The following is a 72,089-nucleotide window of genomic DNA, read 5'->3' as shown; positions in this document are numbered from 1 at the left end:
TAAGGAGGAAGGAACCAACCTGGTACTGGAAGTAGCCAATGCCCTCTTCATGGGCTTGAAGGCTGACCCATCAGAAGAGAAAGGGTGCTGCAGAGTGAAAAAGGAAGCCCCCCCCCATCCCAGTGAAGTCCATAGAAACTGGAGTTGGACCCAAGCTTGTCACTGCCAGCTCACTGAAGTGCTGAGACCACTCTAAAAACCCAGGAGCAGACTCAAATGACTTGGAGCTGAATACCAGGCTGTGGCTCCAAGAGGACTCCAGTTCCTACACAACCGGACTGCTCAGGGAAATTGTCTGTTCCAAAGAAAAAGAAACACTCTGAACCAACATGGTCAGTTCTAGGAAGCTTGGAACCAAGACTCTGAAGTACCTGTGGAAGTTAGAGGAGGAGTGTTAGCAGGGGAAGTGGTGGGTGTCTGTGCCAGACCTAAAGAGGTAGGAGCTGATGGGGTGCATGACTCACCCTGGGCCCAAAGAATTTTCATCACCAACCTCTCCATGTCGACTTCAGTGAGACTCCTGGAAGAATGGACTGAGAGCAAAAAGTGGGGCAGTGGTCTGTCTGCAAAAGGATCCAGTGTAGGGGAATATTGTGTCCTTGGCAGGGAACTAATTGGTGTAGCAGGTTGTTCTGGAACCAACGAAGGAGTCAGAACTGAGAGAGTAACAGACGGTTCCAAAGATTCCTTCTGGGTCAAAGCTTTGGACACTGGCTCTGATGTCCTCTTCTTTTTATGGCTCAGTACCAAGTAAACACTTGGAACTGAGGAAAGTCACTTCTTCACCTTTGAGGGTCTAGAAGAGGAGGAAGAAGAAGAAGAAGAAGATTTTTTTAAAATCTAGTTCACTACCTTTCTAACCTCCCTCCTCCCTACAGCGTTCAGGTTACTGTGCTCAACAGTAAACCAGAATTCTATCCAGTAAATTTGAATTTTTTCACCTTAACTGAAATACAGAGTATCCTGTCCTACAGCTAAATACTGAGATCTCCTCCCTCAGTAAAGGGCAACAGAATATTGCTGCAAACAGTCTGAAACAAAAATTATATCTGGTAAATCTGTCTTTTTCCACTTTAACTGAAATACAGAGTATCCTGTCCTACAGCTATATACCGAGATCTCCTCCCCCAGAAAACGGCAACAGAATATTGTTGCAAACAATCTGAAACAAAAATTCTATCCAGTGAATCTGTATTTTTTGTGTCTATATTACATGAACGAGCGATCAAAATGTCAAGTACAACATGCTCGATATACTTTGATCACTCAATCATGTCACTGAAACCCAAAAAGACTGAAAAATAAATAAAATCGAAAGATTTTGTTTGTCCCACTACAAACATGCAACACACACACACACACATACAACCAATTCATACAAACCCCTACACAATCACATCACTCAAACACTCAAACACCTACACAAAAACACATACTTTTAAAACAAAGTGGGGGCTTTGCCCCCCACATGGCCCAATGTGGGGGGCTGTGCCCCCCACAGCCCCCCTAACTAAATATACCAACTCCGAGATCGCTGTACATTGGGGAAAGGGCAATTTCATGGTAACCGTGCAAGGGATTACTGGGAAATTGCCCTTTCCCCAATGTACAGTGATCTCGGAGTTGGTATACTAAATAAAGCAGCCTCTTATAAAGCCATTCCTGACAGTGTAGCGTGTTTACGTCACATGCTACACTCACCAAGAAGGCCGACCAAAACATTTTGGAACTCCAAATTTCAACATTTGGAGGTTCCGATTACATGAACAGTCGATCAAAGTATGTTGAGTATCTTGTACTCAACATTTTGATTGCTCGTTCATGTAATATAGACCTGTATTTTCCCACCTTAACTGAAATACAGAGTATCTTGTCCTACAGCTATATACTGAAATCTCCTCCCCCAGAAAACTGCAACAGAATACTGCTGTAAACAGTCTCAAACAAAAATTATATCCTGTAAATCTGTATTTTTCCACCTTAACTGAGATACAGAGTATCCTGTCCTACAGCTATATACTGAGATCTCCTCCCCCAGAAAATGGCAACAGAATATTGCAGCAAACAGTCTGAAACAAAAATTCTATCCAGTAAATCTGTTCATAGGTTCATACTAGGCTATCTGCCCTCGGGCATTTATAAGCCTAGCCAGAGTGTGTTTGGCTTTCGCCACACATTTTAAATTAATTTTGCTATGCCCTTTTTCGAGGTTAGTATACTGTGCCTCTGTCTAACAGTGACACAGAAGTGATACCCGGGGTAAACCTATGATCCCCCATCCACTCATCAAGATTCCTCTTGAAGTGAGTCAATGAGGGACTCTGCCTAACCTGGACTGGGATTTTATTCCAAAGTGAAGGGAGCCTCTGTGTTATGAATCTGTCCCTCCAGCATGTCCTATTTATTTCAGTGCTGAGGTTCAAGTCTCTCGAGCACGTAGCTCGATGGGAATTGCATTTTCTGAGGTGCAGCATGTCCATTAATTCCGGGTTGGACATGGCTTTATATGTCAGGCACAGATTGCCTCTGAGCAGGCGGTATGCCACTGAGTAGAGCTGGAGTTTCTTTAACCAGGCAGCATATGGCATCTGTTTGAGCCCTTTGATCCTCTTGGTGAGGTACTTTTGGGGTCTTTCCAGTTGCTGCAGGTGTCTGGTAAGGTACATCCCAAAAGGGGCATTGTACCCAATTATGGGCTTAATGAGGGATGAGTAAAGAGGCAAGATGACCTCCCCTGATCTAGATGTGAATCCCTTCATGATTAGGTGGGCTATATAAAATGTTTTTCTAACCACTTTGGCCACCTGGTTGTCAAATGAGAGATTGCTATCAACTTGGGTCCCCAGGTCCTTAATTACTTCTTCCATACTTAATGGATTACCACCTATGTGGTCATTTGTGGGCACTTTGTTTTTGCCAAAGGGGATGACTATACACTTTTTGGCATTTAGCTTAAGGCCATGGCTCTGGCACCAGTTGTCTGTTTCTATGAGGCCCTTTTGGAGGATGCTTGTGTTGGCTGGAGAGTCGATTATGGCGCCTAGTTTGCAGTTATCTGCGAACTTGGTCAGCCACAGTCCTTCCGTGTTGGCCTGTACCTCCGAGAAATATATACCGAACAAGAGAGGTCCCAGGACTGAGCCTTGTGGGATGCCACTTGTAACTGGTTTGGAGTCTGATATGGCTCCAGCAATTCTAACCATGTGGGTTCTGTCCTTCAGCCAGTTTGCAACCCATCTAGTGACATAGGGGTTTTTATTTAAGCTGGTGAACTTATCTATAATGCCCGAGTGGGGTATTGTATCGAAGGCTTTTGCGAGGTCCAGGTAGGCTGTGTGGACCACCTTCCCCTCGTCAATGGCCTTGGTGACTGTTTCAAAGAAATCGACCAGGTTTAAGAGGCAGGATCTGCCCTTAACAAAGCCAAACTGGGTAGGATCCAGTGTCTGTAGGTCCCCAATATCTTTATTTATGAGGTCCATGATGATCCTTTCCATAGCTTTGCAGACCAAGCTACTCAGGCTTATGGGGCGATAGTTTCCAGGATCCGTTGAGGCTGTATTTTTCCACCTTAACTGAAATACAGAGTATCCTGTCGTACAGCTATATACTGAGATCGCCTCCCCCAGAAAATGGCAACAGAATATTGCTGCAAACAGTCTGAAACAAAACTTATATCCAGTAAATCTATTTTTCCACCTTAACTGAAATACAGAGTATCCTGTCGTACAGCTATATACTGAGATCTCCTCCCTCAGAAAACAGCAACAGAATATTTCTGCAAACAGTCTGAAACAAAGTATGTTAGATGTTTCTGTAAATTTCAAACCTGTTACAATCTATTAAACTGTTCTGTTATTTAGGCAGTGTACCTAGGAAACCCTGTTGAGCACTGTACCTTAAACGACCAGCTGAACAATTCCCCTCCCTCCCAGCATTTTCCCCTTCTCTCCCAACTATTGAAACCTTATGCAGAACACTTAATTATTTTTTTTAAACCCTGTAGGGCTCCTACCCATCTCTCAGTACTCCATAAGGGCTCAAAACAAAAATGCCACAGAAGAGTCTATCCTACCTTGTATTATGGTTGTATTTTACTAGCTTTTTCCCTTTAAATTGGCTCCTAAACCTCCTGATAGTCTTCCTTCATCTATTGCCCACTTCGCTCCTCTCCCTGCCCCCAATTTCCACCCGCCCCCAGTGGTCCTACCTTTATTACAAACAGTAACCACTCCCACCTTTCAAACAACCTATAACATCACTACACCTATACGACCTCCTACAGCTTCTCACTACTATCCCTCCTACTCAGCTAATATGTACAAGCACACCATACCTATACTCACTGCATGCACACTCCTTGCATACATCACATCTTACTGAACCTCCACCATTCCTGCACTCAGTCACTACCACTGTACCACCACACACACCACCACTCATATCCCACCTCTACTCTACTACTCTCCCATCAGGTCAACAACCTTCCCGATACACCCTCTATATAGTCTACAGACCACAATACCTAAACTAAAAACAACCCTACAAGTTAATGTAACAACCCTACCACCATACCTATTACCCACAGAACACAATCAAAAAACTTCCCTTATAAGCAAGCATATCCAGAAATTGATAAAACTAATAATCTCATCCATATCCAACCTAGCACTCAGTGGAGACAGCCATACCAGTCCTAGCCCTTCAATCTCCAACCCCTTCCCTCAAAATCAGACTACAAACCACATCTTCTCCCACATCACAGCCAATAGAAAGCCAACTGACCTCCTTCTGATAAGCCTAAATATTAGAAGTATATGCAACAAGGTGCATGAATTCCATGCCACCATAGACTTCTACTTCCCTGATGTAGTGATCCTTACAAAAACATGGTTAAAACCACACATTACTAATAAGCAAATCCTCCCTACTGGTTACAATATACTAAGAGTAGACCGACTAAACAAAAAAGGAGGTGGTATAGCTATAATATTTAAACAGCATCTAGACATCCAGATCTTAAAGTTAGCAGCTCCCCAAATAGGTAAGGAAGAAATAATATATACCAACCTTAAAATAAACCAAAATAAAACCCTAAACATAATAGGTTGCTACTTCCCACCTGGCCAAAACATCCCCCCACTTGAAAACCTCCTCAGCTGGACTACCCACCACCTACCCCAAATAACTTTAATTCTAGGAGACTTCAACGCTGACTGACAATCCTGTCCTATCAACCACCCAACCCATCATGTAAACCTTCATGGCTTCACCCAACTAGTCCAGTCACCTACTAGGATAAATAAAAACTCCAATAAACACACTACCTTTGATTAGATACTAGTCAATAAGAACCTCCGGTCATATATAGCAGGCTGCCTATCTGACAGCCTCAGTGATCACTCTCCAACTTTCCTACTAAGAAAACACCTTTATAAAGCAAAACCCATCATCGACCATCAAATACGCAAAAAAACTAACTTCAACCCTCTCTCATTCAGCTCATCCCTAAAAGACTGTAACTGGCAACCTCTAAAATACCTCAAACTAGATGACGCAGTTAACTACTTTAATAAAACATTCCTAAGCATCCTTAATTACCTCGGCCCCATAAGATGTTCCTTTACTAGAGCCCAATCATCCCCATGGCTTCAAAAAAACACTACGTCTGAAATGAAAAACAGGGATAAAGCGTGGAATAACTGGCACAAAACCAAAAACCCCTCTACTAGGCAGAAATTTCTAGAACTATGCAATAGAACCAAAAAGCTTATAAAACAGGACAAAATCCAATACTACCAGTCTGCCCTTACCTCCTCCCAACATAACCCCAAACAATTCTGGTCCTCAATAAACTCCATCCTCCATCCAGGTAAAGTAAGTACACCCACTCCTAATTTAACTCACTCCTCCGAAAATATTGCTACCACTTTCAACAATCACTTCACACAAACCATGCTAGCTAGACAACACAACCCCCCCCCCATAAACCCACACCATCAGCTACAACTAACAATTTCCACACTAGCTTCTCTTTCTCTCCTGTTCCTACCTCCAAAATAAAACAACTATTAACTAAACTTAAACCCACCAGATTAGCAGCAGACAACCTCCCAAGTGAATACCTTCAACTTGAAGCTGACGCTCTAGCCTACCCAGTATCACTCTTGATTAACCGATCTCTGTCAGAAAGTTATGTTCCCACACTATGGAAAGTCTCACACATAATTCCCCTGCACAAAGGAGGCCCCTCCACAGATCTAACCAATTACTGCCCCATAGCTATTCTCTCACCACTCTCCAAAATACTAGAGAGATGCATTCATTCTCAAGTCTCAGATCACCTCCTTGCTAACAACCTCTTCTCCAACACACAGCATGGTTTCTGACCTAACCATAGCACCACCACCACCTTACTCACTTTCTCTAACACTATCCTACAAAATACAAATGCAGGTTATCTCTCCTCAGCTACCTTCCTAGACCTCTCTAAAGCTTTCGACATGGTCCCACACAAACAACTCATCTCTCTTCTCAATAACCTATCCACCAGTCATCAGCTGGTTTCAGTGTTACCTATCTGACCGCCAACAAGCAGTTGTTTGGCAGGATGACCTATCCCCCCAACTACCAGTTTCCATAGGGGTTCCCCAAGGGTCCATCCTGGGACCCCTACTCTTCTCTATTTTCACCAGTAATCTAGCCTCAGCCACAACACATGGCACACTCATACAATACGCAGATGACTCAACCATCATCTGCACAGCCCATGTCCTACCCAAACTGCAAAAAGTCACACAGGAAGCATTTTCGTCTATTGAAACTTGGTTATCCGATGCCCAACTAATACTCAACCCAAACAAAACAAAATTACTAATCTTCCAACCCACCAAACTTACCCTAGACAGCTCTCACTTTAACATCACAGCAAAAGACAACACCACCATCCATCCTACAGAACACACCAAATTACTAGGAGCAGACATAGACAATAAACTGAACTTTGACATTCACATTTCCATGGCCGTTAAAAAGTGCACAAAAAACTAGGAGCATTATATAGAAATCAGCAACTACTTACCAAAGCAGCTAAAATTTCGGTAGCAAATTCTCATCTTATCTCCACCCTACTCTACGCCTCTCCAGTTTTTATTAACCTTAGACAATGCAACCTAAATAAGCTTGAAATCTGCTACAACAAAATCACCAAATTCACCACAGGGGCGTCCTACCATACTCACCACAGTCTCTCACTAGCAGAACTGGGCTGGCTAGAGCTCCCCCACCACCTTCAATGGTACCAACTCGCTCTCGCCCACAAACTAATAAACAAACCACTAAAAGTCCCATCTCTCCAGAATCTACTCCAACCCTACATAACCACGAGACCACTAAGATCCAGCCACAAAAACCTCCTACAGGTCACAAGAGCCAATAATTCTGCTGGAGAAGCATTATTCTCCTGCACTATAGCCAAACTCTGGAACTCTCTCCCATTCTCAATTACCTCTGTAACTTCTTGCATCCACTTCAAATCCTTACTAAAATCACACTTAAAAGCTTGCTAGATGCCCTTGAAACCCCCCCCCCTCTAATACCATCCACTCCACCCACCCACTACCTCTCTCGACCCCCTATCAACAACCTACTCTTAGCAAGCTTGGCTACTCATGTTCCCAGCTACCTACCACATAGTGCTAACTTCTTGTAGCAACAACTGCTAATGGCTGTTATGTACCTCAAAAACAGATTGTATCAATTGTTCACTGATGAATCTCAACTACATTTGTAACCATGTTTAGTATATGTCACCATATTTTAAAATTGTACTATGTTCTACAGCCGTTTTACATCTATGCTTTATTCTTGTCTTATGTCTTCAGATGGACTAATGTCTATATTTTAAATGCTATGTTTTTAACTGCAAAATGTAAGTAATAAATGTGGAGCTTTTCTCCCCAGCCCTCCGCTGAAAATGGACCTGATTCCAGTCGTACTCTCATGGTCAACACATGTAAATAAATAAATAAATAAAATAAAAAAATAAATAGATGTACATCAAGATTTATATTTTGGCATGTTCTGGGAACCAGATATGACTTCCCCAAAGGAGGAGGGAAGGAGACCTTTAAGTATAAGTTTATTCCATCTATCTACCAATGCTCGATGACTAATAGTGTGACAGATAGAACAGCCCTCTTCCAAATAAAGAAGACCAAGACAATAAACACAGAGAGAATGCTGGTCAGAGAATGGAATTTTATGACTGCATTTATGTGCATTTTTTTGAAGCCAGTCTGATTTTTGTCTTTATCAGCCATGTTCACACAAACACACATACACACACACGCGCACACACACACACACACACACACACACACACACACACACACACACACACACGCACACACGCACACACACACACAAACACACATAGACACAAACACACATATACACACACACACACACACACACACACACACACACACACACACACACACACACACATGAAAGAGTCTATTAAGAAGAAAAAAATTGTAAAGGGAGAGAGATTTAGACTTTTTTTTTTGGAAATATCAACTATGGTAATTGAAAACTTACCGAGTGGTAAGAGGGAATGGTAAGGGATGCCAGTGATGGTATCAGAGAGTTACTTTATGGTATTTAGGGAGAAGAAAGAGACAGGGACAGTAAATATATCAAGTAAAAAACTGCCTCAGGAAACAATGGCTATAAGTTCAGAAGATGCAACAGAGATAGGGAAATGCTTTCTGGAAGGATAGAGAGATTTAAGTAAAACATCACACAACTTTAGGCTCTAGAGTGATATGGAGAAACCACATCTGAAGCTGAAAACAGCAAATGAGATCTCGGGTAATCTACCCTGTGCATTATGGATAATGGATGTGCTATAGAGTTTTTGGAGTCCACAAGCTATAGAAATGGCTGAGGTGGTTCCAAAGGATCGGAACTGAACCCACAGGTGATGACAGGATGAAGATTGACAACATCAGATCTATCCATAAATGCAAACGGAATGTTACCTGAATTAGACTGGGTCAGAACTTCAGGATATGTTTTTACCTGCTGCATTTTGAAAGATTCTGAATCACTGTCTTAAAAGTACTTCTGTGGTTGTGTGATTTTGCTTTTAATTTTTACTGTACTTGTTTCTGGTCGTGTGCCAGAATGAGCCATTAAAGACCAGCCTACCTACATGGTTACCAAAACTAAGTAGGTAAGTAAGTAAGTAAATAAATAAGTAAATAAATAAAACTACATGATCCCAAGAGCAGAGTGTCAGAATGATAAAGTCAAGTACCAGTGCAACAAGATATATATCACCATGCAATAATGTGCAGCATACAGAGCAAAACTATACTGGAAGTGAAGTTGCATCTGCACACAGCAAGCCCATGTAGCAAAGCACAGAGCTATATCTGAAAACTCCAAGCTCATATATGAAGACACTGTCATATGAAAACACTGGCATGCTATATGTGTGTACAACAAGCCTACATATGAAGACACCAACTATACTTTGCTCTGGTCAAGTATAAAAAAATGAACCATTGTAGACTAGTCTACCTACTTGGTTACTAAAACAAAATAAATAAGTACATAAAACTGTATGACCACAGAAGCAGAGTAGCAGAATAGTAAAGTCAAGTACCAGGGCAACAAAATATATATCACTGTGCAATAATGTGGAGTGCACAAAGCAAGTCCACATAGGAAGTCATGGATATGTTGCATCTGCACACTGCAAGCCCATATAGAAAAACACTGACATGCTGCATCTGAAAACAGCTGGTTCACACATGAAGCACTGACATATGAAGACAATGACATGCTGCATCTGCACACTGTAAACTCACATTGAAAAACATGGACACGCTGGATTTGCACACAACCGGCCCACATATGAAGACACTGACATATAAAAACACTGGCATGCTGGATCTGGACATAATAGGTGTACATAGGAAGACATAAACATACAGCATCTGCATATATCCAACCCACAAAGTGAGACATGGACATGCTTCAATACCCTGTACCTACAGCAGCAGCAGCAGGTACATTTGGGTAAATAGTTATGTAATCTAACATGCAAGGCATACAATACAGGTAAAAAGATACTAGCATGAGGCAGTGAACAGGAATGTTAACAACAAAAAGAAAGACACCAACAGGATTCATCATCTTGCAGGAAAGTAAACTAACAATTATGGGAGGTAATATTTTGGTATGCTTCAATACAGAATGCCTGCTATAGCAAACAGGGCTGTATTTAAAAATTTTGAGCTATACAAAAGGGTTGTAGTCTGCTATTCCCCAGAAAATGCCCATTTTATATATATATATATCTCATTCCCTCCAGTACAGCTCTTTTGATTGTGCACCTATAACACCTAGTGGGCGTGGCTTGAGCCTTTAAAAAATAAAGTTATCACCTTACAATTCTAACAAATACTCATTGACATAGGTCAAATATCAATACAATTGTGTTTGCCATCATGTATGCTTCAAGATAAAATATTCTGATACCTTGTACAGGGCATGGTTTTGGAATTATTAATGCAAATATGAACAAGCAATATTTGACGCCTAGAGGAGCAGTAGGAGGTGACTGCAGATGCACCTGGATGCGTCACTTGGATGTAATGAGATATATATATATATATATATATATATATATATATATATATATATATATATATATATATATATATATATATATATATATATATATATATATATATATATATATATATATATACAGTGTGTGTGTGTGTATGTGTGTGTGTGTGTGTGTGTGTGTGTGAATATTATTTTTAATAAAAGCAATGTCTTTCGGCTTTTTCCGATTAGGGGTCACCATGGCAGATCACCAGTCCACAGATTGATTGGCAGTGGTGTTTTTGGGGTGTTGAGTTGCCAGCCCAGCACCCAACCTTCACAGAAGGCACACACATATGCACACACCTACCTGCATGTCTGTAAAACTCACTCAACTGCAGGGAGGACATGCAGACTCCACACAGAAGGTGCTCCAGCCAAGAATCAAACTAGTATTGTTGTCACCTCACAGCAAGAGGTTCTCCTATTTGATTCTTGACTCAGATGCCTTCTGTGCAGAGTCTACATGTCCTCCCTGTGTTTGTGTGGGTTTTCTCAAGGTGCTCAGGTTTCTTCTCACTTTCCAAAAGCATGAGATGGACTGGACACTCTAAATTAGCCATAGTTGTGAGTTTGCATGTGCATAGATGGTATGGGAGAACAATCGAGGCAGGGCAAACCATCATGTTGTGTGAACATTGATTCTAGATGATTGCCACTGCTGATGTGACACCCTAAACCCATGTAAAAACTGGAAAAAGGGCTGCAAATGGATGGATGGATGAATGGATGGCTGGGCTTTGGCAACAGATCTTTGTTGAATTCCTTGTATCCTTTTTATTTAATTTACATGTTTGAAGTTGGAAGGTATAGTATTTTTTCTGATGTAGAAATTGCTGCATCCATTAGTTTTATTGAACTGTTCAAAATGCTACTCCATCAGAAAATGAATTGCTGTACCAGTCCATTCATGGGATATGCTTGGCTACAGTGATAGTAGCAAATATAACTAGGAAGAGACAAGCAAATCCCATTGTGTTAAACATGTATCTACACATGGAAATAAACTAATTCCAATGTGGTAGGCACACTGCAGTAAATATAAACACAAAGGCCTTGAGGTTGCAATACTGAATTAATACATCAGCATGCAGAAATGGAAGCTCACTAGCATGTTCCAATGTTCAATGCACATGGTAGTAAGCAGAAAGTATTTGATATTCCATTATGGACATGGTTACTGAAGTAAATACAGATGAAACAGCACTGACATTCCAGCAGGTAATACACGCATACCAGGTATAAACAAAAAGGTGCTATTGTGTTTCAGTTTGCAGAAAATACAGCAGCAAATACAGATGGAACTACACTGACATGTTCCACCATGCCACGCATACTGCAGAAGCAGAAAATACAGCAGCAAATACAGATGGGAATACACTGACATGTTCCACCATGCCACGCATACTGCAGAAGCAGAAAATACAGCAGCAAATACAGATGGGAATACACTGACATGTTCCACCATGCCACGCATACTGCACAAGTAGGAGCACAAAGGTATGGAAAATCCCTTCATGAAATGTGTATTGCTTGGACCTGCTCCAATATGAATGCATTTAGCAGCAAGTTCATATGACAAGACACACTTGCTCCAACATATCATGCATAAAGCACAAGTATAATCAGGAAGATAATGACTTACTCCAGACCGCAATGTATGCAACACCGTACCAGTCGAAAAACAGAAATATGTTCTATGGCACAGTACAACAATGAGGTATAAATAGGAAAACCCAAACATACTCCAACATGCAATGCAACACTGGCAGTAACTACTGGCAGGAAGACAAAGTTGGACTGCAACTTGCAAATGTTCAGCGTGCATTGCTACATCACTAGTTCTGGTGTGGCATACTCCAATAAGTGATGCATAACTGGAAATACAGGTAAGTATATATTGGAATTTTGCAACATGTATTGCATAAGTACAAAGATCAGATGGGAAGTTATAGTCATATTTCAATATGAAATTCATGCATATAGCAGCAAGTGTAGGTTGAGAATACGAACATGCTTCAGTATACAATGCATACAGCAACAAGCAGAAGTAAAAAACACTGGCATGCACTAGTATGAAATACATGCTGTAGTAAGCAAAGGTGTGGAGACATCAGCATGCTCCAACATGCAAAGCATACCAGACTAGGTACAAGTGGAAAGGTTTTCAGCATGCACCAACATGCAATGAAACAGTGGTTGTTACTAATAGAAAAACACTAACACACACCCATTTGTACTGCAAAAAGAAATAGCAAAAGTGGGAGTACATGGCTGCTCTCTACTATTTACTGTGCTCAGTAGCTAGGGTAAGTGAAGGGACATCACCTTGAAGTATAAAGCATACTGCTGCAAACAGGTGATAAGGCACTGCCATACTCTTAGAGTGCACAAGTGCAGACTTCAGAAGTATTCTATCATGGTGGAAAAAGAAGAATAGAATACTGTGATTGCTCTGTCACAAAAAAACGAACATAAATGTATGATGTAAATCAGGCCACAAACAGCTCTGCAAGCAGAATGGATAAGGTAAGCTCATAATAGCAAGACAGTGGGAGAGTCAAAAAACAGAAAAATAAAGCAATTTAAGCTGCCAACTCTTGAAGTCAGTCAATGATAATTCCTAAGCTGCCTCAGCAGTCTTAAAAAATGGATGGAAAAGTAAAGAGAGAGAAAGAGAAAACATCTATAAATTAGAGTGATGCTTAATGGAATTACATTGCTGTTGCCAGACTAATGCATTCCCAAGAGCCAGAGCTTTACTAATACAATAAAACATGAAAAGGATGAGCAAAGCAGATGGAACAGCTGACTTCCAGCTGCACACTGAGGCCTCATAAAGAAAGAGAGCCAGGAACAAGTTTGGAAGCACTCCTAAAGTCAAACCAAGCCTGGGTCACTGGACCACTCCCATGCCAAAGAATACTAACAACAGCTACAATACTGAATCTGCCTCATTCATTCCTCCCTAGCTGTTCACAGCTGCTAACCAGTTGCACTACTCTTTGCATCCCATTGCAGGCTTTGAGGGACAGTAATGTATCAGAAATGTAACAGACTTTATTCAAATAAAAAATATGTGACAGTTCAGGGTTCTCTTTTATCCGTCCAATATATCACTGCTCAGTCCTTCTGCCCTCCCATCCATCATTCCTCCTTATGACTTTCTAACTCGCCCAAACATTCCTGAAGTTTCACCCAACCCCATCTGTGAAAGTTCCAAATAAGATCATCCTTTTTATAAATACATCCACCCTAACACATTCCTGACCATATCACTGTATATATCTTTATTCCTAAGCACATTTCTTTTATATTACTTTTTATCCAGGTAAATCATCTAGGCCCAAGCTTCAGTTCAGGGGTAACCCAGCTGCACTTCTTGGTTAAGTGACTTGTTTAGATTCACAAGTAAACAAATGGAGACTGAGGAACTCAAACCCTAGACTACAGAGTAAAGTTTCTTAGCAGGTCATAGTTTTAACTACTGCCATAAATAGCCAGTGTAGTTTAAATAACAAGTTTTCTTTGTACTTCATTTCCATCCTTGCCTGATCACCTCCTTCCTGGTGTGGCACAACTGCATTTCTAAATCAAAGGAAATTATATTCCTTAGTGTCGGCATGAGCTACATTAGATGCAAATAAGGTAAGTAAACTGGTTCAAAGACCCTTTTTCATCCATAGTCCAGGTTGGGTGGTTCTTTTAGCATACTGCTAGATTAGAGGTTGTGAGACTCAAAGTGTGGCAGTTCAATGTGAAGGACTAAAACTGAAAACTGCTAGCAATCTTCATCCTTTAGTCCAGGATTTGATTTGTTCTTTTTCTGATTGCCTGTTGTATGTACCTATGAATGATATTTAACCCAAGAGTGGTCCTGGCTTGTCTTTGAATAAAGGCATGTGTGTCTAGTTAGTTTATCTGGTTAATACACACAATAATAAGGCAGCAATGAATATTTTTTTGTTATTCTGATTACACTTCTGAGAGTGTTTTGTTGGCTGCATTTCAGAGGCACATTTCCTGCTGTTTTCACATGGCTGTAAATGCTACATAATTCACTTGGCTTTGCTTCATGTTTCACATTCTGGGGTGTACCAGACTGCCACAGTAATATTATATGTGGCCACAAGTTAACACTTCATGGTCTGTTCAGTACCATAACTAACACCATTCTCCTATTTCTAAACATAGTAAATTATACTTTTATGAATGAGTTACCACTACTAGATGTAAATTGTGAGCAGACTAGCTAGACATACTGTCTCCTCCTACTGACACCAATATGTACTTATGTACGGGCCATTACTGTGAAAAATGTAGTATGCAAGAATTGTTGCATTCCACACATAGAAGTAAACCAATATATTCAGATAAACACTGAAGAGAAACAACATTGCCACTAAAAATAGGCAGATAGATAGCTAGATAGCTAGATAGCTAGATAGATAGATAGATAGATAGATAGATAGATAGATAGATAGACAGACAGATAGATAGATAGATAGATAGATAGATAGATAGATAGATAGATAGATAGATAGATAGATAGACAGACAGACAGATAGATAGATAGATAGATAGATAGATAGATAGATAGATAGATAGACAGACAGACAGATAGATAGATAGATAGATAGATAGATAGATAGATAGATAGATAGATAGACAGATATTGCTGCTATTAGGAAGACAGCGTTGGCTTTTCTGATGTATATATTATAGCACCAATGATTGAACTAGGATAAACAGTAGTATCACTGCTTGGTGAAAAAATCTACATGATGCAGATTTATTGTGCCTGCATATAGAAAAGCATCATTTATTAAGTCAAAGAGAGATTTTTCATTTTTTAAAGAAGGTTGCCAGGTGAACTTACAGTTGATTATTATATTGTTTGGCATTCAGTGGACTTTGCTCCATGCACAGATGGTGGGAACAGGTTTTCAACCACAAAAAATTAATATGTGTATGCATTTTAGTGTTTTTAAATACAATTTATGATTGTGCGGGCTAGGGTAAGTTAGGGTTTGATGGACTACATATCACTCGAAAATCATATGTCCTGAATGCACAGACATATAAGACTTCACAGCAAGTTTGAACATACATGCTGATTCTCTCCCTTCCCAATTTTACAGCCAGGCCCACAGCCATAAATGGTGCACTTACAGCCAGGCCCACACCCATAAATGGTGCACTTACAGCCAGGCCCACACCCAAAAATGGTGCACTTACATCCAGGCCCACACCTATAAATGGTGTACTTACAGCTAGGCCCACATATATAAATGGTGCACTTACATCCAGGCCCACACCTATAAATTGTGTACTTACAGCTAGGCCCACATCCATAAATGGTGCACTTACAGCCAGGCCCACACCCATAAATGGTGCACTTACAGCCAGGCCCACACCCATAAATGGTGCACTTACAGCCAGGCCCACACCCAAAAATGGTGCACTTACATCCAGGCCCACACCTATAAATGGTGTACTTACAGCTAGGCCCACATCCATAAATGGTGCACTTACATCCAGGCCCACACCTATAAATGGTGTACTTACAGCTAGGCCCACATCCATAAATGGTGCACTTACAGCCAGGCCCACACCCATAAATGGTGCACTTACAGCCAGGCCCACACCCATAAATGGTGCACTTACAGCCAGGCCCACACCCAAAAATGGTGCACTTACATCCAGGCCCACACCTATAAATGGTGTACTTACAGCTAGGCCCACATCCATAAATGGTGTACTTACATCCAGGCCCACACCTATAAATGGTAACTTACAGCTAGGCCCACATCCATAAATGGTGCACTTACAGCTAGGCCCACACCCAAAAATGGTGCACTTACAGCCAGGCCCACACCCATAAATGGTGCACTTACAGCCATGCCCACACCCAAAAATGGTGCGCTTACAGCCAGGCCCACACCTATAAATGGTGTACTTACAGCTAGGCCCACATCCATACATGGTGCACTTACAGCCAGGCCCACACCCATAAATGGTGCACTTACAGCCAGGCCCACACCCATAAATGGTGCACTTACAGCCAGGCCCACACCCAAAAATGGTGCACTTACATCCAGGCCCACACCTATAAATGGTGTACTTACAGCTAGGCCCACATCCATAAATGGTGCACTTACATCCAGGCCCACACCTATAAATGGTGTACTTATAGCTAGGCCCACATCCATAAATGGTGCACTTACAGCCAGGCCCACACCCATAAATGGTGCACTTACAGCCAGGCCCACACCCATAAATGGTGCACTTACAGCCAGGCCCACACCCAAAAATGGTGCACTTACATCCAGGCCCACACCTATAAATGGTGTACTTACAGCTAGGCCCACATCCATAAATGGTGCACTTACATCCAGGCCCACACCTATAAATGGTAACTTACAGCTAGGCCCACATCCATAAATGGTGCACTTACAGCTAGGCCCACACCCAAAAATGGTGCACTTACAGCCAGGCCCACACCCATAAATGGTGCACTTACAGCTATGCCCACACCCAAAAATGGTGCGCTTACAGCCAGGCCCACACCTATAAATGGTGTACTTACAGCTAGGCCCACATCCATAAATGGTGCACTTACAGCCAGGCCCACACCTATAAATGGTGCACTTACAGCCAGGCCCACACCCATAAATGGTGCACTTACAGCCAGGCCCACACCCATAAATGGTGCACTTACAGCCAGGCCCACACCTATAAATGGTGTACTTACAGCTAGGCCCACACCCATAAATGGTGCACTTACAGCCAGGCCCACACCCATAAATGGTGCACTTACAGCCAGGCCCACACCCATAAATGGTGCACTTACAGCCAGACCCACACCCATAAATGGTGCACTTACAGCCAGGCCCACACCCGTAAATGGTGCACTTACAGCCAGGCCCACACCTATAAATGGTGTACTTACAGCAAGGCTCTCATCCATAAATGGTGCACTTACAGCCAGGCCCACACCTATAAATGGTGTACTTACAGCCAGGCCCACATGTATAAATGGTGTACTTACAGCTAGGACCACATCCATAAATGCTGCACTTACAGCCAGGCCAACATCCATAAATGGCGTACTTACAACCAGGCCCACACCTATAAATGATGCACTTACAGCCAGGCCCACACCCATAAATGGTGTACTTACAGGCAGGTCCACACCCATAAATGGTGTACTTCTACAGCTGATGCTGGTCTGTACTATAGTTGTACTGCCTGCATTACAGAACACATTTGTTTGTCCAGCAGTAGATGTTGCATCCAGGGTAACCATTACCTGGCTCTGAATGGAGTGTGCAGCTCAACATATTGCTTAAAGATTTGAATTTCCATTAGACAGCTTTAGCGGCATAGAGAGATAAAGCCCTAACTACAGCCCAGGTAATCTAGATCGATTGTCATTTCCTGTGCTTTCCTGAGCTGACATGGAAAGATGGGTCTGCCTGGTGCAGAACAGAAACAAACAGCCACAATCTCACTGAGGAGGGGTGTTATCACTGTGCATGCCCTGGTACAGACTTTAAGCTCACAAAGCCAATGGCTTGTGGCAGGATTTGTTAACAAGTGTACATAGGTATGCACTTGAAATGGAGGAGAAGAATTGGGGGTTCCCACAGTTAGGCAGGTTGTTCATTCTTCCCATGGGGTGAGGTTAGACTATATAAAAATGTTATAACTGACAGATGACAGTGAAGCCTGTATGATGACCCCTCCAGATGACTCTCCCTCCATACTGTATGGGGTAATTCCTCTAGTACAGGGGAACAAATTAGCAGAGTCTAACTGGCGGAGTCTTAATGGTTGGCAGTCATGCAAGCAAAATGCACCTAAAAGAGTTTGAGTTGCCCCTCACTAGTCTTGTCAACTACAACAGGCCCAGCTATGTCTCATGCTTCATTAAACTGATCAGGCTACTAGGAAAGCACCAAGTTAAGTCTGAAAAAAAAAAAAAAAACAATATGCATGGCTTCTACACCGTCCTCACACCACACCTTAAAAAAAATTCTCAGGCTTCCAAAAATCCCATTTCTACAGAATTGGCATTCAAATCCCTGCTTCTATGGAGAAGTCTAGCAGATGCCATCCTCGATTATATTCTACTGAATTCATTCAAGAATCCTTTCAAGCAATTCACAGCTCTAGGAATTAAATGTGTTTATGGTCTGCCAGAGTATGTCTTGTTAATTTCACATTTACCTATAGTCATAGTAATAATACTGGTGCTGCTGTTATTAACACTGCTGTTGCTACTGTTACTCTTGTTGCTGTTACTAATACTGCTATTACTGCTACTGTGACTATTTGTACTAATTCTACTACCATTACTACAGACAGTGATAGCACAGTTATTATTAATGGTGCTGCTACTAACAGTATTGCTACTACAAGAGTTACTAGTACATCCTGACACAGGGAGTTAATACTATTACACTCGAGCTTTATTCATTTTAATTATACTAACAGTTCATAGTACAATTTTCCACATTTCTTCTATATATATAAGTATCACAGATGGACTTTCTATAGCATTCTCCATCATGCCCTTGCCAGGTCCTTTCCTTACTCCACCCTAATCATCTCTGTGCTATAATGATGACTGTGCCCTTTTACAATAGATGAGATTACAAATGGACATGACCTATTCTGCATTCTAAATGTCAAGTGATCATGTCACTAATTGGCTTTACTCATAGTTACATAGTTTGGTTACTGTTTTCACCAGACACTGTAGACACTGTAAATGAGAAAGCCAAGACTTGTTTCACTTAGAGCCAAATCAAAAGTCAGCCAAACATCTGGTTTAACTCAATAAGCAAATCAGAACTCAGATTACTGCACATTACTGTACTGTACTGCAAATGTGCATTTCTGACACTGCAGTCACTGCTTTGGCTGAGTAAAATACTTAATATGGCCATAACTTGTTTTATTTGGTCTGTATTTCTTCTGCTCTTAGATGTAAAATTAAGCCAATCTTACCAAAAGCTTAACATAGCCCTTTCTTAACCACTTTAGCCAAGTACTCTTCTGTCCAGTTTGGTATTAAGTAAAATAAAATAAAAAAGACAGTAGATTCACCATATAACCTTAAATGCTGAGATTAGCATCTCAGTGTTTTAGGGTTCCCTGTACTTTATCTGTGTCACAGGGTTCAAGCACTTGCTAGTAAAGGAGACAGAGCAATGTCTGATTGGGCAATGACCATGCTATGTATGACAGCAGCCTTTGCCTTGTGCTAGACATTCACTTTAAATGAAAATGATCACAAAATGTACAGCTACACTTCTAAAATATAGGGGATTATAGGTTCATAGATTAGTACTAGGCTAACTGCTCTTGCGAGCCATTTTAAGCCTAGCCAATTATCCCCCTGTGAGATTCAAACCCTGTACCTTGTGTTTGCAAGACAAACACCTTAACCATTAGGCCACCCTCCCAACCCATCACACAGATTTAAATCTTAAAAGACTTTTTCAAGTGGCTCCTGTGAGTCCCTCCCACTGACCTACATGACTCTGAGAATCATAAAAATTGAAAAGGAACCAAAAGCAGTGATAGCCACCCCAGTGGCACTAATAACCAGAAATAAAACAATAAATCCAGCATAGCAGGAGATGAATTAAAAAACATGCAGCCAAAGACAAAAAATAATATTTAATAACACTCTAATTTAGCACTTTTGTCCTTCTTACAACAAAACATAAGACTTCATCAGAACTAAAGTAATTAACCACAACACATTACTTAAACACAGAAAGTGTTGCTTCATTCTTGTTTATTAACCAATTTCCATTTTACAAATCACATGACAAAAACAGTGTAATTCATTAATTAACTGTCTACAAACATAAAAACCTCAATTATCTCTTGTGAACACACACAGAAGAATAAATATGTATGAATGAAATTCATGAAACATAAACTTAATAAATAGGTTCTAAAATACTCTCTTCATTGTATTAAAATTGACTAGTAAACAAAATAATTATGCCTAAAAAACTGCTTAGTTTAATCCACATTCAGCTGAATCGCAATCTATTAAGACAATACAAGTATTTTCCAATGTTTCTAAATGTTAATATATCTATATATATATATATATATATATATATATATATATATATATATGTGTGTGTGTGTGTGTGTAACTCACTTCATTATAATACTTTTCCTTATGGTTTGGCCACCTGCAGCTTTAAAACACTTTTAATTAATACAAGGTCATTTAAGCCTGTCCACTCTACTGCATTTAGCCTTATCTGTCACATCAACTCCTTATATCCTATTTTTGATTCCCAGGCTCCACCTCCTGGATTTTTTTAACTATTTCCAGTACTGCAAACATTTTTTTTTCTGTATTACAGACTCCCCTTCACAAACCAACATGTGTACATAAAGTATTGTTTTTGTTAGACTTAATAACATCATACAGATGTTTGTAAAATATTTTTCTTAATGGGTGGTCAGTTTTACCTAAGTTGAACCCACCACAATCCTGGCACACCCCAATATATGCTATACCACAAATCCCACAAGAGGCTGACCCAATTAATTTCAACTGCTGGCCTCTTTATAAAACTGGAAGCATCTCCGTACCAGATATGACAGTATTGACCACACATTCCACATTTTTTGTACCCATCCTTTGAAGTGCAAGATCTTTTCAACTATGGTTATAAAAAGTACAATTTTCTAGTTGTTTTTTTTTTGTTTGTTTGTTTTTTGAGGCTTCGACTCCTTTAATAAATTAATAAAAATAAAGGTTTATTTCCCACTGCTTTTAAAACTCTAGGATCAACTTTAAAAACATTTCAGTTTTTATTTCATTGATGTTTCTTAGACTCATTGAGTTGCTACTAAATTGCATTATCATAGCTCTTTCAAAAACTGACTTTAACAAACTGTTACTCTTGCAGATTGCTGTATCTTCTATCTCTTACACCTAATGGGTTTAAATGTGCCAGTTCATCCTTTTTAGACTTTATCATTCATTTTTTATCAAACTCTTAGGATATCACCTTTTAATCAAACATTCCACATAAAGCTTCCTTTTAAAAGATGCACTTGCTTTCCCTCTGTACCATCCTTGATAATTGTACCCAACTGTCCTTTAACTAAGTTATTTTTCAATCTCATTGGATGGGAACTACTATAATGCAGATGTGAATTGGAACAGATAGCTCTTCTGTAGATATTAGAAGAAAAATGTGTCCTTTGCTTAGTTAGGGTAACATCTAAAAATTAATATCACTTAGAGTGTAAGAATGGGTAAACCTTAGAAACTCAGTGGCGTTGTTGGTATAGGTAAGAAAATTCTTAAATCTTTCCTCAGTATCCTTCCACACAATGTAAATATCATCCAAAAATCTAAAGTATCTAGTCCAACAATTAATAAATTCTGAATTAAACACATATTATTCCCATTTCAGCATGAACTATTTGCAAAAATGGGACACAGACTGTTCCTATAGTTACCATCTTGGTCTGTCTGAAAAACTCTCCCTCAAAAAATAAAAACAATACTGTTCATAACTAACTCCATCAAGTTTACAAGGTCTAAAAAACTGAAAGAAGTCAAGGCTGCATGAAACATTAACAATCCTGCATCACGGGGTATGCTACAAAATCAATCCACCACATCAATGGTTAAATTACAGTTCTTGCACCCATAAGTCTTTAGTAACCTTCATCATGGATTTCTTTGAAAATGTGACCAGGGCTATTGACGAGAGCAAATCTGTGCACACAGCATATCTCGACTTGGCAAAGGCCTTTGACTCAATCCCATACTCAAGCATTACCGATAAACGTAGCAAACTGAATGTAAACTCCTTTGTTGTAAGATGGGTTGCCAACTGGCTCACAAACCAGTCACATACAAAGTGGGTGACTCCACATCAACCAGCAGACTTGTCACCAATGGGGCACCACAAGGGTCAGTACTAGACCCCCTACTGTTTCATATATACATCTCAGAAGTTCAGGCCAAAACTAAGGGTTTGTGGCTACCCAAGTGTGTAGATGACTGCAAACTGGGTGCAATTATTGAATCCCCAAATTATGTCAGTATACTTCAGGATAGTCTTACTTAGACCAACAACTGGTGTCTTAGTCCTGGTCTCAAACTGAATGCAAAGAAATACAAGATCATTCCCTTCGGTAAAAACAATGTCCCTTCACACTATCAAATTAACAATAATACCGTATATACCAATGAAGTGGTAAGAGATCTGGGATCACAAGCAGACTGTGACCTTAATATTCACCACCATTTGTCTACTGTAGTAAGGCTGGCTTTCTATGTAGCATACTTGATTAACAAAGGCATCACCTCTAGAGCAAATGAGGTTATAACCCCTCTCTACTCATCACTAATCAGGCCCATAATTGAGTATAATGCCCCTTTTGGCATGTACTGTACAAAGTACCTGCAGCAATTGGAGAGAACACAGAGGTTTCTAACTAAGAAGATCAAGGAACTCCAGCACATACCTTATACAGACCAACTAAAGTCCCTGTCACTATACTCAGTATCATATAGACTTTTTACGGGAGACTTATGCCTGGGTTACAGAGCAATCTCCAACCCAAACCTAATGAATTTGCTGCACATCTGTAAATCAAATGGGACTACAACTACCCATTCCAGGGATATAAATATAACCTGTGACTTCAATAGGATGTGCTGGAGGAACAAATATGTCTCCCAGCAACTTCTGCATCTTTGGAATATCCTGCCAGTTCATTTGAAGCAGAGCTCCTCTATGACATTCTTCAAAAGGAACCCGGACGAATGGATGGGGCATCGAAAATTCTTACTGGGGATAGTGCCCACAACCCTCCTGGACATGGGCAGTGATTACTAAATACAATTCTGGGTATTGATGATAGTATCCGTAACAAAAGGAGATACTATCAACCCAGTTAGCTGGAATTATTTAAATAATTATATGTCATTTGTGAATATTAATATAATTTATATAGAAATATAACAAAAGGAGATACTGCCAGCGCAGCTATCTGAAATTTTGTAAATAATTATATGTCATCTGTGAATATTAATATGATTTATATAAAAGTGTGACAGAAGGAGATACTGCCAGCCCAGCTATCTGGAATTTTGTAAGTGGCTGTGTGTCATTTGTGAATAGCAACATGATTCATATGCCTGTATTACAAATGTATTACAACTGTATGTTATATGTATATTAAACTGCTAGTACAGAAGTGTGTGTTGAACAGGGTTTGTATGGTATTGAACTTAAACAATGTATCCACAGTGTACCCTACTGGAAGAGAACAGAAATGTATATACACTACTGTAGCTGTGTAAATGCATATATTTTTAACAGTGGAAACTGGAACATAGAAGGTTAACTTGCAAAACTTCAGGAAAATAGCTGAAATTAAATTGTTTTATAACTGCATAATAAAAGAGTTGATTTCAATGCAGCAAGGAAACAGGATGTCAAAAACTAGGGAGCCTTCTGCATTGTCTTGTAAGTGTTTTATTGTTTTATGTCTTCTAGCAGCTGCAAACATCTGAGGGGCATATATTTTTCACAGGGAGATGTTAAACACTGGCAGTTTCTAGCAACGGGGGTTTTCATCTGGAATAGTCAGACAAAATTGATGTCATACTGCAAGTATCCCAGCAGCAATATTTGAGGTATTAATTTAAGAACTCTCTGAGAGAGAGAGACTGGGCATTTTGTATTTTCTCTTTTACCTAGCAGCATCAGCTGGGAAAACCCACTCACCACATATGTCTTGCCTGGCTCTGTAAGTAAGTTAACTACAGTACAATAATTTATTTTAGATTCAGTAAGTAATATAGTAAAGATTAGTTTAGATGTTTTTTGCATTTATTTGAGACTGTCCTGCAATGCTGTTTTAAATATTTTCTGTGATTTTGAACTCTGAAGTCACTGTGAATACATATTTAGTATTGTCTTGTTCCTTTATTATTTATTATTAAATATATTTAAATCTATCATTGTGGCTGATATTGGTGAGCCATATTTTAAGCTCTTAGCGTACTTGCATATCTATTTGGTGACACTGTGCAGGCCACTACTAATAGCCTTGCTCTTGGTCAAACTACCATTTGGATTAATAGTAGCATTACACAGTAAAATCGGACACCCGTTGCAAAGTGCCTTAAAGTAGCTGATAAGTAGTGGCTGGTGGCAGTGAAAACTGCCTTATAGTCTGGGCAGAAGGGGGCATAGCTAGTAAAAATGTGCCAGGTGGGTATGTGTGCATATAAATCAAACCTCAAAGTGTGTATATCAGCTACATGGGCAGGGACATAAAGCACTGGCTGGACAGAGAGGGTGCTGGAGATCTTGGCTTGGCCACTCAGCCTCGATCTCAACCCTATAGCTGTACCAGTGGGGAGTCTTATTGGGGATCTGAAGAAAGAGAAATAAACCAGCCCCAGACTTACTGTGCTCTCTGTGTTTTCTTAAGAGAAATTGCACTTTACTGTGTGTGTACTTGTCATCCTCCCAGTGTGTACATCCCCCACTGTTGCCAGTGGTGAGGATTTAGGCTCCTTGATTACTGGGCCAGTGTTGGGGCATCATAGTATCTATGGTATTACATTGGGATGAAATGGCTAGGCTTGAAATGACCTCTGGGTCGATAGCCTAATAGCCTCCTATGACCATATGATTGAAAAATTCCAAGAGTCTTTTAAAATATGTGATCCTCAGCTGGGGTGCCTTCTGTGCAGAGTCTGCATGTCCTTACTGTGGCCACGTGGGTTTCCTCCGGGTGCTCCAGTTTCCTCCCACATTCCAAAGACATGCTGCAGGTGCATTGGACACTCTAAATTGGCCCTAGGTGTGAGTGCGTGTGTGTGTGCCTTCTGTAGCAAATCGACACTGTAAAACTCCACTGCCAATCATGAGTAGACAGGTGATCCGCTGTGGCGACCCCTAACCGGGAAAAGCCAAATGAAGAAGAAGAAGATTTTATACTTGGAGTCCCCTACAGGAAATCCATTTTCCATTTTAATGAGTTTACAATAGGGACAAAAAACGCATTTCTTCATTCCAGGATTTGTTACCTGTTCAGTTTTACAAAAATGTTCAAGAATATTCTTAAGGTTATTTCCCTGCTGGAACACTATGTTAGGTTTATCACCTATTATACCCCTGAGGTTCCCATCATCTTCTATAAGCTTCCAATTATTGTAAAAGATTCCCTTCAGTATCTAGATTTACCATCATAGGTCATGATAAATTTAATCGAATAATCAATGTTACCCTCTCTGTTAGCACCATTAATGCCCAAAATTTTGTTACAATCATTGTTCACTAAATTGTTCTCAAGGTTAATAGGAACTTTGCCTCTAAGGATAGGACAAAAATGACCTGATATTCTTTTCCTTATACACCTCATTGACCAGTTCCTTCAACAGCTGGGGTGGGTAACCTCTTCTGATAAACATTCCTACCAAGTTGGGACATTCTTCTAAAAAATGGTGCTCCAATGACACCATCATAGCGGCCTGGACTAGTTGGCCTTTGGCTACTGATTTCTTCTAATGGTATGGGTGTGGACTTGAAAAATGTAGGAAGGTGTTAGAATAGGTTTTCCTTCTAAATATTCTCAAAATGTATCTATTATTTTTTCTGTCCTTTTCCAGCAATAAATCCAAGTGGGCTATTTTTTCTGTTTGCTTTGTAAGTAAAGGATAAAAAATCAGTTGTGTTATTAATGGGTCCACTTCAGATGACTGAAAGCTCAAAATACTGAAATTTATTTGACTGAGTCCACAATCCCAAATGTTCAAAATGCTAAAAACTCATTTGACTGACTTTCAGAATACCGAAAGCTCACAATGATAAATTGCAAAATACCAAATGTTAGGCCATAGACATGATGTGTGTTTCCCTTCACCTGTGAAATGCTTAACATAACAAAAAATGCACATATCCATGAATACCAAACATTTCATCACTAATAACATTAACATTCACAAAACCTAGGTTTACAATACCAAATAAACCGTGCAAATATCACCAACAATTCGTCTCACCAAATGAAAACTATAAAAGAAAAAATGCACACTTACAACACCAACGACTAACTCTTTCCAAAATTAAAAACTACTTACTTACCTTATTAACAGACACCAGATGATATAAAACCAAACTAGGTGGGGGCTACGTCCTTCACACCCTCCAAACTATATATACTAACTCTGGGATCGCACTACAGTGAGGAAAAGGGCATATACCCTTTACTTATCTTAAAGTACAGTACACACTGCCATTTGGTATTTTGCAATTCAGCACTGTAAGCTCTCAGTATTTTAAACATTCGGGATTGTGGACTCAGTCAAATGAATTTCAGTATTTTGAGCTTTCAGTCATGTGAAGTGGACCCGTTGTTAATACATTGCATAAAGGCATTAATATGCCTTTGTGGCTTGTTACCTTGTCAACTACCATTTCTTGTTTTATTAGTCAAAAGCTGCTTTAAGGTTTCCTTCTCTTCTACATTTAGATTGTTTATATAATATCCATCGGGGTTATTAAATAATCTTCTTATAGCTACCTTACGCTGTTTCTAAAGGTGTTTAGATGTGGTTTTAAAGGGGATTGTAAGTACTCTGAATTGAGAATTCACTTTGGTTATTGCCTAATACAGGTTTTTCAACCCCATTGTAGATAAAGGCCAGGTTAAAATGTGGATGAAGGCCATGCTTTCAACATTCAATATATGCAACATCAATAACACCATATAATAAAGAACTTAACAGCAATTACACCAACAACAAATTAAAAGTATTAAACACGCTGGTAAACAAAACACTTTAATTTCACAGCCCACTAACACGTAAAGCATTTTCTGTAGCATCCTTCACCCCATCACTACCCTAACATGTATACCTTCTCTGAGGTCACATCAGCATCTCTAAAAGGTCTCCACCCACCAAAACTCCATGCAGTTCATCTCATTAGAATTAACCATTTACATTACTCAACTGTACTTATGTTTAAGCAGCTACAGTCCATATCTCTATTCAGAACAAACATGGCTGGATAAAATAGCAGGCTTCCATAGCTCAATCTATCTATCTATCTATCTATCTATCTATCTATCTATCTATCTATCTATCTATCTCTCTCTCTCTCTTTCTCTTGTTCTCCTACCCAGTGAAATTTCCTTCAACAAGATGGACAGATAATTGCATCAAAAAGTAATACAATAAAACGGTTGTCAAAGTATTCATTTTTATATAGAGAAATATATAATCAATTTCTTAAATACATATTGTCATCCTCAGCTAATTGCATTAATTGAGTTTATGCCAATTCCTTGAAAGAAAGTTTCATCAGACCTAGCTTTATCAACCTCTACTCATTTACTGCATGTTACCTTGTTGACTGATTAATAGTAAGAAAAAAAATGTTTTTCTGAAGGAGACAAGTCCCACTGCACCTTGCACATGGAGGCTGCCACCCAGAGCCCCACAACTTAATTTATACTAACATTTAAATTGCACAACAGTGGAGAAAAGGAACTTCCTTAATCACTGTCCACTGATCTCACACTAATACACACACTCATGCTGAACCACTGATGTCACGTGCATGGGCACACACACACACACACACACACACACACACACACACACACACACACACACACACACACACACACACTCTTTCATTCACCATCCTCACACTATTGCAGACACATGCACACACACACACACACACACACACACACATACACACACACACTTTCATCCACCATCCTCACACTATTGCAGACACACACAAACCACACACACACAAATACACACACACACACACAAATACACACACACACACACACACACACACACACACAACTTTTTTTTCCAGTCCGTTAGATAAGCACACACAGACACATCTGCTCTCACTTTCACATATCTATAAGCTTCATGCACTGATGCATGCATATATACACACACACACACACACACACACACACACACACACACACACACACACACACACACACACTCATTTGACAAAATGTTCCTCCATTCAAACATACATATATCCATTAGCCAATCTCACACATTTTCACACAAAAATTCGTTAGTCTAAAACTCATACAAACACAGCTCCACTACACTTGTACTTTCAGATGCAGACTTTCATCAAAACAGGAAATGATACATAGAATGCAACCCCTTTAAGTAGATTTTACTGTACTCCCACAGGGTTGCCATTCTCTGGATGCATAGTAAGATCTGCACAGTGCATACTCCATGTATTTTATATACTTCTGACATGTCAGTTAAGACTGCACAGAAGCTTCAGAGAGGAGACAGTTTCATCAAACCCAATCAGATGATTATGGGGAAATGTCTGTTTTGCTGTAAGCAGAAATTGCTGCAAACTGGATGTTTTCTTTGCTCTGAGATGTAACGGTCATAAAGCTGCTTGCATTTGGCAAAGATGTCAGGGCTCAGCCTTTCAGATGGGAAGTGTAGAATGAAAATCTCCTTAAATAAAAACAATGCTTAGTAGTTTATCAACCAAAAACATTTTCCTTTAGGAAACTTTATTTTTTATTTTTATTTTTTGTGGTTGCCAAGTTCAGCATTACAAGTTTTAGTTACTGTACTGCCCTATATTATTCACTAGCACAATTCATGAGAATGTGTACAATTATGTGCTTTATGATGCTGTTTTCATTTAAGTTCATGGGAGAAGGAGACATTTAACATATCTAGTCAACAGTCAGTATACAAAGAGATGTAAAAAGCTCACTTCTTTCATTTCACCTGCTCTTTGTATTTCACATCTACTCCATTGCTTTTTAATCATCTTAGAAGATTCTTTCTCCAACACTCATTCAGAAGTGCATTGCATGGATCAGCATCCCTCTCTATGTATTAATATTTTCTTATATTTTTGGAGAAATGTATACCCACAGTCTAATGTTAGTGCCCTCCACCATTCTGCACACTGTTCTTGTTGCGTACAACTGCTTCATATTTCACTGAAATAATCTTCTTCTCCCATGTTATTTGTCTTGTCTCATCTTTCATCAAGCAAGAACAGCCTCAACTTTTTAAGTATATTTTCATATATTTTCCTTCCATTCCAAGTACTATTCTTGTAACAGTCCTCCTAACTACTTCTAGTAATCTATTACTTTCCTTAAATGGACTCTAAAATTGCATACAATACAATACTCCAGATGTAGTCTCATCAATATTGCAGAGATGCCATTAATTCATTACTCTTAATTAGTACTTTTTAAAATACAGCCCAAACATGTATTTGCATTTGCTACAGCTTCGTCTGATAATTTAATTTATGTGTGGCCATCACACCCAAACCTATCCTTGCACATCTCTGAATAACTAATTTCCTGACAACTGATATCACAGATACAAAAGCTATTCTTTTCCAAATGTAGAACCTTACATATGTTTCCAATGAGCCTCAAATACCATTCTTTCTCTCTTGTTATTCAAACTTTCCTGGTCCTTTTTCAGACTACATTGCCATCATTTACAGCTGCAGCAGTCTTTGCGCTGTTGCAGAGAAACTAATTTGATTTACTATATTATTAGGTATGTCTGAAATGTGTAAATTGAAACGTACTGGACCTAAGACAACGCTATGTTACACTAGTCACTTATTTTATTTCTTGTATTGTTCCTTTTACCAAAACTTATGTATCCAACCTTTAAGCCATGTCTGAATCCATTTATCTTAATCTGATCCCAAATCCCTTCAGGTTTTCTCATAGTGGGATATGTGGTACAAAAACAATACTGTACTGAAATTCAGGTAAACAGTGTCAATTGGTTGTTTACAAACATATGTGCCTATGTCATATTTATAACCACATATAATGTAGTTAGCAAGCAAGTAAAGCAAATGGTAAGAAGTAACTGGATGGTTTTGTTAGCAAATTTCCATGAAGTAATACAGTGAAAAGAACATCCAGGGTTCACTTATTGGACAGCCAGGAAGTAAATAAAAAGTTTTTGAAAAAAATTATGATGACGCTGCATACATGGATGAGATCATCAGGAGTAAACGTGCAATTCTAGTACTTGCAGTTACATTTGTGTACTTAATAAATCTGAACATGCAAAGATATGGAAACTTTATTTAAACAAGTATTACAGTATTTTGGGGGTCCACCAGTTGCTCTACTTGTTTATCTTTTTATTTCCTCTTTACTGACTTAGTCCCACTAAGCATGGTCTTTTCTCACAGCAGAGCCAAGATGACAATCATACTAACTAGGGGTGATTTGACCAGCACACCAGGAACATTTCCTGCTCTTTTTGACCTTTCGTCAGTCTTGGCTCAAAGTACACAGAATGTAACAGAGGAGGAAGAGTGAGAGGAAATGTATGCAACTGCAATCGGAGATGCTACGAACGGTATTAACACTATTGTGCTTAGTCTGGGCAGGTTACCAGATGATGCTTTACTGGTAATGTAAATAAAACTGAAAGTGCACACTTTCCAGAATGAACATCTGTGGAGAAAACTTACAGATATGTTCATAAAGGTCAAGTTGTGCTCGAATATCCAGCTTATACCATTGACACTGACATTAACTATCTTGCTGCTGGCAAATGCCAAATGCTTAGATATAACACAAACTGTCAGAAAAAGTTGTGATGAGTAGAGAGAAGAGTCTGACATAAGTCTGCATATTCAGAAGACTAGCAAACATCTGCAAGCTACACACAGATGGTCAGTGAACAACAGGCAGCATTAAGAAGGAATTTACTGGCAATTAGAAACTACCGAAACAGGTGACATTTTACAAACCTGCAAAAGCACTGCTTAGCCATGGTGCACTTAAAAGTAACTGGCATTTATGGTTGCATAAAGTAACATGACCAATCATTTCAAAAACATTGTGTTCCCCCACTGCAGTACAGCTAAGTGCCAGGGAGTTTAGCAGACAGGTACTCGTGTGGAGTATACATGTGAGTATGTGTGTGACTGCATGTCTGACTATATGTGGGAGTATGTGTCTGGCTGGGAGGTCACAGTAGGAGAGTTAGGGGATAGGTAGGGTAGATGGGGGGCAATAGACACCAGGGATTCTCTACAGTGTGGGTTGGGAGAACACATGGCATGCAGAATACTCTGTATAGCACACCTTAAAGGCACTGAAAAGATTCCAACTCTGTAACCTCCCACCTCAAACCTCTACATTGACACTAGACACCAGGGATACTTGAAAAATGTAAAGTAAAACGTTTCAAACCCTGTAATCTTGATACAGCAAACAGTAGAATGAACCCACTACAATAACTAGTCAGTTAATATTACCAGAGTTATTTTACTTAATAGGAAGTATGAAACTCAAATGACTGGTATGACCCAGTCGCTGCAACAGCTTCTGAGTTATGACGAGGGGAAAGGGTGCCTATAAGAGGCAACAGCAGGAGTGTGTCTGTGTGGGGGAGACTTCATTACTACGCCATGAAGAACACTAGACAAAACCAGGGACAATATTTAAAGTGCTACTGGGACTCATTTAAAAAGTTAGTAGTGCAACAGGCCTAACATCAAGATGCATTGTGGTTACACTAAGAAGAATGAAACTCTAATGGTTGGAATTAGTGACTGACTGTAAGGATCTATGATTTATAAAGGAAGGAACAAAACAATGAGATACATCAGGGATGTTCTGTCCCGCACAACTACAGACCAATTTCGTTAATAAATGTTGACATTAAGATTCTTGCTGCTATCTTAGCTAATAGATTACAAAAGATACTCCCGTCTTTATTATCCCCTGACCAAGCTGGCTTTATGAGCAATAGACACACATGGGATAATACCCTAACCTTGGATTCCCTTATACAATTGACCAAAAAAGACAAAAATCCAATTTACGCCCTAACCTTGGATGCCTCTAAAGCTTTCGACAGAGTCAACTGGGACTTTTTGTTTGCTACCTTGTCCCATTTCAATATACCTAAATTCTTCTCGGATATAATCAGAACACTTTATACAAAGTCCCACACATACCTTTATATAAACAAACAGAGATCCAAGCCAATATTGATTACTAATGGAACTAGACAGGGTTGCCCACTCTCACCCTTTCTCTTTAACATTTTTATCGAGCCTTTCTTCTTATATATTGCGCAGAATACACACCACAACATCCCTAAAATTCTAAACACACATGTTGCACTATCAGCTTTTGCAGATGACTTAAATATATACTTCCAACTTCCCAACTCAGACCTACCCAAAATCTTTGATGCCATTAAGTACTTTTCCTCCGCATCTGATTACGTAATTAACAATAAAAAATCACATATTTTCCCAATCAATCCTAACTCCCACAAATCTTTTTATTTCCCCGAGTCCTCTTTACAAATAACATATAATCTTAAGTATCTAGGTATCCATTTTGAACATAATCAAGCTTCCATGCTCCAAAATAATCTACTAAAAACATGGTCCACCATCCAGCAAGATTTACAAAGATGGAAACTTATGAATTTAGCTTTCTTGTCCAAAGTAGCAATAGTGAAAATGAATGTCTTACCCAGACTCTTATATCAATTCAACGCTTCGGATATAGAAGTCTTTAATAACTTCTTTTCCAAAATTGAAAAAGATCTAGCTAGGTTCATCTGGTTCCCGAAGTCAGTCAGGATCTCTTACTCTAAATTAACTTATCCTAAGGAGAAAGGGGGGTTGGGCCTTCCAAACTTTCAACTGTACTACAAGATCATCTGCTCAAACAGAGTCTGGTCTATTTCAAACTTTAGCAGCAAAAACCAAACCCACTCTCCATCATGGTTGAAAATATGGCATCATCATATTATCTCTAACAAAATTAATCCTCAGGCTATCCCCTTCCTTTCCACTCTCTCTATAAACAATTGTAATTTAGCACATTCTCTGAAACATAAAATTAGGCTTTTCCAAAAACTCATTAAAGACATCAACATGGAAAATATCCTACCCCTGCTCCAACCACTCCATCAAAATCCAAACATCAAAATCAACAATATGATGTTGGACCTTACTAAATTTCCTCGCATTAAAGACCTCAATGTTTGGGACATCCTCAAACATAGTTCAAAATCTATCCCTGAGCTACGATTAATTCTTGGAACCAATAACAAATACACAGTGATTCTTCGACAACTAAGAGAAGTTATACTTGCACAACATTTTAATCCTCCCCCTAACCCCCAGGAAATCAACAAATTAATTGAAACTATATCTGTAATATCAAGCACTAAAAAAACAATCTCATCCTCTTACAAACTATTGAATAAGGTGCTATACAACTCAAACTGTCTCTTTTCCAACTATTGGAACACTGTTGGGTCTCCTATCCCAGAGGACCAAAAACTCTCAGCTATAAAATCTACTTTAGAACTCTCCCTTTTTAAAAAACTCTTATACACCCAACTGATGCTAAACAACAATTCCTACTTCACTCCTGTAATACTCAATAAATTTAATCCCAACTCATCCCCCTCGTGTACATGCTGCTCCCACCCGAGAGCGGATCTACTACACATTATGTGGTATTGCAACCACTCTTACAAACTCTGGTGCTCTCTAAAAGTTCGTTTACAAAAAATGGGTTACTACACCTCAACCCTGTTGTGGGAAACAGCCATTCTCCACATTCATACCTCCGTAATACCTAAAGCACAACTTCACATTTTAATTATTCTCTGTTCACTTATTAAGCTATACATCACTAAAAATTGGTTAGATCGCACCAAACTTAGTTGGAATGGTTTCAAAGAGATGGCTTTCAAACACATCTCAGCTCATAAATTCATTATAAAGGGCCCCAAAAAGAGAGCTTATTTTGGCAAATTATGGAAGAAACTTATAGATGTGATCCATACTGAATAACTTCCCATTCACATCTTGTGCACAACAGCTATCCATATTCCTGTTAATCTACCGGAGAACCACAGCCAACCCAATTTTTTATTATATTTTTGCATTACCACTGCGGAGGAACGTAGCACTCTTGGTTGTAAATATTGTATATATCTGTTTTTGTTTTTGGGTAAATGGATTACAATGCTCTCATTGTGCTGTACCTATCCCTCTCATATGTATCATTGCTAAACTATGTGGCTACTCACTATTTTCTGTAATAATCCAACGTTGCATTCTAATGTGTACAACTGTAATGTATTTCCTCATCCAGTTTGCATTGTACCATACTTTGAAAAAATAAAAGAATTATTTGAAAAAAAAAAAAGGGATGTTCTGTGAACTCAGGACAGGTAAGAGGAATGCATGTGTGTGTGTGTGTGTGTGTGTGTGTGTGTGTGTGTGTGTGTGTGTGTGTGTGTGTGTGTGTGTGTGTGTGTGTGTGTGTGTGTGTGTGTGTGTGTGTGTGTGTGTGTGTGTGTGTGTGTGTGTGTGTGTGTGTGTGTGTGTGTGTGTGTGTGTGTGTGAATAAAGGGGGAGTGCCTGTGTCAATGCGATGCATGGGCTGCCAGTGCTATCTACCACAGAAAATTGCTGATTTACACTCATGGTAGTTAAGGGCGATTCAGAGACGTCAAAATGAGCTGATAATGAGGTCTTCCCTCATTTGCAACTAACATGTCTCAGAATCGGAAATTGTCACACCTTGTAAACAGCTCCTTTTCATTGCAGCTCTTACCACCAGCACTAAGATGCCTTCTTAATCTCTGGACATATTGGACAGGAAAAAGAAAGAGAAGATGAGAGACAATAAAAAAGAAAACAATGACTGGAAGTGATAATAAGCTGAATTTTTCTAAATACTAAATATTGCAACGTGGGAAGTTGTATGTACAATGAGAGTTAAAGTATAAATCTTTACAAGCCAAATACTATGTAGAAAAGGATATGTGGGTTTAGGGCTGACAAAAACATGTTTTTTATATTTAAGAATAACAGGTTTGGAGATTTAGATTTGGTGTAGAAAAATATCTTCTGGCAGGATATTTATTTTTCAAATGTGGATATAATGAAGTATGCGGTACATAAAGATATTACAAAAACAAGCATTTAACTAATTTGGAAGGGACATTGTGTGGTAATAATTAGATATGCATAACGGGAATGGGTGCAGGACAAAGAAAAAAGTATTGAATGGAAATGTTTTTTATTTTTGTGGTAAGAAAATTTTATGATTTTTGTTTAATTTGTGTGTTTTTTGTTATATAAATATTATATTTTGATAATGTTTTAAAATGTGTATGTTTTAATTTAATAAAGCTCTGTTGTGCTTTTTTATAAGAATATTTTACTCCAACCTGAGCTACCACCAACAAATGAAGATGGAAGCTTAGTTTATCATCTCATCCAATGGATGACTGCCACCCCCACCTTGTCCCTATGTTGCACTACAGTACCAGTACAGGAATATGAATCCAAGGAGCTGGTGTGAGCAAAAACCCTAAGCCTTCTGATCTCCAAAGATCCAAAAGTAAGTGTACTACTTACCAAGATACTTCTTCTTCTTCTCATTTGGCTGTTCCCATTAGGGGTCACCACAACGCATCATCTGTTTCCATTTCTTCCTGTCCTCTGCATCGTGTGCTGTCGCACCAAACACCTACAGGTCCTCTCTCACCACATCCATAAACCTAATCTTAGGCCTTCCTCTTTTCCTCTTACCTGGCAGCTTCATCCTTAGCATTTTTTTCCCAATATACCCAGCATCCCTCCTCAGCATGACCAAATCAACGCAATCTTGCCTCTCTGGCTTTGCCTCCAAACCATCTAACCTGAGCTGACCCTCTAATATACTGATTCCTAATCCTGTCCATCCTTGTCACACTCAGTGCAAATCTTAACATCTTTAACTCTGCCACATCCAGCTTTGACTCTAGCCTTTTTGTCAATGCCACCGTCTCCGACCCATATAACATAGATGGTCTGACTACCCTCTTGTAGACCTTCACTCTTACTGCTACCCATCTGTCACAAATCACTCCTGACACTCTTCTCTACCGATTCCACCCTGCCTGTACTCTCTTCTTCACCTCTCTTCCACACTCACCATTGCTCTGAACTGTTAATCCCAAGTACTTAAACTCATCCACCTTCGCCACCTCTACTCCCTGCATCTTCACCATTCCTCTATCCGAACCCAGCCACTGGGGATGCACAAGCCAGTGCATTTCTTTGTGCTGGTCCCAAGTCTGGATAAATGGGGAGGGTTACATCAGGAAGGGCATCTGGTGTAAAACCTCTGTCAAATGACATATGCAGACTACAACAACTTACCAAGATACTGATACATGTTTTATGCTAGAAAATGGAAAGATGTTTACATAGAAGAATTAGTTAGCATTTATATTTTTAGGTGGTATACCAATGCTTTATATAAACATGTCCACATCTGGTTATGAAAGCTAATTTAAATTTCATTTCAAGTTTTGCAGGGCAAAGCACTTCAAGCACCCAGGAAATCTTCAGCTATTCAGATCTTTATTAGGGTTAAAACCAGGATGTAGTGCCACACTGAAAGAAAAACGAAGTTAAGTGCTTTTCGTCTGGTGCTTGCTACTTGTCTGAAGAAGTCTGGTCATTGCACCAGATGAAAAGCACTTAACTTAATTCTCGTCATTTCTCAAAATATTCCCTTTTCTCTGAGGAATGGTGATCTTGGAGTTGGTATATATAAGTTCAGGGGGTGTGGGGGGGGGGCTTCACCTCCCCCCACAAAAAGAAGTTTTAAGGAGAAGAGCTAAAGAGCTATTTTTGAGATTCATTCTTCTTCTATGTTTTTGGCCTGTTTATTTTTTCTTCAGCTTTTTAGCACTTGGCATTTTGACTGCTAACATTTCAATAAGAAGCCATTTTAAAACACTACATATAAATAGTATTGGGTGTGTAGTACAAAATCACTAAATTTAATGTGAAATGCAATTTCTTCTAAATATCATGCATCTTCTCAGTTGCCTTCCTCAGAAGGTGTTTTCTGATGAGGTTTTTAACCCCGTTATGTGATGGCTAATATGATCAACCACGTTACCACCTGGACATTCTTTTCCCTCCACTGATGAATGTGTGCGCCCACATACTTGCTAACAAGGGCCTGCAGGAGCTCATAATGCCAAGCCCACAAACCCCAGTCCTGTGGCCATTGTTGTTGTACAAGCCATTAGCCTGACTGTGTCTACCATTTGTCTCCTAACCAAGATGGACAAGATGGTGTAAGTTACTCAATCCCAAATTCACCTGCCTATTTCTTCCACCACATGAGCTGGGTCACAGTCAGAGTTTCATCCCCCATACCACAGATTCAGGTGTTAAATCCATGTTTTGAATGATGATTCAAACAGAAAGGTCTTGAGTGATCTTTTAAATCTGGTCAGGCTGGCCATCCCCTGAGGGGAGAAGATTCCAAAGTGATGATATCCAATGAGAAAAGGAACACATGCTGGAACTTTCTAAGGTCACTCTTAGAATTTCTAGTAACCTCAGGAACGAACAATACAAAGATCTTGGAGAGTTTTATGGGACCAAGAGTTCTTTCAGATGCTTATTAGTTTATAAATAATTTATTCTTTTTCCTTGGTGGTAAAAAGCACTAGTTATTTCATTATATTGCCCAAAATCATTAGTGCTCTGTGAGACAACCATCTAGCCCTCAAGAACTACCCTGAAGCTAACAGTTCTCTGCCTATGTCCACCTTACCAGTTTTGGTATGCATCCAGTGTTCTTATCACTTTGCCTTAGCGCATTCACTGCACAGCATGCTGCTTTTTCTTTTCTTTGCAAAAATAATGACACATAGCATTCATTCAGCAAGTTATTTTCTATCTTCCTTTTTTTAGCAATATACCTAAAAATCTTTATTCTCCTTCTTGTCTCCTTCTGCCAGCTCATTTTCTTCAAGACCTTGATCTTGTTCCTTAAAACACTATCCTTAAGTCATGCCCATTTCTCTGACCACCTGAGTATTATCTTTAAAGGAATGCCTCTGATGTATTCTTATATTATTTGGACTTTTTTTAGCAATGACATGGGTTAGAAATCATATATGTATGTATATATACATATACATATATACTGTGTGTGTATGTTTTTGTGTTTCCATTTGGTTGTGTATTTGTGAATAACATTCACTATCATTTGACTGAAAACTCATTTGACTGAAGCTCATCTCACTGAATCACAAATCACTGAAAATATTCAACATAAGAAAATACAACATAAAATAGTGTTTTTGCAGGGTGGAGGTCTTGGGAAAGTAGTGTATTAAAATTGAGGACTTGGTTGCCAGTATAGTGTTAGGACCTAAAGAAGCATGCTGTGACACAGTCTGTTCTTGCATGACGTCTATGCCCCCTGGGAATGTCAAAGAACGCCACTATTGCTAATTGTTTTATTCATCAGCAGGCGTTCTTTTCTCAACTCAATGCTTTCCTACAGTTCTTTCTGAAAGAGATTGCAGAAGAACTTGCATGTGTTTATTCAAAAATTAATTTAGCAGTTCACAAGTATTAACTTTCCTCATCCCTCCCAGTGTGACTCCCCCTCCCATATTCACTTCTGCTATTATTACTGTTGAGGTGCCCAGATGTCTAGGGTCATGTCCCTTCTTTAGACACTGGTGAGTGTTCTTTCTGTCAGCATCTAGCACTTGTAATAAAGAGCATCATCCTTTCATTTAAACTGCAGCTTTAGATAATTTTGTGTACATTAGCCATCCTTCATTCATAATATATGAAGTTACTGAAAGACTTAAAACACAAACAGGGTTCGGTCTTTTATGTATGCATCTATAGCCCCTGAAATCTCCCAGGATTAAGCTTTCAAGGTGCTATCCAAGGCCATAAACACTACTTCTATGGGGACAGATAGCACACTTGGTTGCCTACTGGTCAGCATGACCCACAATAGAGGTTATTCAATATCAGCTTGAAACAGGCTTTGTGCCAGATGAGTGGAGGGCAACAACAGTCATCCCATTACACAAAGGTGGGGCATCAGTGGACTTGGGTAATTATAGACTCATCAGCATAATATATAAGGCTATAGAAAGGATCATTACGGAATTAATAAATAAGGACATATGTAATCTACACACTGTCGATGCAGGCCATTTCAGATTTGTCAAGAGCAGATCCTGTTTATATATCCTAGTTGAATTCTTTGAGAAGGTTACTGAAGCAATGGATGAGGGCAAATCAATACACATTACATGTCTAGACCCTGCACAGGCATCCAGTAGCATCCCACACTCAGGTATTATAGATTAACTCTCCCAGCTAAATGTAAATTCTTGTGTAAATCGTTGGATAGCAAACTGGCTTACAAATGTCATACAGAAAATGAGGGTAGCTAGCTCTCATGCCTCTAAAAGATCTATCACAACAATGTACCTCAGGGTTCAGTCCTTTGGCCACTCCTATTTGGTATTTATTTCTCAGAAATGAAAGTAAACATTACGGGATTATAGTTCATCATGTTTGAAGATTATTGTAAACTTGGTATCACCACAAACTCCCAAGAAAATACCAAAATCCTCCAAGAGGTTCTATCCCAAACAAATAGCTGGTGCCAAAACCACAGCCTAAAGTTAAATACCAAAAGATCTAGGATTGCATCTTTTGGCAAGCATGATTTCCCTTGTAACTATCACATTGACAACACACCCTTAAAGTTTTGGTCTCATAGTCAGGGATCTAAAAACCTGTATGGACAATGAACTGTCCTTTAAACACCATGTATTCACTACTGTAAGGAAGTCCTTTTTCTTTGCATAGCTTATATCTAAAGGTATGACATCCAGGTCAAGGGATGTAATCATTCCACAGTACTTGGCTCTCATCAGGTCAGTCATGAATATAATGCCTTATTCAGCATGAACCACTCCAAACACTTGTCACAAATGGGACAACCATAAAAAAAAATTAAGCACCTAATTCACAAAAGCTGTGCAAACTGCTCGAAACCTTGTTCTTCTTCTCAGTATCAGACAGGCTACTGGAGTCAACGTCTGCCTCAAGTATAGAGCTTCAACAGACCGTGTCCTGTCAGACCTTCTACACATTTGCAAGTCCAATTGTAGCATGGACACCCACACAAGGGATCTCAGTTCCTTTTGCAACATGAATAGAATATGCTGGAAGGATAGGTATACATCACAAAGAATACATCTTCTATAGAACCTTCTTCCAATCTACATAATTTGCAGCATATAGGGTGCAACTGCTACCCCACATAGCAGTCCCTTTGATTTATAGGTAGCATTCCTTTTCAACAAAAGATTATGAGAGTCAAGACAAACCAAAATTTGGAACACTCACAAGTTGGTTGCTATCTAAGTTGCAGTCCTCATTTAGACACCTTGAAGTGTCTAAAAGCCTCTGACTATGGCTATGATGTCACATACGTTCTCTATCAACCTTCCTGCCTCTGCATTTACTAAACTAGTTGCAGTCCTCATTTAGACACCTTGAAGTGTCTAAAAGGCTCTGACTATGGCTATGATGTCACATACGTTCCCTATCAATCTGCATTTACTAAACTAACTCTTGTCTGTTCTCATGACAAGAATCCTCCATGTGACCTTATTTTTGGTAATATTCAATCTTCTTCTTGTTAGTTTTATTACAGACATGATAAGAATTTAGGACAACTACTGGACCGGACTAAATATGGCATGATCAAACAAATAGTGGACTTACAGTTCAGTGATAGGCATGGGTACTATAAATGAAGCAACTGTGCACATTGTCATAAAATCTTGATGGGACATTTTTTACCCATAAATACCTACAGATCCTCTGATATCAACTGTTTTATTTCTTGTATGACCCATGGAGTAATTTATATCACACTTTGCGCATATGGTGTATTTTATATAGGTAAGACCTGCAGTATACTTAAGGAGCACATTAGTTTAGTGATATCAGATGTAAAAAAATAATGCATCATCCTGTATAAATATTGTAGCAAACTCCCTCAGGCTCATCTTGTTTTATGGGCATAGATAAAAGTTATAGCTCATAATAATGACCAGGGTATACAAAAATTCTGGAAGAGAAAGACAAATTCTTAATAGTAATCACTGGTTCACTTTTCTACCCTGGTTTAAATGAACATTACCTGCAAATACATATATGTTTTAATGCCTAAAATCTATGGTTCATATTTTTCAATTAATTTACTTTTCACCCCTGGATTAAATGAAAGTTATTCATACATACATGTATGTTTTTGGTTTACATTTTCCAATTATTTTTTATTTTACATATGTGATCAACATTTTTGTAGGATTTTTTTGTGTGTGTGTTTTCCTGTCCTACATGAATTTGGTGTACTGTTTCTTCCTGTCAGATGATATCATAATTGATATATACAGAATACTGGGAATTGCACGGCTACTGAGAAAGTGTTTAGCAAACTGCTCTAGCTGTGCCCTGTATTAAATATATTTTTCATTTTACTCCTCGATGTGCTGGATTGTGTGCGTGTGCATGTGTGTGTGTGTGTGTGTGTGTGTGTGTGTGTGTGTGTCTGTCTGTCTGTCTGTCTGTTTATTGATGTCACTGAGGTGGCTGAATAGTGCAATCATCATATTGAAAAAAAAAATTCACAGCTAATCAAAATTCAGCTGGTCGAACAATGCTGGCTTTGTTTCATTGTGAATTCATGAACAGTGGGGATGATGGAGTTTGCCCTTTTCCCACTGTACAGTGATCTCAGAGTTGGTATATATAATTATCAGGGGGTGCCCATTTACCTACTTAACTAAATAAACTACTGGAAACTCCAACAAGGTGTCTTTATTGCTCCCACAGAGAGAGTATCAGACAGAGAGAGAGAGAAAGTCTCCTAAATCTGCTAGCTAAGATGATTTTATCTGGACTAATTATTTGCATTCTGCTTCTTGTTAGTCCTGTCACCATCTGGGTCATAGATGGGATACCAGACTTCATCCAAGCCCTCTGAATTACCTCTGTTCTTGGATGGCAAAGAAGGATAAAGCCCTGATGATGATCTTGGTGGCCAAGGTTTCATTAGCAGCTCTGGCACCTGTTGGAGGTGACAAGTAGGAGGAGACAAATGACGTGACTTAACTGGCTTATGTATCATCCAGGGGATGGTGAGGGGCACATGCTTGGGGTACACAAGCTTATTTTATAATCTCCAGTGAAGAAAGAGGGCAGTCTTAAGGAGTTATGTCACTTGCAAAAATGAGTGATGCCATCCCTGACACCCACTGTATGCCCAATGCTGAGGAACTTGCCAGGATTGTGCAGTGGGATATAAGGCCTTAAACCAAAATTACCAGTCCTCTTCACAGGTAACAGCCCCACTCCTGCTCTGCTTGTCCCTTGCCCCCGAGGAATGAATGAGCTATATGGCTCCCATCAACAGAATATGAATGGGTAAGGAAAGTGCTCAGTAGAGTGAACTTCATAATCAGAAGGTGGACCAAAACAAAAATACATGGAAAAACTTATAGCTTGCTGACAAAACCCACCTACACATAAAACTGCTATGACCACAGGGTAGCGTTATGCATTGTAAAAGGGTGTAATGAATAAAACATCTGCATGATGTGCAATCATAAACCCATGAGCTACATAACTAAGAACATGACAATGCTTTTTGTCTGACTATAAGTTTGTGTATGCATGTCAGCACATCTAAATATAATTTTAATGGCTGTTTTCTCACATTGCCAATGTAGTTAGACAGAAACTCTTCATTTGGCAAGTAAAAGAAGCAACTCATTTTACAAATGTGCCATAATCAATGCTAAGAATGTAAGAGTTTGGTGCTATTTTAATACCACTGGTTATTTAATGCACAATGACAATATATTTCTGACTGCTTTGTCGGCAAATTAATATCACATTTTTTCCTGATAGAAGGAATTCCTGAAAATAATTTCATCCAGCTGTCTCTCTTGAAACTACTGTACTCACCAATATTGCATCAGTGTCAGCATTTCAAATGTCTTTTAAGTTGCATGATTCATCATTAAGGTGACAAGGAACCATTTAATCTCAGTACAATTTTATACTGTCACAGAAAAAGCACTACTTTATGGCTGATGATTTTTCTGATAATCCTTTAATTTGATTACTTTGATTGTCCTTTAATTACCAGAATTTTAAACAAGCCTGTAATCCTGAAACTGTTCATCAAGTAATAGCATTCATAATTTGGGCTATTTTGTCCATGTACTTTAATAGCATGCACTATTTTCTAAAAAACAAAATAGCACAAACCCATCAGACTGTCTTTTTCATTCTTTCTGATTCAGTGGGAGCCACTGATCTCGCTCAGATTTGGCATTAATTTTGCTGTTATGCTTTTATGAAATCAGACCTTCTCCAGGTTATAGTTGTTACAGTCAATGAAAGTGTTGTCAGCTTTTCTTTCACGCCAGTATAAAATTAAAATGAGACAGCACATTCTGCAGAGACAATTGCGTGCCTGCATATTTCATATCACCATCCCAAAAACATGCTTCACCTGTCTAAAGAATTGAATCAAGCTGTCCTATTATCCACAGTGCTAGGCAAGCTTTATTCTTGTGTGCTATAATTTTTCATTACTTCTGGAATCTGAATCGAAAGTATTGCCTCCAAATTTTACTTAGATTCTTTAATAGTAGATGGTATCACACATTCAAAAGGCACATATATTAGCTGCATCAGTGGTTCTCTGTATTCTTCCTATAATGATGGATATTTATAGTCCATGATCAGAATTTTAAATCTAGCAATTTCACTGTCCCTGTATCTATTTGTCAACTGGATAAGTGAGTTGTTCTAAGGCCCCTTTTCAGCCAAGATCTGGGTCAGTGTTAAAAGATAAGCAGATAATACCAAAATGATACACTAATCTTACTTACAGAGGGCACACATTAATTAATGTATTTATTTATTTATTTGTTTGACATTTATTTACCAGCAAAGTCCAACTGAGCCAAAAAGTAACAATTTTAAGTGGAGGCCTGAGGAGAGAAGCTCCACAATCACAATCTATCAAAAAAAATTAATTACAGATATTTTAAATCACAAAAGTATCATGCAACACTACAAAACATAGGAGTGAAAAAATTGTAATGACAAAAACATAGAACATATATTTTATTGTAGATTGCAATGATAAACAAAAACATGAGATGAAGAAAACTTGTAAGGAAAACCCCATTATCCTTATTATTTGTTACATGGATTAATAGGCAATAAATGAGACATGAGACAATTCTATTTAGATATTTAAAAGAGATATTAGAGATTACATGATTAGAGACAGCAAGGGGAAATTGAGTGATGTCTTGGTATGAGAGAGGGTATTCATATTTGGGTTATATAAGGAAGTAAGGATGGAGAGAAAAGGACATTATAAGAAGAGTGCAGAGTAGCCTGTGTTCAGGTAGATTATGTGAGTAGGGAGGAAAGAGAAAGAGACAGAGGAGAGGTCTGCAGAGAGAAAGTGGATATGGTAAGTTAGTGGGAAAAACAAAATAAAGAGTGGAGTAGGAGATTGAAGAGGGTTGTGAGGTGTGACTTATGTTGAATGGGGTGAGTGAAGTACAGTTAGTAAGTTCAGCCAGGACTGGCACAGGAGCAGGTCCATGATTTTGTAAAGTATTCCTTTAGGGAGCATTTAAAGGTGGGTAGGTTAGAAATTGTTCTGGTTGTTAGTGGTAAGGAGTTCCAATTATTGCTACTGAGTATGAGTATACATTTTGTCCAGGGGATTTATTTGGTTTATTTATGGTGAGAAGTGGTTTGTCTTCTGACCTGAGAGTTCTTTTAGGGAAATATATGTTGATTAAAGGGGTAAGAGATGGGCAGGCTGATGGTTTGTGTATAATTTTATATTTATTTATTTATTTCCAGTTTGATGACCGGGGAGGTCCACTGGGCTCAAGGAGCCCGTTTTCAATGGAGGCCCGGGGAGAAAAGCTCCATAGTACATAGTAGAAATAGTACCAATTAAGCAAATTGTAATATTATACAGAAAACTAAGCAAAGTCATCATCATCTTCTTTCGGCTGTTCCCATTAGGGGTCGCCACAGCGGATCACCTGTTTTCATTTTTTCCTGTCCACTGCATCTTGCTGTGTCACACCAACCACCTGCATATCCTCTCTCACCACATCCATAAACCTTATCTTAGGCCTTCTTCTTTTCCTGTTACCTGGTAGCTTCATCCTTAGCATCTTTTTCCCAATATACTCAGCATCCCTCCTCAGCACATGTCCAAACTAATGTAATCTTGCCTCTCTGGCTTTGTCTCCAAACCTTCCAATCTTGGCTGACCCTTTGATATACTTATTCCTAATCCTGTCCACCCTCGTCACACCCAGTGCAAATCTTAACATCTTTAACTCTGCCACATCCAGCTTAAACTCCTGCCTTTTTGTCAATGCCACTGTCTCCAACCAATATAACATAGCTGGTCTCACTACCCTCTTGTAGACCTTCCCTTTCACTCTTACAGGTACTCATCTGTCACAAATCACTCCTGACACTCTTCTCCACCCACTCCATCCTGCCTGTACTCTCTTCTTCACCTCTGTTCCACACTCACTGTTACTCTGAACTATTGACCCCAAGTATTTAAACTCATCCACCTTTGCCACCTCTATTCCTTGCATCCTCACCATTCCTCTATCCTCCCTCTCATTCACACACATATATTCTGTCTTAGTCCTGCTGACCTTCATTCCTCTTCTCTCTAGAGCATATCTCCATCTCTCCAGGGTCTCCTCCACCTGTTCCCTACTCTCACTACAGATCACAATATCATCTGCAAACATCATAGTCCACGGGGACTCATCTGTCAACCTGTCCATCACCATTGCAAATAAGAAAGGGCTAAGAGCTGATCCTTGATGTAATCCCACCTCCACCTTAAACACATCCGTCACTCCCACCGCAGACCTCACCGCTGCCACACTACCCTCGTACATAACCTGTACCACTCTTACATACTTCTCTGACACTCCTGACTTCTTCATACAATACCACAACTCATCTCTAGGCACCCTGTCATATGTTTTCTCTAATTCTACAAAAACACAATGCAACTCCTTCTGACATTCTCTGTACCTCTCCATCAACACTCTCAGAGCAAACATCACATCTGTAGTGCTCTTTGCCAGCATGAAACCATACTGCTGATCACTAATCATCACGTCCCTTCTTAACCTAGCTTCCACTACTCTTTCCCATAACTTCATGCTGTGACTGATCAATTTAATCCCTCTGTAGTTACTACAGCTCTGCACATCACCCTTATACTTAAAAATTAGTACCAAAATACTTTTTCTCCATTCCTCAGGCATCCTCTCACTTTCCAAGATTTCATTAAACAATCTGGTTAAAAACTCCACTGCCATTTCACCTAAACATCTCCATGCTTCCACAGGTATGTCATCTGGGCCAACAGCCTTTCCATTCTTCATTCTGTTCATAGCAATCATTACTTCCTCCTTGCTAATCCATTGTACTTCATGATTCACTATCCCTACATCATCCAACCTTCTCTCCCTCTCATTCTATTCATTCATCAACCACTCAAAGTACTCTTTCCATCTCCTCAACACACTCTCCTCACTTGTGAGTATGTTTCTCTCATTATCCTTTATCACCTTTACCTGCTGCACATCTTTCCTAGCTCAGTCTCTCTGTCTAGCCAATTGGTACAGGTCCTTTTCTCCCTCCTTAGTGTCCAACCTTTCATACAACTCTTCATATGCCTTATCCTTAGCCTTCGCCACCTCTCTCTTTGCCATGCACCTCATCTCCTTATACTCCTGTCTACTTTCTTCATCTCTCTGACAATCCCACTTCTTCTTTGCCAACCTCTTTGTCTGCATACTCTCCTGTACTTCCTCATTCCACCACTATGTCTCCTTGTCATCCTTCCTCTATCCAGATGTGATACCAAGCACCTTTCTAGCCGTCTCCCTTAAGCTCTGCTGTAGTTACCCAGCTATTTGGTAACTCTTCACTGCCACCCAGTGCCTGTCTTAACTCATCCCTGAACTCCACTTCACAATTACCCTTTTTCAATTTCCACCATTTGATCCTTGGTGCTGCCCTCACACTCCTCCTCCTCTTCTTGATCACCAACGTCATCCAACAAACCACCATCCTATGCTGCCTAACTACACTTTCTCTGGTCACCACTTTACAGTCTCCAATCTCCTTCAAACTGGCCCTCCTACATAAGATATAATCCTGTGTGCATCTTCCTCCACTCTTGTATGTCACCCTATGCTCCTCCCTCTTGTTAAAATACATATTCACCACAGCCATTTCCATCCTTTTCGCAAACTCCACTACCATCTGACCTTCTGCATTCCTTTGTTTAACACCATACCTACCCATCACTTCCTCATCCCTTCTCTTCCCTTCACCAACATGCCCATTGAAATCTGCTCCAATCACCACTCTCTCACCCTTCGGTACAGTCATCACCACTTCATCCAATTTACTCCAAAATTTTTCTTTCTCATTCATTGCACACCCAACTTGTGGAGCATATGCAATAACAATGTTCATCATTACACCATCAATTTCCAGCTTCATAAACATCACTCTATCCAACACTCTTTTCACCTCCAAAACACTCTTAGCATACTGTTCCTTCAGAATAACTCCTACGCCATTTCTCCTCCCATCCACACCATGATAAAACAATTTGAACCCACCTCCGATACACCTAGCCTTACTCCCCTTCCATCCGGTCTCTTGCACACACAATATACCAACCTTCCTTCTGTCCATCATATCAGCTAGCTCTCTCCCTATACCCGTCATACTGCCAACATTTAAAGTTCCGACCCTCACTACCACAGTCCTAGCCTTTCTCCTCTCTTCCTTCAGCCAACAGTAGCCCAATTTACAGCAGCACCCTGTTCGCTAACTGTACTGGTGGCGGTCGTTGTTAACCCGGGCCTCGACCGATCCGGTATGGAAATATTTACTGGTGTCTGCATGAAATGATTTGGCGAAGTTTTACGCTGGATGCCCTTCCTGACACAACCCTCCCCATTTATCTGGGCTTGGGACCAGCAACAGCAAAATATACAATACATATTTACATACTTACAGATTAGAGAACAAGTAGTACAGAGTAAAATTGTACAGAGGTTTTAAATAATCTGTGAATGGTATAAAAATAACATTTGTAAGAAGGCAGTAAATAAGACTAATCCCCTAAACAGGAGGGTAAAGGTGGAAGGTACCTTATGTGTGATGAATGTATTCATGTAATAAGCAGGTTAAGTAGATATTTCCAATTATAGGAGAAGTAGGAATGGAGCTGGGTTTTGAAGTGTTCAAAGTTTTCAGAAAGTCTTAGAGAAGGAGGGAGTGAATTCCATTTTTTGGCTAAGGAAAAGGATATGAGAAGCTGACCAGTGGGATGATTTGGTTTGTATACAGAAATTTAGATTTTGGTGGGAAGATCTTAGAGTTCTGTGTGGGGTGTATGATGGTAAAATGTTTGTTAGTGCTGGGCACTTAGTTGGTTTAAAAATAAGCTTGTGGGCTGTAGTGAGTTGGAGGTAGTCAAGGTAGTTAGGAAGTTCTAGCCATTGCAGCAGGTGGATAGGTATACAGTGGTGGGTGGAATATTTGGATTTAGTGGCGAATTTTGAGATTTTGTTGTAACAGGTTTCCAGTTTAGAAGAGATAGAGGAAGATAGGTTGGTTAGTAGGGGAGCACCATACATCAGTGATGGTAGTAAGTAGGTAGTGATGAGGGTCTGTGTTATAGAAGGGGAGAGAAAATGTGAGTTTCTGTTCAGCATGCCAAGTATCTGATGTGTTTTCTTAATATTTAGCTGAATATGGGTATTGAATTGTAGGCGTTTTTTGTGATTTTGAGGGAGAGAATAGCAGAATTTTAGATTTGTTGGCATTCAGAGAAAGGTGATTTTGAAGCATCCAGTTCTCAGTAGTTGAGAAGGCAGTTTGCGTTTTTGTTTGGAGCTCGGGGAGGTTAGAAGCAGAGCAAACTAAAGTTGAGTCATCTGCATATTGTACTATCTTAGTGTTATGAATGGCTGCATGGAAATCATTAATAAAGATATTAAAGAGCATTCGGCCGAGTATCGATCCCTGGGGTACTCCGGTTGGTGTAGGAAGGAAGGCTGAGGTGCCAGTTTTCCATTTCATGGCCTGAGATCTGTCAGAAAGGTAGCTGCTGAACCAGGTAAGGGTGTTTTGTGAGAGATTAAGATTAGAAAGGTGGTTTATGAGCGGGTTATGGCAGACTATATCAAAAGCCTTGGAGGGTTCAAGGAGGACTGTGGATACAAGTTCTCCAGAGTCGCAGGCATGGTTTACTATGTCTAGGAAAGAGAAAAGAGCAGTTATTGTGCTATGGCCAGGGCAGAACCCATGTTGTGTTGGGGTGAGGAGTTGGTTATTTGTAAGAAAGGCATGAGCTGGAGGTGGATGCATTTCTCAAGAATTTTTGAAATTGGGGAGTGAATGGCTATGGGTCGGAAGTTGGAGATGTTATTATTTTTGCCTCCTTTATGGAGGGGTAGGATGAAGGCTGCACACCACAGTTTGGGGACATATGATTTCTGTATGGATCTGTTAATGAGAGTGCTAATGGGGATGGTGATACCATCTGCTGCAAATTTTAGAAAGAGTGAGGGGATGTTGTCAGGGGCATTGGAGCATGGTTAAGCTTAGAGAAAAGTTTTTTTTATATATGAGGTGGAGATGGGTTTGAGATGAAATATGGGAGAAGTGTTAGGGATGGGAGATTGGGGATAGGGTTTGAGTTGAGGGGAGGAGTTGTTTGGGAAGGTCTTGGTGAGTTCTGCTATGGAGTTTGTAAAGAAGGAGTTGAATAGAGTAGCTATTGCTGGTTCAGATTTACTAGTGTCAGGGCAAGGATTCTTTTAGTACCTGAGTTGAGAAGAGAGTTGATGGAGTTCCAAAATTGTTTGGGGTTCTTGGAATGATTAGACTGGAGTTTGGTATAGTATGATTTTTTTATCCTGTACAATATGCTTTTTGGCTTGGTTGTGTCGTTGTTTATATTTAAGAAGGGTGTCAGGGTGCTTATTGTGATGGTAAAGTTTCCAGGTCTTGCCCGTTTGTTGCATAAGTGCTTTGGTATCTTTAGTACACCATGGGGCGGAATTGGGTTTTATAAGTTTTGTTCTTGGAGGGGCTTGGGAGTTAAGGGTATTTAAGAAGGTTGAGTTGAAGAATTCAATGGTGTTGTCTAGAGGAAGAGTTTTTAGATTGTCCCAGTTTATTAGTTTGAGAGAATTGGAGAAAGTTGCGGGGTTAAAGTTTGTGAGGTTTCGTGTATGGATATATTGGTGTAGGTGAGGAGTGGAGGGGGTTGCTCTATGGATGAAGGCTGGCAAGTGATCACTAATGGAGTCTGGTAATGTGCCAGTGTGGGAGATTTTATTTGGGTGAGAGACTAGGATCCAGTCAAGTATGGAGCCTGGGGAGTTATTTGTATTGGGTCTAGTAATGGCATTTGTAAGTTGAGTGAAATTGAATAGATTGATAGATATGGAGGGATTATTGTTATTAATTTTGTTCCAGTCGATGTTTACATCTCCTAATATGTATGTTTCAAGTTTAATATTAGTTGAGGCCCATAGAAGAATTTCTTCAAGTGTACCCGTATTGTTTCCAGGGGGATATAGAGGGCTATAACACAAATGCTTTTATAGTTATTTATCTTGAGTATTTCTATGACTAATTTGTCATTGTTGAACTGAGGAATAGGATTTTGGTAGGGAGTGATGGAGAGTAGGCAAGAGTAGATTAAGGCTACTCCTCCTCCTTTCCTATCTTGGTGGTCATATCTGAGAGCTTGAAACCCAGGGGGTAGGATTTCAGAATCAGAAATGTTGGGTTTTAGCCATGTTTCAGAGACAGCTACTATGTCAGGTAGGCATGGAATAGCCAGGCATGGAAGTGGGCTATTTTGTTTTTTAGACTCTGGGCATTGATGGTTAGGAGTTTGACATATTTAGAGCTGGTAATATTAGTTGTGATAGGGGGAGTTGGGTTGTTGCTGGTATTCAGTTCGGGCTTGGGGTGTATGTCTCCTGCTAAACATAGGCAATCAAAGGGGGATGGGAGCAGGGGGTTGGGTTTGCTCCTTGAGTTTTGTGGGAAGTGCAATATTGCTTTAGGTATGTGAATTTTTATTGAGGAGGGTAGAAGTTTTAGTTTGAAGCAGTGAAGTGGGTTAGGTTGAACTAGTGAGGAGGATATAGTATGAAAGAGAGATCTGGTAGGGTGAGGATGGGTGCTGGGGGTGGCGGTGGGGGATAGGAAAGAAGGAGATAGATTGTAAGAGCTATAAGAGGTAGCATGGCATAGAGGAATTAGAAGAAGTAAGCTGAAGGAGGGGATGAGAAGGGTTTGAGACAGTGGAGAAAGCATGGTGTGATTCAAGTAAAAATGAATAGTTGGAAGTTAGGTATAAAGGAAGTAGTTGGATGTCAGGGGGACTGTGAGAGTGTAAGAGGGAGGAGTATAGAAGTGAATATAGGACCTTATGGTTTGGGATGGGGGAGGGGTGATTAAGTCTTGGAGGATGGAAAGGGGAGGAGATAATGTGGAGATGTGACTGGATTGGCTGAGAGGAAGGGGAGGGGACTAAGTCTTGGAGGATGGGAAGTGGAGGGTATAATGAAGAGATGTGACTGGATTGGCTGAGAGGAAGGGAAGGGAAGGGGAGTATTGGCTAGAGTAAGTATAGGAGTAGTGGGGGTGGGTGGGAATTGGGGGCAGGGTAGGGGAGCAGAGTGAGCCCGTAGGGCGAATGGAGCAGGTAGAGACAAAGGAGAAGAAAGAAGACCAGCCAGCAAGGAACAATTAGTAAGCAGGGAGCCAGTTAGAAGGTAAGGAAGGCAACAGGGGTAGGGGACGGGGTCCTTATGTATTTAGATTAAAAGATAAACAAGAAGTTCACTGGGGGTAAGGAACCATTCACAGGTTATCCTTATAGACACAGCTGTAGGCTAGCTATGGTTTGGCTGGGACTATGTAATTCGCTAGAAATAGAATGACAGGAATATTAACATTGGTTATGGGGTCAGTGAGGGAGCATGCTGCCAGCTAGTGGCCAGACTAAGATCAAACTACAGGATAAGGACAGGCAGATAAGGGAGTAGGAAAAGGGCCAGGAGAATAAGGTGCTTATATGGCTATATTAGGCTGCTAGCGAAGTTACGCTTGGTGAAGTATAACAGTAGACAAAGCACTACAGGGACTTTAGTTTATAACACAGGGTTACATACACTTAATAAATCCTAGATAGTGGGTATGTTGGTGTGGATAGGAAGCACTGCAGGAATCTCCTTTAGGAGGTTCAATGCAGAGGCTGGAAGCCTGGAGTTTAGTTGAATAGAGGGAGGCACCAGGGGTAGCACGGCTGTATTTGAGCTGTAAAGAAAAGGAACAGACAGGTAAAACTTTACAGAAAATAACTATATGTATTACTAGCATAGAGGTAAATACTTTAATTAAGAAAGGGTCAATGTAGAAAAAATGGCGGGTAACCTAGAGATGGGTTCATAGTGGAGGTGAGAGCATGCAGACACTAGGAACAGAGAGGAACCAGGTCAAAATAGGCATTTAAAGCAGAGGTAATCATGATAATAAACAAGCAGTCGAAAACATTACACTTTGGCAGCAAAAACATGTACACCCTGAGAGCAAAAAAATAAGAAAACACAGTCCTATTATAGCAACACTCAGGTACGAGCAGATAGCAGTTTTAACCTTTTAAAATGGAACCTGAATTACTGGTTACATAAGGTTCAGTGGCAAAATTACAGTTTGCAGCTAATCATGTACACTTTGGAAGAAGATAACAAACTCACTGTCCTAAAACAGAAGCGCTCAGGTATGAGCAGATAGCAGTTGTAATCTTGAAGAGTGGAACCGGAAATACCAGTCACACAAGGTTCAGCAGCAGACATACAACTTGGAGAGATTTAAGTGAACAGCAACTGTTTAGCATTTATAAAAACAGTAAAAAGGCAGCAGTTACAGGAGTCTTACTAGCAAGCTGCAGTATTAACAACACTATCTATACAGGCAATGCCACGCACCAAATACTGTAACACATGTAGAGGGTTTTAGGAGGAGATTAAACCTAGTGCAATGTAGAGTTTAGTTCAATAATGCAAGCAACGGCCCGAAAGCAATGTGTTCAGCATGCAATGAACAGCAAACACTGACATTGACCAGCAACTCCTATAGTCAGACCACATTCAGTACGTGACCCATTATCAGAATACTGTCCACATGCTATTTACAGCGGACACAGAAATGCCCAGATAAACCTATGTGTTAATGGTACTTAGCGCCAGCAACTAAAAACACCTAACAGTAATGATCTATGACTAGTAAAACTGAGAAACAGTATAGAGGCTGTGTTTATTGTGTTCACTGTAACAGCCTGGACTATCAGGACTAGCGCAAAGATTGCAAATCACCAGGGCAATGTGGAATAGCCGCTAAATACATAATCCTAGGAAATGAGCATTAGGAACATCCAGACACTTCATATATAGAGGTGTACAGATAAATAATCATACATTCAACATCGACTATAAGACTAGCTTACTAGTAATTACAGTCCAGATAAATCACTTACCAAGAAACAAAGCCAGCAGCCTAGGGCCGTACAGGTGTGGAAAGGATAAGGAAGGGCCTTTTAAAAATGGTGCCACAGGTAGTGGCATAGCTATAATGATTCTGGAGGTGGGGGTCAGGTAAAGAAGGAGAGGGAGGGGCAAGTGGGAAGGTAGAAGCAGGGGATGAAAGGAAGAGAACAGAGAGTTGTAGGAGGAGGAGGGCATATGAGTGAAGGAAAGGAATGGAAGTAGAAAGAGCCAAACGAGAAGAAAGAATATTTTTATAAGTCAAATGTAGGTAAGGTGGAGGTGGTGTTCCAGCCAGCTAAGGGTATGAAGATTTTTACAGTGATGGGTAAAGGGGGGGGGGTGCATTAGTAGCAAGCTTGGCAATTTTCTTGTAGCAACTTTCAGGTTTGTTTTTTATGGGTGATTGTTAATTTATTAGAACTGCGGGCCCCATAGAGTAGGGAGAGTTGAAGGTTAGATTTTGACTAGAGTAATTTTTGTGGTTGTGCTCAGAAAATGCCTCAGAAAATAGCCTTCTATAGCAATAGTTAATTCCCATATGATCTCTCACACTCTGTAAATATTGTAAATAACTTTTGACTTTTGACTTTAACTGTGTTAATTTGTTGAAATGCATCTGCACGATATTTTTCCACTATGGGCAATATTGCTCATGCTTTGTATTATTTGATATGTATTTGTACTTGTACTTTTATTGTTATTGGACTGCTATCTTTACTGTAATCTGTTTCATGGAGCTTTTTTCCCTGGGCCTCCACTGAAAACGGGCTCTCTGGTCCCAGTGGACTTCCCCGGTAATCAAACTGGAAATAAATAATAAATAAATAAATGCTTGTGTCTGTATAGCATGCCTAGTTTTTCCTGGGTTTTCTTGATATTACTTTGGATGTGGAGGTCAAATTTAAGATTGTCATCTATTATGACTCCAAATAGTTTGGTGTGGTGAACTAACTCAATTTCAGTGCCATTTGCCAAAAAGATTTTGAAAGATGCTTATGATGGTTCATCTCTTTTTATGGTTGCATAGGTAGTAGTTATAATCCATCCATCCATCCACAACCCCTTTTCCCATTTTTGCTCATGGGGTCAGGGTGTCATTTAATAGTGACAATCATCGAAAGCCAAGGTTCACACTGATGGGTAGGTGGAATACCACGGTCAAGAAGGTGATTTCCCCATGGTGAGGCAGTAGTTATAATAACCTTGCTCAAAGAAAACTCACCTACCTTTCATCCAGGTTCTTAAATGAGTGTTTATTTGTTTTATATTCCTTGCAGTAAATAAATCAAACCAAAATATTAAAAACCTTTCCACAAAGAATGAAACAAAAAATATTATAAAGATGAGTGTTTTTGTTCTTTATTAAGTAGAATTTCTTAAGATTAAATACAATTAAAAGCCACAATCTTTTAAAACGTGAATTGACCAGTCACAATGCTTAATGTAGTAAAAGCTGAAAAGTAAAGAGATAGCAAATCTCATACAGCTTAAACCACTGAAATGTGTTAAAAAGTAACAACTTCCCAGTAAACACTTAAGAAAAAAACAATGTTGCAACTTCACCCATTACTAGAACAAAATTGAAATCAAGTAATACAATATAGTGTTCAAAGTTTATTTGCTCTAATATGAAGTAAACTACACAAAGAAATACTGTTATTTAGATGAGGGGCTTGTGTTGCATTCAGTAATAGCTGCCAATAAACTTCTCTGGTCTCCAAAAAGGCTGACCAATTGCCTCCCTGTGGGTTACAATAAATCTTCTCCAGCACACAAAAAATATTTTTTAAACTAATGAATATACTAGCATGTTTCGCTAAGGCATTAGAATTTTTTTTTGTTTTAGTAGCATAACAATGCTGATATATCCTGCATTTCAAACTTTTTCAGTTTTTCCAATGTAGAAAGCTGGACAGGCTAGACATGTTGCTAAGCAGACCACACTACTGGATCGACAGTCATAGCAGCCTTCTATTCTAATTACCTTGGGGTAATTGTCCACCACTATGTTGGGTATCTAGTTGATAAATCGACATTGCTTACAGGAACCACACTTTTTCATACCATTAACACAAGGTTGTATATGGGGGTTTATATTTGTGGCCTTCAAGAATATGCTTGATACTCCTGACCTTTTTGTATACAATTTTTGGGTGATCTCCAGTTTTTCAGTGATCCCAAACAATCCAAAGTCATGGGTCCAGTTGTTGACAAGAATGGCACTAATAGCCCCTTTATTGTGGTGGTAAGACATCACCATGGAGTTAAATAACTTACTATCTAGCCCCTTGTTCTTAATAGATAATTCCAAACCACATAGAAGTGACCTATATTGGGTATGCCTGTGCTCCTGTATAAAGGTAATCAATTCATCTATCATAGTGGCAGGGTACTCTCTGTCAAGAAACATTTGCTTAAGTTGTATCAGTTCACTGTTAAAAACACTATCATCCATGATAAGCAGAGACAGACAAATCATTTGCCCTTTGACCAAGTTTTCTTTTGCCAATAAGGGTGGGAGCTGTTGAAATGCAAAAAAACTATTAGAATATGTAAGCTTCCTATTAATTGTGGACTCATATATATATTCACTATAGTTTTTATATACTTTAACATCTAATAAATTACATCTGTCAAACTCAATCTGGTGGGTAAAGGATAAAAAAGTAGCGGTGGAATAAATATATTCAATAAATGAATTAATTGTTTTAAAATTACCTTTCCACAAAATTAGAATGTCATCCAGGTATCTCAAATATTTAATAACATGATCTTTAAACAGTGAAGGAAAAGTGTGTTTTTTCTCCCATCACCAGAGAATAATATTGACAAAAACAGGAGCAGTGAAGCCCCCATTGCTACTCCCCCTATTTGTTAAAATATTTAATCATCAATAACAAAATTATTTTAAGTACCAGCTCCATAAGTAAGTTAATAACCTGAATGAGTGAATAGTCTAAAGAAGTACCCATAGTCAGGGGTTCTAAAAGCATAGGTAACATTTCTTATTTATTTCTTTATTTATTTTAGTTAACTGGCATTTGATTACCAGGACAGTCCACTGGGCCTTAAGAGCCCATTTTCTGTGGAGGCCTGGGGAAAAAAGTTCCACTACAAGTAATAATTTAGAACAATTAAAATATATACAAGCAGGTTAACCTCAAAATTTCAAGGTGCAAAGAGTAGTGAATTCATACATAAATGTATATATATATATATATATATATATATATATATATATATATACAAAGACAGAGTGAAATAGCAGAAAAAGAAAATATAATCATTACAGGGTAATTGACTTCAGAGGTTTACAAAATTATGAAAATGAAAATCATGCATGACACTTAGGAGGTACATACATAGAAGTCAAGGATATGAAAATATATCATTGGGGGGAGAGGTGAAGGTAAAGGGATAGAATTAGAGGAGAAGGGAAATATGCAAGAGCATTTTGAGAGGGAGAAATAGTGCATGTATAGGTACAGATAAAGAGAAAAACAGGGAGAAGTACAGGAAATTGAGAATACAAGGGAAAAGGAAATAGAAGATACAAATGTGAAGATAAAATTTGTTATAGGAATATGAGTAAGAGTAACAAGGTTATATGATAGTTAAAGGCTAGTGTAAGGTGGGTTTAAAATAGGAGGAGTGAGGAAGGAATACTGTTAGGCTTTAAATGCAGGGAGTATAGAGCAGTTACAATTCAAAATGGAAGTGAGAGATAGTTATGTAAGAAAGTTTTAAAAGGAGCAATATGAGGGGTGGCTCTAACAGTGAGAGGAAGAGAGTTCCAGAGTCTAGCTACAGAGTGGGTGTATAAAGGCTGGCCAGCAGGATATTTTGGTTTATGTATTTTCAATAGATTTAACAAACTCAAAAATGGTGAATGATAGACGAAAAACCAAAAAACACACCACCACTAGGACCAACAAAGCCATAAAAAGTGCTATAAATAAGCCCACACAATATAGCGCCAAAATTGTTTAATACACTTTGTCAACAGACTTCTTCAGAATAAGTTACAATTTCACCCTCATTTTTATATATCGAAGCCTAGTACAAAACAGGTTAATTATATTCAGTTATACAATTAATTAATTAATTAATTAATTAATTAATTAATTAACATTCCTTATCAAATAACATAAAAATAATAAATTTACCTAAAACCAAAAAATGTAAACTAATAAACAATTTACTACACATTATAAAATGACTTTTGTAATTGACAGTCCTATAACACTTTTAACCTCTTAGCCCTTAAGAAACATTTTATATTGACATTTTCATATAATCCAGGAAATGTATAGGCATTTAATTTTACTTGCCACTTGGCCTCAGGACTTTCTAATTGATTCTTCACACTTCCACCTCGAAGGTCAGTACTACAACATTCTAATACTGAAAATAAAAGTTTTTTATATGTAGAACAAGTGCTGGAATGTTTATACAAAGCATTTTTTAAATCTCTAACCTTAATAGTATACAAATGTTCCTTTATACGTTTTTTCTAGACTACGTGTGGTCATTCCTACATAAAAACTAGGACAACCAGAGCATATGGCAAGATAAACCAATCCTGTAGTTTTACAGTTCTACCTTTCTTTTATATAAATGTTATAATCCATGTGCTCTAAATAAATACATTTCGTAACATTTATAAATCTGCATGTTTTGCAAGATCCATACTTAAACATTCCATTCTCTTTTTGACTCGGAGCACATTTTTGACAGTATCCAAGGTTACTAACATGTTCTTAAAACTTTTTATTTTGTGATACATAAAACCAGGATGTGGTCCAACAATATTCCATAATTTTTGATTACTTTTAACACTTTCCAGTTACCCATAATAATTCTTTCAGTAACTTTTGAATCAACTGACATATCCATTTTAAAACTGGAGTTTTTTATATTATTATTATAATTTGTGCTTCTAATAACTGATATATTAGTCAGTGTACAACTATTCTTTAAAATAGTAATATACAATGTTGTTCTTTTTTCATAAACCTACAACGCTGTATCATATAATAATTCTTCTTTATAACCCCTAACTTTAAACATCTCGATCACAGTTTTTACTTCTTGTAAAAAATCGTCATCCCTAGTGGTCATTCTGGATGTGCATATCATTTGACCCTTGGGAATGTTCTTCTTAATAAAATAAGAATGCCCACTTTTAAAATGCCATTGGCATGGCTCCTGTGCCTCCACTTCCTCCAACAATTCCATATTGGTCCCATGTCCTTGACCATGGGTTTCCTTCAAGCTTCATCACTGACAAATTTGCTGCAAAGGATAGGATATGCTTTCCTATTATCATAATCCTGCTGATCCCTCTAGAGTTTATGTTGTTTCCATTTAACAATATCATTAGAATGTTGGTCCACACGTTGAAAAATTTTACAATAAGTATCCTCAAACAAGGAAAATAATGAATCCTGTTAGATTTCCTTTTGCAGAATGAAAATGTCTTGCTTAAGTCCTTTTAATGTTCATAAGTTATCTTTAATAGATATCTGCATGAATTCAAAAAGGTCTAATAAATCATGGTGTAAAATAGAACCGGACCTTAACCCATTAGTGAACTAAAAAGTCAAGCCCATTGGGTACATGCTGCAGTGCTATAGATTTCTGAAAATAAGCATTGTCTAACTGTAGTCCACAATATTATAAGTCATTTTTCAAGTCTATAAAGTTTCTGGCTTAAAGACTCACCGGAATCCATTGCAGCACGTTCATAATTCTTTTCAAAAGTCAATGAGAAGTCTTTATTGAACCAATCCCTTATTGGACCACTGTTGCCACTCACTCTACAGGGAACAGGATTAGAAGAAATCATTAATTAAAGTTTGACTAGAATGGCACTGCTCCCCGTTCACAACTGCGGCATAGGTGCAAGATGGAACACCACACGAATTACCAGATCCTCCATTGCGGTTATTCTCTGCTTTCTGAATTAAATTACAAGCATCCAACTTTCCAGACACCTGTGTGAGAACGGCTAACAAGTGAGCAAGTTTCAAATCCAGAATATATCAGCATTGTCACGCTATTAAAACAAAAAAAAATTTCTAATACCTTAGCGAAACATGCTAGTATATACATTAATTGTAATAAATTTATTTTTTGTGTTGGAGAAAGTTTATTGTAACCCACAGGGAGGCAACTGGTCAGCCTTTTTGGAGACCAGGGAAGTTTATTGGCAAGTATTATTGAATGCAACACAAGCCCCTGGTTTAAATGACAGGATTTCTTTGTCTAGCTTATTTCATATTAGAGCAGATAAACTTTGACTACTATACAGTATTATTTTCTTTCAACTTTGTTCCAGTAGTGGGTGAAGTTACAATATTGTTTTTTCTTAAATTTTTTCTTAAGTATTTACTGAGAAGTTGTTACTTTTTAACACATTTCAGTGGTCTAAGCTGTATGAGATGTGATGTCTCTTTAATTTTCAGCTTTTACTGCATTAAGCATTGTGACCGGACAATTCACATTTTAAAAGACTACGGCTTTTAATGGTGTTTAACCTGAAGAAGTTCTACTTAATAAAGAATGAAAGTGTTAATTTTTATACTATTTTTAGCTCCATTCTTTGTGGAAAGATTTTTAGTATTTTCATTTGTCTTATTTAGTTCATCAGTGTTTTTTTTTTGAGACATTCCTTATATTAATATGTAAAGATGCCAGTGAAGGAAGAATGCCAGTCTACAAACTCTGTCTAAATGATATAACTAGGCTTGCACAACTACCCCTCATTTTTTACCCTGTCTCAAGTATATTTAAACCTCTCTGTACATTTGCACTGTACTATCCTACATGGCAGTGCACACTGAAAGCCTACTACTCTCTCCATGAAATAATATTTACAGCTATTTATCATAAATCTCTCCCATCTAGCTGTCACCCATTCTCTTTGATTATATATTACTAACGTGCTCCTGACTATGAGCTGCATCCTTACTATATCTCCCCTTTCCATTTTTTTGTATCCATTGCATACACTTCTAGTGCTCTGTGCCTTTTTACAATGCACTTCCTGTTTCCCTTACCAGCATTGTAACCCTCCATTGCTTATTCATGGCCACCTAATTATCATCTCCCTTATCTTCCTCCGCCTGACGGAACCTCCTGAACAGAATACAATATTCCAGATGAAGCTTTACCAATTTCTCACACAGTATAAGGAAGACAAGCATGTTACTGGAATCTGCTAAGCCCGTCTGAACAACATACCACAATTCTAAGTGGGACTCCTTCTAACATACAAATCTCACCATTTTGCAAGGGTCTATATTAGATGATTGAACTTTCAAAAGTTCGACTGTCATATGGTCGACACCATATGATCGAAATTTTGAAAGTTTGAACGTCTTAATGGAGATGTCAGTACAGCATGGAATGGGAAGATTTCCCTTTTCTGCACTGTAGTGCAATCTCAGAGTTGGTATATTTAAAGAGTGGGGGGGTGCAGCCCCCCACGTGGAGGGAGCGGGGGGGGGGATTGCCCCCTACTTAAAACGTTCAGGTAGGTTATTTGTTTAGTTTATTTATTTTTTATTAGATTTTCTAACTTTTAAAAGTTCGATCATATGGTGTTGACCATATGACAGTCAAACTTTTGAAAGTTCGGTTATCTAATATAGACCCTTTTGCAACACTAAAGCAGCTACACTGACTAGAACTGCCTCACTCCCAACTACTTACCATGCATAACCTTATTCACAAATCTGAAAAATGCCCTAGCTTAACTCACATCCTTCACCACCATTCTTCAAACAGGCATCTTCATTCCACAGATAAAAAACTATTCCTAATACAGTACAGTTGTGTAAGTCAACTTACCATAACAGTAAATGTTTGAATAATCCCTGTTGTAATAGACTAAGCTATATTGGTTATATGTTGAACAGGATACAACTGGCAGCCAGCTTCCAAACCTTCAAACCACCTTCCAGGCTCCCAAATCATTAGTCTGCTCATGCTGAGTCAGTTAAAGATAGGCTTATGTGCCAAGCCCTTCACAGCTTTCATGCATGTCAATTGAGAGAGTGAGGCTGAGACCTGAATGGACATTGCTAGGAACAACAAAAACAAATATCCACACTCTGGCATAAAAAACAAACCAAAAAACAAGGTGGTTGGGAGGAGGGAGGGGCTACTGCAGCAGTGATCATTTGGACATCTACTGTTATGGTAAGTTTATTTACACATCTGTACTATATTCATTATATTGCTCACTGCTGCAGTAGCCTAAGCTATATGGCTAGATTGCCATAGCTAAGAAATACTGGGAGGTGGAAGGGGAAGGATCCAGGAGCCTCTGGAGAATGGTCCTAGCAAAGACCAAAAGCCTGACCAAGACATGCAGAAGGTATCTAGCTTGCAGTGCTGCGTAAAGATGTGTAGAGAGAACCATGCTGCCACTTCTGAAATGCTTCAAGATTTACAATCCTTTCCAAAAATCCACAGATAAAGCGAAAGCCTAGTACAGTGTGCCTTATCCTGTCTGAAATAGTTTTGTTGTAGTGGGAATAACAAAAGGTAATAGACTGAGACAACCATTTATAAATACTCTGCTTTGACACAGGTTGTCCTTTCTTTTTATCTGCACTAGAAATTAATAACTGATTGTGAGTTGTAAGTTCTAAATGATTTTGTTCTGTCAATATAGTACCTGAGCTGTCTGTGAACACCCAAGGTATGGTGCACCCTTCCTCCTTCACTTCTGGATTTAGAAAAGAGCACAGGGAGATGAATACTTCAGCTCAAATTTGACTTGGATACCACTTTAGGTATAAAAGAAGAATTCTTCTTAAAGAAACCCTCTCTCTGTGGAAAATGAGAACAGGTTGACCCACCATATGAGCTTACAACACAGATACTGTTCTTACAGAGGTCAGAGCAATCAGTAAAACTGTTTTCCATGTTAAGAACCTCATGTCAACCAAATTAGTTGGTCTAAATGGAGTAAGTGTTATCTTCTCTAACACAAAATTAAGATCCCAAAGAGGAATCACCAGTTTTCTTAGTGGTCTGTTATGTAATACCCCATTCCAAAAACACTTTGATATGAGAATGCCCTGAAAGAGGAGGGTCCATGGGCAGATATCCCAAAATGGCCTACAAATAAACATTGACAGAGGAGTAAGACAGGCCATAGGATAGTAACACACACACAAATATTGAAAAAACAGTAAAATATTAGGTCTAAATGGGTACTGGTAATGCTGTTATCACCAACTAGAAAAACTTTCCCATTTGCTTTAATATGATTTTCTAGTAGCAGGCTTTCTTGCCTCCATTAGTACCTGCTGCATGCCCTCAGCAATCAGGTTACTAAAAGGTATTAAGACCTTTTCATCCAGGCAATCAGGTGAAGTTGTATAGGGTTGGGATGTATCAGCACCCCTGTTCTTGTGAGTACATTGAGTTGCTTTCAATGAATAATTGTACGGGAATATATTTTGCAAAGTCAGTTCATGCCAGGAAGTGAACAGTTAATGTAATATTGATGCAGAATTCAGGGACTGACCTTTCATGCATGGCGTTGGTTTTCTTTTGGGGGATCTGACTGATTCCTTTTGGGGGATCTGATTGGTTGTTTAATTTTTTAAATGGACTGTGTTTTTACTAAATGTATACTCTGATGAAGTCTAGTGAATAAAGACAAAAGCATTCATTTTTTTAATGGCTTGGTGTTCTCCTTCAGTTCTGGCATTTGTTTTTGTTATTGTTTGTGTCAGTTCAGTTAGACTTCAGATACCATTGCATCTTTTTCATGTGAAGTCATACCAGAGTTAATGAGAATCATAAATGCCATGAGACCCAGAATCACCCACAATCCTGAGTTATTCCCTTGCAGTGACCAAAGTCTGAGTAGAAATGGCCTTAAACAGATATAAATAAAGATCTATTTTTCCTGTGGAATAAAAGCTATTTGTACTAAGGTGTCTAGCAGACACCCCAGTAACACAACTCTGTGTAATGGAGTCAAAATTAATTTTGAATGTTCTCTTGAAAACCCAGTCTGGATATGACATCTCTCATCCAAGTGAGAGATTCCTGACACTTTGAAAAAGATCTGAATATGGAAAAATGTGAATACCATGTAGCTTGCAATGGACTATTACAGCAGCTAGATACTTTGAATGCCTTGGAGCAGTCAAAAGTCCAAATGGTAAGACAGAGAACTTATTATGTGATCCTGACACTTAAAACCTTAAGAAACTTCTGAAGCCTGGATGGATAGTAATGTGATAATAAGTATCTTATAAATCTAAAGTTACCAAAGCATCAAATGAGGAAGAAGGAGTAACAGGTTGTGAAGTGAGAGTATTTTAAATTTGGGCACTACCACATAGTGGTCTAAGAAAGAATGGTCCAGAACTGGTCTACAGACATTTTCTTTCCTTGGCAATAAAAGCATTCTTCAATAAAAAAAATTTCCCAACTGGAAAGAAGTGACTGTTTCTATTACTCCCTGAGATAGGAGGGAACATAGGAGTTTAGTCTGGTGGATGTTGAATAATTCCCTGAAACAGAGATATTTCTTCACATTGCCAAATATAACCCTGCTGAATCAGATTCAAAACCCATAAGTCTGAAACAAACTGTTGACAAAGAGAGAAATTGAGGTTCAGACTTTCATTAAGGGATAAGGGACTGTCATTGTGGGAGGGGAGGACAAAGTCCCTTACACAGTCATTCTGTCTTATTTGATTGCCCTTTGTTCTGGGGGGATTCCTGCTTACTTTTTGGAACCTCACTGTCATTGTTTTAAAACAACTGCTTAGCATTGTGCTGAGTTTATTTTTTTCTTGCCAAAAATGGATGAGGGAGCAGAAAATCCCTTGGAAAATTTGAAGGAGAGGGGTTGAAAAATCTGAGAGATTCCCTTTATTAGCTTAGGTATCTAATCACATTTTGATAACCTCTGCAGTAGATGGTCCACAAACTAAATTTCTGTCCAAAAGAGAATTTAAAATCTAATTTTTTATATTCTGGGATATTCTGAGAAAGTAGCCAGACAAAACTCCTCAATACAGTACTAGTGGCAACAGCCCTGGATGTATTATCTACGGAGTCATATAAACATTTTACACAATGAGTAGTGAGGTGTGAAAAATAAGAAAGTAAACTACACAAAGCAGAGTTTATCTCACGGGGTGGTGAGGGAGGGGGGTTGCAGATAAAATATTCCTTGTACTTTCACAATTAGTCAGAATAAACATATAAGCTTGAAAATTCAACATTCTAAAAATCAAAGTTGCAGAAGCATGCACTGCTCCCCAAACTTATGAAAAAATTTACCATTCTTGTAAGAGGGGGAAGGATTAGAATTAACAAAAGGCTTGGCAGCAGCTACACTATCTAAAGCTATATATGCTGGGTCAGGTCCAGGATGAGTTTATAAAAATTGGTACAGTCTAACTGCTTTCTTATGTGCAGCAGGCTGACTGTCATGGAAACCACAGGCTGTGACAACTACATCTTCCAATGCTGACAGCACTGAGAGGATGGGGAGAAGGTTCTGGGAATTACAGTTGTAATAGCTCATACTATTCTCTGAGGGACTAAAAAACATCTGTGTTCTCCCACTGAAAACACTGGAATATTCTGGAAAAAGTCTCAGAGAAAGAGAATCTCTCATAGGGAGATTCAGATAACATGCTCTCTGAGTCTAAATCAAAAAATCTGAGGAGGAAAACATGTATCTGTCCCATCACATTCCATTATAATATTAATTTTCTTGAATTTATTCAAAAAAAGAGGAATCCCTATTTCATTTACCAGAAACTATCTGATAAGAAGGATCAACAGCATGTGCATGACCCTGAGCTAGACTTATTAACTTCTCCTGTCCAATGAAACTAGTCCAGAAGATAAATGACAAGTTTTGTGTTTCTTTTTGAAAGGAAAGTTGGGGCAAATAGGATTATTAATCCAACAGCAGGTTTCCCAGGATGGGTACAACATTCTGTCTAAGCAGGAGCACCTTTCCTGCCCCTTATTCTAAGACTGACAACAGTACCTCTCCTTTGCCCACTGTGGGGACCCCATCAGCTGCGGAGGATGTGGTTAACCCTCCCCGTCCATATCAGCTGCATGAACAACACCAGAGGGATCCGGGGACAAAGATGAGTGGTCTGAGGAAGCAACTTTGGCTGCAGCAGAGAAAAATTATAGCCTGCTGTGATGGCAAAGGCTATTTAATTACATTTTTCTTTTGTGACTAAAAGAAGAACTGACCATGGACAGGTATTTTTATCTTTAGTCAAGCCACAAATGATGTTTCCTTCTCAGGGATACTAAGCAGCACAGGTCAGTAAAATTAAAAAAAAATAGTTAAAAGTAACTTTTCCTGTTAAGACACAGTAAAAAGCACTCTACTACATTTTATCATATCCAAAAGGCAATATAAACTCAGTTTCTCCACAGTAAAAATTATTTGGAATGTTTTCACAAACTTTTAAATTATCAGAAACAAAAGTATTCTCCAATTTAAAAGTAAAGCCAAGTAACAGCCAATTAAAACACATATTCCTAGCTTAAAATATACTTTCCCAAAGAGGAAAGTTAGTTTAAACAACAAGGATAATATGTGGAAGGTTTTTGCCCAAAGGGAACTTGTCTTCCAAAAAATTGAACAGCACAAGCCAACCATCATACTTCAAAAGCCCATAGAGGAGCACTCTGACAGCATGAAGATTCTGAAGGGCTTGGCAGCCAAATCCATCTTTTTGTCAGCTCAGTTTATGCTAACTAATGGTTTACTTATTTATTTATATTTGTTTACCAGGTTAATGCACTGATCAATATTGACCAATTTCAGGCTCAGCCTGAGTGAAATACAAAACATTTCACAAACAAAAAATACAGAAATGCAAGCAATAATAACGTAGTTCATACTAATTACATAGAAAAAAAACTGTGTCTATACATTCTAGTGAACAAGCATAGTGCAATGTACAATCAAGCAGAGTGTATTGTGCAATATATACATTAGTTTCTAAAGTGGGTCAATCTTCAGTGAATCTTGAGAGAGAAGAGACTTGGAAGGGAGCTTGGTTAGGTGATATGTCCTGTGCTGAAGCAGGAGCATTTGGCTTGGATGAAGAAATGTATTTTGAGATGCATTCTGAATGTGGAATAAGTGTTGATTTCCTTAATGGTGATAGGGAGAGCTTGCCAAAGAGTAGGTATCTGAGAAGAGAAAGAATATGCATTGCTGTGGAGTTTCATTCTAGGGTAATGGGAGTTAGTGTGGCTAGTGAGTAGTGTCTCAGGTTGTGTGAGGAGGGTTTTTTGTGAAGTCTACCTGAAAGGGGAGTAAATGTGTAGAATTGTAGCTGTTTGTAGAGTTGGGATCCCCAAAGTGGATTAGATCTTTATTTTATGGGAAGTCATTTTGGACCGGTAGTAAAAAAAAAATTTCTTTTTGTTTTCATTAATATTTTTTATACTGCTTGGATACATACAAACACATGCTTTAAAACATATTTTGTACAGATGTACATGAATATACGCTTCACAATATAATATTTTTACAGAAAATATTTTTTTGTAAACATTTTTTAGAAATGTTTTTATTTATTAATTAGGTAGGCTTATGTATGCAACTAATGTTCCTTGATGTTTACAATATAGTAGAACTGTTTGTTTTACTTAAAGGGAGGTGGAGTTTGCTTTCTAAGCAAGAAATGGACAGCCACTCATATTACTGTTTTTAAATATGTGATAGGAAGGAGGGGAATTTAAACCCCAGTGTTTTAAAATGTTTTTATCTGAAGAAGTTGTTTTTTGTAAACAACGAAAAGCATTGTTAAAGCTTAATAAAATTGTTTCCTGCATCTGTGTGGGAAGAGGTCGTGTTTTGCGTGATTTGACTTGCACTGCTTTGGCGTTTTTGGAACTTCTTGCAGTGTTTACATTTTTACAAGTTTGTCTATTCCTCTCACATCTCTAAAATCTGGAACTAAGTCCCTCTTGCCCTAAAACAAATACCTCAGATGAAATATTTTGAATCTCAATTAAATAATACCTAATGAATATGTCTCTCTTTCTTCTCAACTTCTGACCCAACAAAATTCCTTTCTATTCACACAGTATATTCCAAACTATGACCTCCCTCACCTTATCTAAGGAGACTATACTAATATATTATATCTACAGCCTGTGTGTGTACCATTCTTTCCCCATAAAATACTTACTTTCCTTTCCCCTTTCCTTTCCTTCCCACGTCCCACTCTTCTCCTCACATCTTCCACTTACTTTTATTGCACCATGTTTTCCCCTTCATCCTTTCATGGTTCACTACATTGATTTTTCTCTCCCTCTTCTTTCATTCCCTTTCACATCCCATCCCTTCTGTATCCACCCAGCCACAAACCATACACTGGCACTTTACAGCCTGTCTTCATGACAATAATGCTACATCCTCTTACTCAACCTTCCTCCCATTCAGCCTTCCTATTAATCCTCTGTTATATCCTATAAATGAGCCAATCATTTTCTGTGCAGGCATTTTTACTTATGTCTCTAGTGTTGCCTCTCAAACTTGTCTCCTTACTTTGCTCCTCCTGCATGTTGCAATATAACCATCATTTCCAGCAAGACCTTACCTAAATACTTTTTCCTCAAACCTCAGTTTTAAAGATTGGTCTCTCAAATGACTTTCTCTTTTCTTCCCTTCCACTTTCTTTGTTTGAACCACTGTTGTACTCATATAATATTAGATTTTTATTTGTGACTTACAATTTTTTATCTATTGATACATTCTGTTCTCTTTTCTAAAACTGTTAATGTTTTACTATGTGTCCTATTTGCATTCATTCTGATAAATTGCTTAAAGTCATTACAATTTTTCTTATCTGCTTTTTGTACCTTTTGTACATGTATTTATACTTCATGTTTTTCTCCCTAGGTCTCCTCTTAAAAAGGGCATCTTATGCTCAGACAGGCTATTCTGGTAAACAAATGGCAATAAATAAATAAATAAATATAGACTGTTTTCTTCCTGTTTGCCACAACACAAGTCATCTCTTGATTCTTCCCACATTTTTTTAAAGTTTTCTGTATCTAATAATGAGGGTCAGTTGGTGTACATCTGCCCATTTTGCAACCACAATAGGTCATGCTGGAGGAAGATCCCCATCTTTAACCTGTTTTGTTGTCATTTGTGAATTTTCTGGCCTTATTGCTTGATAGATCCCTGGAGTGATGTCTGTCAAAGATATGCTTGTTTGTTAGTCCATTTGTTTGCTTTTGTTTGTTTGTTTGTATTAGTTAAACAGTGTAGTCCAGTAATTCACATGGACCTTTTTCAGACTCATTCCGGGAGCACATTGCTTGGTCAATCGACTTGCTCAGATTTGCACAAGTTTCCCTGACGTTTAACTTAACAGTCTCCTTCTAACTGCACCTCTCTTCCTTTCATCAATGAAGTAGTTTCTAATCACCTCACTGACTTGGATGCCAGCCCACACCCTCTGATTCTCTACTAACCTTTTGAGCAGAGTCAAAGGCATTATGGAAGTCCACATACATCCATTGAGTTCCGCTTGTCAATGTTACCAGTGGCCAATCACAAATCTGCTTCAGATGAGAATATTGAGCTCTCTATTGTGTGAATTCTGTGTACCTTTCTTCCTTCTATATTCACTCCAACAGTTTTTCTACTAAATGTCAGTTTTCATTTGGTCATTTATTCTTTATTAAATTGAACAGAAATAAACTGACTGTAACTATACACAGCATGACCCACCAGTTCTGTAAAGGATAAGTTTCACATGCTAGATAACCAACAATTTTTTTTCTTCATGTCTTCATGTACTAAAACTAACTTAGACCTACATTATACACTGCCAAATGGTTGACTGTTTTGATCCTGCTGCACTTTCAGAATTGTTCTTTCATGTGTTTCTAGTCTATGGAGTGGGGTGCATCTTTGCATTTTTCGTAGTATAACTTCACAATATGCATCCTTCTTGATCTACACCTTTTTAAAGATGTTTTCTTCTAAAATTATACTACTTTCTTTGAAGTGATTAAAGGAGCTTATTGTGTTCCTTCCCCAAACCCTTCTTCACTGACATTTTATTAGTTTACATGGCCAAATACCTTTATAAAGTTCTGATATTTCTAACAGTATTTTACAAAAAAGTATAACTTTAGAGTATTGTAAAGCTGAAGAGTTTATGGTTTGATAACATGATCATGTCTGCAGCTTCATGTTGAAGAGATAGGCCCACATTCCTTTTTCAAATGGTAAAAACTATGTTTTTTAACATATGTATTGAATTATCACTTAAGGCATAAGCAAACATACATTTATATAAGACAAACCATATTAACATGCTCATAGTCACAAACTTTATATATCACGTGTTCTTTTGTATGACTATCGTCAATCTAATACTACATAAATTGTTCAATTCCTGCCTTCCCTTAAAGGTCACTCTTCCTCCAAAACATTAGTCTGCATGTATTGTTCCCACAATTTCTATTTTTCTATGTAATTTGCTCTTATCCTTTTCTGAAGATACCACTTCCAGTCCTTTTATCTCTGTAGTAAAAAATTATTTAGGAGCATTTTGAGAAAAGTATGGCAAGATCACTGAGTGTGGCAGTGCCAATGCTAGCCACTAAGTGGACTACTACACTGCCTGACATATATATGACCTGAAGCACCCAGAATGTAAGAATCATGATATGTAGTACAGAGATGAAAAAAGGAGACCAGTGAATCAACAAGAGGGTAAAACTTAAAAACAATGAGAATGAAAGGGCTGGGGTTAAGAAGGGGCAGCTGCTGAATGCTAAATAGGATCACAGGAAGTTACTAGGCTAATGGCCATTGGGCCCTTACAAGTCTAGTTAAATTCTACCCTTATTTCCATGATCAGCACCTATTGCTGCTGTCTAAGAGGGACACAGGTGGAACCCCCAGGGTGAATTTATGGTTATACATCCAATCGTCCAGATTGTCTGCGGTGGTGGTGCTGCAGTAGCGTTGTCACCTCACAGTAAGACGCTGTCCGGTTCGACTCTCAGCTAGAGCGTCTTCTGCGTGGAGACATGCATGAATGGGCGTACCTTCGTTGAAGGTTGTGCGTCAGGGCTGGCAGCTCAGTACGTAATAATCAACTGCCAATCATTAGTGGACAGGAGTTCTGCTGTGGCGACCCCTAACCGGGAAAAGCTGAAAGACACAACAACATCCAATCATCCAGATTGCATTTGATGAGGGTCAATGAGGTGCTCTGTTTGACATGAAGTGGAAGCGTGTTCCAAAGGTGTGGTAAGCTCTGGGAAACAAATCTGTCCCTCCAGCAGGTTCTATTAATGTCACATACCAGATTAAGGTCTTTAGAGTGAGTAACCTGTGTACCATTTGACTTGCGGCTATGCAGCATTTCCAATAAGCAAGGTCAGAGATTGCTTTATATGCTAGGCAGATATTGCCTCTGAGTAGTCTATATGAAACAGAATAAAGTGACAGTGATTTCAAATGATACACGTAGGAGAGCTGCTGAAGACCTTGAATTTTCCTTGTGAGGAACCTTTGTGGTCTTTCAATTGCTACAGGTGCTTGGAAAGGTACATACCAAAAAAAACATTGTACTCAATTATTGACCTGATGAGGGAAGAGTACAGGGAGGTTATAATTTACTTTTTTGTGGAGGCAATGCCATAACTTATGAGATGAGCAATATAG

This window comes from Protopterus annectens, chromosome 13.part0 (assembly GCF_019279795.1).
Source record: "Protopterus annectens isolate FY-2018-M chromosome 13.part0, PAN1.0, whole genome shotgun sequence".
NCBI classification, from domain to species: Eukaryota; Metazoa; Chordata; order Ceratodontiformes; family Protopteridae; genus Protopterus; species Protopterus annectens.
This window is presented reverse-complemented; position numbering follows the sequence as displayed.